The sequence below is a fragment of the Ceratotherium simum genome, chromosome 33, assembly GCF_057802395.1.
Source record: "Ceratotherium simum simum isolate JZ-2026a chromosome 33, ASM5780239v1, whole genome shotgun sequence".
Classification (NCBI taxonomy): domain Eukaryota; kingdom Metazoa; phylum Chordata; class Mammalia; order Perissodactyla; family Rhinocerotidae; genus Ceratotherium; species Ceratotherium simum.
Window position 1 is genome coordinate 17,292,015 of NC_141932.1, and position 64,457 is coordinate 17,356,471.

General features: G+C 44.1%; 1 protein-coding gene across 5 annotated transcripts; it reads left to right on the forward strand.

The window, feature by feature from the left end:
• The first annotated feature begins 22,323 nt into the window (after positions 1–22,323).
• On the forward strand, positions 22,324–44,265 carry ZNF180 (zinc finger protein 180). 5 transcript variants are annotated; one of them, XM_087421611.1, is made up of 6 exons: positions 22,324–22,559; positions 25,207–25,296; positions 35,078–35,152; positions 36,588–36,632; positions 39,158–39,284; positions 40,388–44,265. In XM_087421611.1, exons 2-6 carry the CDS (start codon positions 25,246–25,248, stop codon positions 42,130–42,132), a joined length of 2,043 nt encoding a protein of 680 aa, XP_087277737.1. In that variant the 5' UTR covers positions 22,324–22,559; positions 25,207–25,245; the 3' UTR covers positions 42,133–44,265. The 5 variants fall into 5 exon arrangements, with proteins under 5 accessions (XP_087277737.1, XP_087277736.1, XP_087277733.1 ...); XM_087421610.1 differs by lacking the exon at positions 22,324–22,559 and adding an exon at positions 22,702–23,455; XM_087421607.1 differs by lacking the exon at positions 22,324–22,559 and adding an exon at positions 22,702–22,927.
• Positions 44,266–64,457: the final 20,192 nt, after the last annotated feature.

Below are 64,457 nucleotides of genomic sequence, written 5' to 3' on the forward strand. Positions count from 1 at the left end.
CCAGCCCCCCTTCCCTCTCTTACACTCAAAAGACACGCAAAGAGTGAGAGCTTGAAGGGGTAGGGGGTCACTGCAGGAGGTCAAGGGAAGTTGGGGCAGCTCCTTCTCAGCCTGTCCTGGTCCTTGCACTCCTGGCTCGGAATGCATGTCCTGGACAGTGTGAACTCAACTCCGTTGGGATGTCAGCTCCATGGGGGCAGGGCCTGGTCTGTTTTGTCCACTGTTGTGTCCACAGGACCTGGAACAGTGCCTGGCACAGAGTGGGTGCCCAGTAGACATTGGTTGACCGACTGAATGAGTGAATAAATATTCTCTGGGACTGCAGTGTCTGTGAGGACCAGCGTACAGACTTTCAAAGCGAAAGCTTTGAGTAGATTGGGTACATGTGTCACCATCCAGTATCGAGGGCCTCCATTGGGCGGAGCTCTCCCAGCGCTCTCGTGGCTGTTCCCACCTCTCGTCCTTGGGCTCCCGAGTTCACTCAGTGATGGCTAAGATGGGGGAGGGCTGCCTTCATTTTGTCCACGTGCCTGAGCTTCAGCCCTCACGCCCCAGGGAAAGATGCTGATCCTGCTTTTGTACTTTGCAGATCCAGACAATTCAACATGGAGTTGTGATCCAGAAGGCCAGATATCACCCTGATATTCCCCACTTGGAATTTTCTCCTGCCGAAGAAAAGGAGGCCCCAAACGCAAAGAAGCGTGGGACGAGATGCTTCAACTCAGAAGTGAAAATCGAGGCCGGCCCCGTGGCTTAGCGGTTGAGTGCGCGCGCTCTGCTGCTGGCGGCCGGTTCGGATCCCGGGCGCGCACCCACGCAACACTTCTCCAGCCATGCTGAGGCCACGTCCCACATACAGCAACTAGAAGGATGTGCAACTACGACGTACAACTATCTACTGGGGCTTGGGGGCAGGGGGAAGAAGTGAAAATCGAAATGAGGGGGTGTCACTGTACCCACGGTAGCCTGGAAATCTGAGAACGCTGGATGGTGCCAGACGTTCGTGGGGACACAGGGTCACAGGAACCTCAGACATTCCTGGTGGGAATATGGATGGCAACAGCAAGTCTGTAGGACAACCTGGCAGGACTTGGGCAGATCAAGCATGTGCAGCCCCAAGACCCAGCAATTGTCCTCCTGGGTCTCCACCCCAAAGAATGTCCTTGCAGTCCAGAGGACACAAACGAAGATGTGCGTTGTGGATGTCCATGACGGGGGAGTTGACAGGCAGAACGGCGGATTCACACTGGAGAGGGTTCTGTAGCAATTAGAATCACTCTTTGTATACAGAGCATCACAGATGCATCTCAAAAACGTGCAGTGATTGGAAAAGGTAGTGTGTTCATTAGAGGAAGTGAAACCAGCTGCCGTTGAGGGACTTTCTTCGTGGTGATGGACCAGTTCTGTATCCTGATTGTGGTGGTGGATATGTGAGTCTATAAGTGTGATCAAATTTCATAGTACACACACACACACACTCAAGTGCGTGTCAAAGCTGGTGAAATATGAATTAAATCTGTAGTTTAGTTTAGTTAATCACATTGTACCAGTGTCAATTTCCTGGTGTTGATAATGTCCGTGGTGAGGAAGAGCTGTGTGAAGGGTCCATGAGAGCTGTCTGTACTATTTTCACAACTTATTGTGAGTTTTTAATTATTTTAAACTAAAATTTTCTAGCTTGAAGATTTTAAATAAAAGATTATTTTTAAATTTTGAACATATGAAATAAAAATAGCATAGTCTCTGGTAACAGGACCCCAAATCTTAGTGGCTTAACACAATCACATAGTCAAATTTGGGTGGTGAGGGGTGCTTTGCTTCACAAGTCATTTGATGTCCCAGGCTCTGTCCACCTTGGGGCCTCACTCTCCTAGATTTTTGGAGCCCCCTCCACTCAACCAGTGGATGGAGGTGGAAAGTAAGATTCAAGAATGGGAGGATGGTCTGGGCCTGGCCTGAAAAGGACTCCCATCACTTCCATCACATCAGATTCCATTGGGCAGAACTCGGTCTCATGGCCATGCCTAACTGCAAGGGAGGCTGGGAAATGTAGTCCAGCTGTGTGTCCAGGAGGAAAACGGGAGCACAAGAACTGGTGGTCATTCACCATCCATGCCATGGTAAGAAACAGGGTGCGCTATGTGACACAGTACCACAGTCACAAATTTAAAATATATACACCCGAAAGAGCAATACTCGTTTTTGAAGAACATACACAAACAAAAACATACACTTTAAAGTGTATATCAACCCCAATAGAATGGGGTTGCCTGTGGGGGGAGAGGAAATGGATTTGGGAAAAGAGATAAACTGATATAAATTAATAAGTATGATGATGACGACGTGCCGTAAACAGAAGACTGTGAGAAAGGCCTTTTTTCCTGAGATCCAAACTTTTAAAAAGCCCGAGGTTCTTAAGTCCTCCATGCTCCCTATTCTTACTCTCAGCCCTTGCGGCTTGCAAAGAGAGAAAGTAGATGGAAATTTCCAAAGCTCGGGACCCTGCCTTCATCCCTAAGTCCTGCAGAATGAGATCCAGCAGCCAGCATGTGCTTAACAAAGCAGGCTGATCCAGACCCTGCCCCAGGAGTGGGTGGCTGTCGTCAAATGTGTGGGCCTCTCCTAGGGGGACAGGGAGACCTTGTGCTGGTGGGCAGTGGCTCCCTGACTTGATCTTCTCACCCCCGGGGCCCCCTCCCTCCCTTATTTCAGTTATTTGAACTTTTCATGCTCCTCCCACCACGGGGTCTTTGCTTACACTCTTCTCTCCGTCTACAACACTCTTTGGTTCAGCTGCATAAAGCAGAAACTCAAAATAGCAGTGGTTGAATTAGTGCAGTGTGGAAGACAGCCAGCCTGAGAGGGTTCAAATCCTGGCCCTGCCTCTTACCAGCTATGTGTCTTTGGGCCCATGATTCTCTGTGCCTCAATTTCCCCATCTGTCAGATGGAGATGACGATGATAGTCTCTGTCTCCCAGGATTGCGGTGAAGATGAAATGTGTTCACCATGTAACAGGACAGCATCTGGCCTTTGGGGAGCACTTCCTAAATGTTATCACTAGAATCTTCAACAGACCTGCCAGGCTAACCAGCTGCTGAGGAAACAGGTGATGATCCTCAAGGTTACTATCTGTCTGTTGGGAATCTCCCCATCGGAGACCTGACCGGAGAGAGAAGGAGAAGGGGAGGCCTCCACAGACATCAGAAAACCACTGATTGCTTTGGGATTGGTTATCTCGGGGGCACCCTGGCCTGTCCCCACCCACCTGTACTTGGCTTCCAGGCAGGAGGCCAACACGCATGCACAGCCTGGCGATCCTGAGAGCACTGTCAGACAGGATCCGATCAAAGGGCAGCCACCCTGGGCGCTTGTCTGCCTAACAGGTGTCGGCCGTGCTTGGAAGGAGTGGCTGGAGTAGCGGAAGCCTTCACCTCGCACAACCTTGGTTTCCTTTCCTGTAAAATGGGCATAAATCCCCCAGTCCCACAGGGCTTCTTTGAGGATTAAATGTGATTGATCTAATAAGACCCTTGGCAACAACAAGAACAGTATTGATGATACCAAGAGATGCCCCCTTCTGATTCATGTCTGTTCCAGTTGGGATAGCACACATAGCATCCTCTGGGGGTCTCCCGGATCCCTCAGGGCTGAATTAGGGCCCCACTATTAGTATCCCGTGAGACTCTGTGCTCACATCTGTGGTAGCAAGCGATTGTCACCTCGTCATTACATCCTTGACTCTCTCCCACCAGATTACATGCTCTCCAGGCCCGGGCTGGGTCTTGTTCACTGTGGAACCCCAACATTGTTGTGGGCACAGAGGAAGGACTCAACATTTGTTGAATAAAGATTATGTTTCAGGTCCCCTAGGGATTAAACTAATGTAAACAAATGAATATTTTTTTTAAAACTGGGTTTCCAATTAACATATGAGCAAAAGATCTGAACAGACATTTCATCAAAGATGATACATAAATGTCAAATAACCATATGAAAAGATAATCATTAGTCATTAGGGAAGTGCAAGTTAAAGACGCAGGGGGCCGGCCCCGTGGTGTAGCAGTTAAGCGCACGACACGAGCTCTGCTGCTGGTGGCCCGGGTTCGGATCCGGGCGTGCACCGATGAACCACTTGTCAGGCCATGCTGTAGCAGTGTCCCACATAAAGTGGAGGAAGATCAGTATGGTTGATAGTTCAGGGCCGGTCTTCCTCAGCAAAAAAAGAGGAGGACTGGCATGGATGTTAGCTCAGGGCTGATCTTCCTCACACACACACAAAATAATAATAATAAAGCCACAATGAGACACCACTACACACCTATTAGCATGTCACAGGCTAAAATTAAAAGGACAGACCATACCAAGAGTTGGCGAAATTGTAGAGCAGCTGGAAATCTTATTCACTGCTGGTAGGAATGTAAAATGTTACAACCACTTTGGAAAATAGTTTTTGCAGCTTCTCCTTCCCCTGCTAGGTATTTACCCAAGAGAAATGAAAGCAGGTGTCCATGCAAAGACTTACACGCGAATGTTCATAGCAGCTTCATATGAAACAGTCAAGACCTGGAAATAACCCAAATATCCATCAGCGGGTGAACAGATAAAAAAATTGTGCGTATATCCATACAATTGAACACTATCAAGCAATAAAAAGGAATGATTTATTGATATATACAATAACATGCATGAATCTCAAAATAACTATGCTGAGTAAAAGAAGCCAGATAAAAGATATTATATGAGTCAATTTAGATGAAACTCTAGAAAATGTAAACTAATCTACAGTGACAGAGAGCAGATCGGTTGTTGCCTGGGGTGGGGATATGGGGAGGGGCAGGTGGAGGGATTACAATGGAGCAGGAGGACATGCCTTGGGGTGACAGATGTGTTCACTCTCTTGATTGTGGTGATGGTTTCACTGGTATATACACACGTCAAAACCTAGCAAATTGTACAGTTTACACACAATTTGTTGTATGTCAAGTATACTTCAATAAAGCAATTTTTAAAACAAAAATGTGTCCCATTTTTCACCTATTAAGCTTTTGTTGTTGTTTTTTTTGTGTGTGTGTGAGGAAGATTGGCCCTGAGCTAACAGCTGTGCCCATCTTCCTCTATTTTGTATGTGGGATGCCACCACAGCATGGCTTGATGAGCGGTGCATAGGTCCACGACCGGGATCTGAACCCTGAGCCGTCAAAGTGGAGCTCGAGAACTTAACCACTACGCCACCAGGCTGGCCCCTATTGTTGTTGTTTTTTCTTTTTTTTGTGTGAGGAAGATCAGCCCTGAGCTAAAATCCATGCTAATCCTCCTCTTTTTGCCGAGGAAGACTGGCCCTGAGCTAACATCTATTGCCAACACTCCTCCTTTTTTTTCACCCCCCGAAGCCCCAGTAGATAGTTGTATGTCATAGCTGCACATCCTTCTAGTTGCTGTATGTGGGACGCGGCCTCAGCATGGCCGAAGAAGCGGTGCATCGGTGCGCGCCCGGGATCCGAACCCGGGCCGCCAGTAGCGGAGTGCGCGCACTTAACCACTAAGCCACGGGGCTGGCCCCTTGTTGTTGTTTTTAAAAATAATACCCAGGGTGGTTGAGTGTGAGGTCATTTCAAACACTGATTTGTAAACTTGGCAGAGGACAACTTGGCCATCTTTACCAAAAAGCCTTGAAATTTGCCCCATTCATTCTACTTCTGGGAACGTTTTCCCATCATAGATGTGTGCAAAGATAGAGCCACAAGGGTGGTCATTATAGCTTTACTTCTTTTTTTTTTCAATTGAGATGTAATTGACATATAACACTGTATTAATTTTGGGTGTACAGCATAATGATTTGATATATGTATACATTGCAAAACGAAGACCACAGTAAGTTTAGTCAGCAACCAGCACCTCACATAATTACAAATTTTTTTCTTGTGATGAGAACTTTTATGATCTACTCTCTTAGCAACTTCCAAATACAAGACAGTATTGTTAACTACAGTAGAGCTTTACTTCTTAATGTAAAAATAATCAGAACTAACAAGAACGTCCAGTAGCCCAGCAAAGTGTTAGTTAAATAAATTATTTTCATTTATATAAAAGATTACTCTGCGGCCGTAAAATGAAGTTATTGAAGAAAGCTTAATGACGCAGACAAGTGGACCGCATCTGTTTTATTACTCACCTTTTACCACATTTGTGAGCATCTTTTAATGCGGATAAATGCTCTGCTCTAATTTACTTTTCAGATTTGCAAAATATTCCAGCAAGTGGATTTACCTCAGCATTTTTCCATTTCTATTTTGTTCTTGCTGTAAACGTTTTTGTGATTAGCCCAGAAGTAAATATTTCCATATATCTATAACGATTGTCTCAAGATCAATAGAAGAGGAATTATGAGGTCAAAGAGAATGCACATTTTATGTCTTTGGACACATCTTGCCAAACATCTCTCCAGAAAGCTCGCTTATCCTTGCCACTACCAGCTGCTCTCATTTTAAAATTCTAGATCAGTGGTTTTCAAAGTTGTTTTTTCCCTTTGTTTTCTCCCCTGCTGATCAGATAGCACGTATCTGTCGACCCTCTCTGCCCCCTCCTGCTACTTCCCAAGCAGCCTGCAGATTTCGAAAACCAAGGATCGAGGTGATTTGAAAGCGTCCCTTCTGCAAGTTGCTTCCCCCGTCCATCCCGAGGCCTTTGGATCCTGCCAGCGGAAACTGCGGTGAGGCAGAATCTGAGGCCAAGAAGCGGCCACCTTGACCTTCTCTCTTGTTAACCCCTGTTCTGATAAACTCCGGTCCGGGGCCTTCGAGGCTGTCCAGTGTCAACGCCTCCCTTCCAGGCTGCAGGCGCCTAGCACAAGTTAACCCGGAGACCAGGCCTGTGGCAACAGCGCTGTCACCCCATGCGGGCCAACACTGCGTGCCTGGCACCTCTAGTGACACAGAGGGCCTCTGGGACGCGAGGAGGCCACCCCGCTGGCCCTGGGGCACAAGGCCAGGCCCCTCATCAGCAAACGCAGTGCCAAGCTGCTCTTTTTGGTCTGTGCAGCGTTGGAGCTGGATAGCTGGGTCGTTGCAGAGCCTGGAGGAACCTACAGAATTGGTGAGACCCCCGCCTGGTGCGAATGGACCCTGCCCCAAACCCAGCCCCTCTTCCTAGGTTCACCCCCAAGCCCCTGGGGCGCTTCTCACTCTCACTGGGCAATCTAGGGTGAATGGTGGTGGGACTCAGGGGGGCAAGACTGATGGCCTCTCTTTGGGGATGAGGGAAAACCAAGAACCCTGCAGGAGGAGGGACTTCTCAGACCCTCTGGCTCTTCTTCTAGACCTGGACTCCAAACGGGAGGAGGCAGAAGCACAGTTAGACCTTTGAGGCATCACGAAAACATGGCTGGCCCCCTGGGGGCGGGGTTCCCTGCAGAGGTGGTGAGCTTTGGAAATGGCTCTGTCTCGCAGGTAATAGTTACACGACCAAAATTCCTAATTTTCTTCCCCAACCTTCTATGCCCCCCTGCATCTTTACATGTCAGGGTTTAGCACCTCCATTCTTTCAGGGGTTTGTGCCCCAAACCTCAGAGTCATCTCTGGCTTCTCTCTTGCACTCACACCCAATATCTTATCTGGCAGCAAATCCTTTTGGCTTCAGATCCCAAATCTCACTATTTCCCGTTTTTGTTGTTGTGACCACTTTGCTCCAAACCACTGATCTCTCTCCCTTCGATTGTTGCAGTCACTTCCTAACTGGTCTCCCCTGCTCCTGCCTTGCCTGGGGTTGCCATGTGTAGCTGTGTAGATTGCGCACTGCACCTGGGAGCACCATTTGCATTAACCGTATTGTGAATCACATCACAACTGTAATGTAAATGGCAGTTCACTCTGTGGGGCTGAGTCACGTGGCAACTCTACCCTTAGACTCCAAAATCAATGTGATCTATAGCCAGAATGATCATTTCAGAACATAAGGCACATCATATTACTCCTTAGCTCAAAAGTCTCCTAACTCGCTCAGAACACACTTCTTACAATGGTCTACAAGAACCTACATGAATTGTTCCCAACCAGGGCTAATACTGCCCCCTAGGGGTATTTGGCAACGCGTGGGGACGTTCTCTGCTTGTCTCACTGCCTGGAGGGAGCTACTAGTGTAGTGGATGGCCAGAGGTGCTAAACTGCTTGCAATGTACAGGACAGTCCCACGTGATGAGTAACTGTCTTGCCAAAAACGCCAGTAGACCCTTCTGACCTTATCTCCTTACCTCTCTGATCTTATCTCCTGTCTCTCTCCCTTTTGCTCACTCAACTCCTCCTGTTACCGAACCAAGTGGGCTTGCCTCCTGGTGAGTTAAATAAGACTCTACACTAGTGGAAGTTGTCTCACAAAGTAAAGTGTATTTGCAGCAAATAGAAGGCCATGATGAATCATTTCCAAAGTCATGGCGTCCCCAAACAAAGGAAAGCAGGAACTTTTATTTGGTTGGGGCATGAATATTGAAAAGGAGAGGAGGGTATTCGCTTGCACAGGCTCAGTTGGAGAACATGCTTCCACATAATGACACCTAAGCTCCTCCTGGAGAGATATTTGCATTAAAAATAAGGCAAAGGTCATGGGCATAGCTCTTGTGGTGAGGCTTCGTCAGTCCCAGGATGGCTGGTGGTTATGTCTCCCTTGAGTGCCTTGCTTGGTCAGTTTCAGGATGGCTGGTGGTTACATCTCCTTAACACACAAAAGGAAACGAAACAACTTGGAAACATGATTAATTGTTTCCAAACCCACCTTTGAGTTTCTCCAGGCGCCTAGTCAGTGACAATGCCTGCCTTTCAGAGGTGTTCAGAAGTACAATGAGTCAGGCAGCTAGCCAGTGAGAGAAGGAGTGAGTCAGCTGGGGAGTCAGGAATTACATTAAGAACAGCTGGGTGTGACTGGCAGTGAGTCCCCGTGTTTCTGTCTTGAGTTCTTGAGAGGGCAACACAGTGTCACTGTTAGCCAGGGTTCACATCCGGGCTCCGATGCTTATCAGCTGTGTGACCTTGGGCATGCTACTTAACCTCTCTGGGCCTCTGATTCCTTATCTGTAAAACAAACACAATAATCGTGCTTATATCATAAGGCTGTTGAAGATTAATTAACACTTGTAAAGTTCTTATGGCAGTGATGTAACTGAACTCAATGGGTCCGTCTCTTGGTGAGTGCAGAGCTGAAAAGCACAACCAAGGCCGAAGCTGGTGAAGAAAAAGGTTTATTGCTTGCACAAGCAATAGAGAACCCCCAGGATAGCTCCCAAAGCAGGGGCCCCGCCCCCCTCTACCCTCGGGAGCTTAGTGCAGGTGGAGGTTGTATGCACCAGAGTGCAAAGGATATGTTACAACTGTGTAACAACTGGGCCTCATCAGGGCTGCATGTGCAGGCCATTATATAACGAGTTCAAGGTCATTACATAACAGGTTCAATGCAACATGCCATGTAGGGCTGGAGCAATTTGCAGGGGTCCTGCTGCAAGGTGTAAGTTTCGCTGTAGGCTGGCAACATCTGCAAAACTGAGGACATCAACTTCTGGAAGACAGCACATTTAGTTTTCTCCTTGTCTGGAAAACATTTGACAGACTATGTTTAGTTATGGGATCAGATTCTCAGTAACCCTTTCCTTGCCTGGTTTCTGGTCACACCTGGTATACTGTGTTTGTTAAACAAATACTATTCTTTACTGAGCCTGTGCCATATGCCTGAAGCTAGCCTTTCCATATATAATATCAGCAGACATTTCCTGGGGACTCTCTGCCAGCCAGCTATGAGGCGGGCCTGTTGGTATCTCCATCGTACAGGAGAGATTGAAACCTAGAGACTTGAGCCCCGTCGCTAGGGTTTGAAAGGAGACTGGCCGCCTCAAGAGCAGTGTTCTTAATTGTCCACCAAGCGGAGACCACATGTGGCTTCCCCAATTGCCTCATTTAATCCTCAGAACAACCCTCTGGTCTTGTTAAAACCATTTGATGGGAGTGGGGCCAGCCCGGTGGCATAGTGGTTAATTTCGCGTGCTCTGCTTAGGTAGCCCAGGGTTTGTGGGTTCGGATCCCGGGCACAGACCTATGCACAATTTGTCAAGCCACCCCGTGGCAGGTGTCCCACATATAAAGTAGAGGAAGATGGGCACGGATGTTAGCCCAGGGCCAATCTTCCTCAGCAAAAAAAGGAGGATTGGCAACAGATGTTAGCTCAGGGCTAATCTTCCTCACTCAAAAAAACAAAACAAAAAAACCATTTGATGGGTGAAGAAACAGAGGTGAGAGGAGGAAGCAGCAAGGCTGGTTGATGCTCATGGGGATGTTGTAGGATTTGAATGAGATCATGTATGAAGGGCTGTTGGAGGTCAGAACTTGGTAGATGGCAGCTTCTCTCACCGTCATCATCATCAGCGTTACCTCTTATCAAGCATCTTCTATGCGTCAGGCACCGTGCTGGTACAATTACATGTGATCTCACTTAATCCCCTCAAAGCCCTATAGGGTTAGGAATGATGATGCTTGTTTGACATATAAAGAAATGGAAGCTCAGAGAATGAAACTAAGAACCCCTAACACATCCTGGAAGCACTCTCCTGTCCCTCCAAAGCAGAGCCCCTTCCTCATACCCCTGACCTTCCTGTGGCTGCGTTCTTAATCCCGGTGGCTGGACTTCACCCCTTTGAGAAAGGTTCTGGGCAGAAGTGGGATGGGCAAACAGTAGGCCAGTGTTAATGATAACAACTGCCATTTGCTAATCAATCACCCACTGTGTGCCCAGCGTTAACGTTAGTGACCTTATTTCATCCGCACAACATCCCTGTCCAGCGGGTATCATTTCCCTCACATTGCAGATGAGGAAACGAGACTCAGAAAGGGAAGTCACCTGTCCACGGTCACAGGGCTCCAGAGAGTCAAAGGTGATCCACTCAAGGGAAAGCCAGGTTTCTGGTTGTCAAAGCCCTTTCCTCTGAAAGCCGTACTTGATCCATCATCCTAATCAGTATCATCATCACACCAACATTTACTGATCACTTTCCATGGGTCTAAATACTTTACCTGTATTGAACATACTGAACATGAACACATATACGTTTAATGTTTCCAGCAACCATGTGAACCATGGCATTATTATCCCCATTTTACAGAAGAGACAACTGAAGCACAGAGAGGTTAAGTAGCACAGTCAAGGTCACACAGCTGACATGTGAACCTAGGCTGTTTGACTCCAGAAATGATGCTATTAATACCACAAACTGCTGCCTCCCAGTGACTAGAAAACAAATGCTCATCAAATGACAGTGGAGATAAAGTCACAAGCTTGGGAATGGGGCTGGGGGCAGGGGGCAGGGATGAGGGTGTGTCAGACCTGTGTCCTGATTCTCTCTCCTTGCCCAGGTCTCTGGTCGTTCCTGTCTATGGCGGCCATCACTGGCACTGCCATCAGGATCCTGACTGTCATTGCCCTGTCCCTAGGGCTGGGCTGTTTCCTCTACATCAGAAATGCCAGACGGTAAAGCTGGGAACGGGGTAGAGGGTGTGGCCTGCAAGGCAAGAGCGTTGCTGAGCGGTGTCCGTGGCACCTGGGGAATTCAGAGGGTGTGGGGCATTGCCCAAGAATGGACATGGCTATGGGCAAGGACTAGGGGCACAGAAGAATGAGGGCTTTGGGGTTTCAGGTCTTCAAGGAAAACAGCAGAGGACCCCGTCCGTGAGGTCGCAACACCCAGCTCTGAGGAGGAGCACCCCGCAGAGCCCAGTTCCAGTAAGTGACTCTGTAGCTGATGCCCAGGGCCGCGGTGAGGGCTGGGGAAGAGGCTGGTGCGGAAGCTTAGGTCTCTATGTGATCATGGGTGAGTCCTGCTCTCTCTGAGCCTCAGTGTCCCCATCTGGAAGATGGGTGAGATTGGAGTCAAGAGCTCTGAGGAATTCTGCTTGTCCCAACAGCCCTAGCAATAGGGCATCGTGCTGCCATTCTCTCCTTCTTCACTCTCAGGAAACTTTGTTCATTGCTGTAGACAGAGAGGATCAAGCGCGACACTCCTCCCTGGTGAGTCCAAAACCCTCCTCATAATCCATCTCAACACAGCGCCTTCTAGCACGCTCTACTGATGGATGGCAATTGACCAAAGGCAAAATGAAACATCTTAGCCGTCTCTGGCCTAGGATTCTGGAAGGATGGATCTCACGAAATGGAAGTCCTCTAGGGACAGCCAATCCAGCTCAATTTTACAGAGAGGAAATCTGAGGCCAGGAAGGATAAAGGACAAACTCACGCTACAGAGGACCCACTGGCACAACCTGTGCTAGGTCTTAGATTCCTGTCCTCATCCGTGTCACCAAACAGCCATATCTAACCCAGAACTTGATTTCCAGGACATTCCCATGTCAAGCTCGCTGGAGACGTGATAGAAAGTCCTGGGGAGAAAGGAAGGAAGGTTCCTGCCACCTCCTTCCTGGGAAGAGGAGTGACCTAGAAAAACAGCCCCTGCTCTCTTATCTCGTCCTGACTGCAGCCCTGGCTGGCATTCACTTTCTCTAGACTGGCCGAGGCCGGTGTATGCCAATATACCCAAACTTCAAGGACAGGTGAGAGCCAAAAAGGTGTGTGATGCTCCAGAGGGACCCTCCCTGCTCCCCTGACTGGCCCTTCCCCAGTCCAGCAGGGCTGTCCAGGCCCAGATCTTGGAGTAGAGGGTGAGACATGTTCTCCCGAGGACACCCTGTGCCGGCTTGGGTCTCTGCATCTCCTCCCCTGCCTTCTCTGGGGATCCCAAGACCTTCTCTGGCTTTCCCAGCTCTTCTCCTGTCTTCCTGCTCTTCGACCATGTCCAGCCTTGAGACCCTCTGGGAATCAGAAGGGATATAACTGCCTCTGAGGCCAAAGCTATTTCTGAGGATTTCCAGGGGTGGCCCCCATCCCAAGCCCCATGATCTCTTTACTTTTTCTGCTGGACGCTGCCACCAGACCCCCCAGAGCAGATCTATGAGGTATGCTGGCCCTGCTGGGTTTGGTGAAAGAAACTGCAAAGAGAATACTATCTGAGAATTTTATATTTAGCAAGTCTGAGATGCCGTCTTGTCTAAATCTTCCATTGTGCATCGCAGGGCCAGGAACGGGGAGAAAGTGGCCCAAGGCCTCACAGGGGGCTGGTTCAGATTCTAGGACTCTGGCTCCTATTCTGTGTTCCTTCCACCTCCAGGGCTTGGAATTGGATTGCAAATGAGGCGGCACTGGCCTAGCACGTGCTGGGGTGACAAGGAAGTTTTGGAGTGGAGGTTGCAGAGTGGCCAGGTGAAGGGAAAGTGGTCTGGGCCAGGGGCAGGGCCCTGGGTCCTAAACCTACTTCTGCTTCTGAGTCTCTCTGAGAACCTGGGGGAATCTCTTCCTCTCTGGGTCCCTGAAGAGAGCAAGTTGGCACTTTCCAGACACTGTGATTCTAAGGCAATCTCTGCCTGTGGGACCCAACTGATCTCTCTGTTCCCTCGCAGAAGGAGCTGCTTCACACTATTCTCATGGCCCGAGGAAGCCATCACCCAAACTCGTGTTGCAGCCGTTGGTCTCCACTCTACCAAAAGGAAAGACACAATCAAATTATGAGGGGTTTTTATGACACACTGAGTCTTTGGACAGGTCCAGAGCTGTCACCAATCTGTCTTTTCTTCCTTGCTGATGAGTCTGTAGGATAAACTATTGAGAGAATTTTCCTTCAAAAATCTTTTCAATTCCACTCCACCCGTTTCCATCCTATCATTTTCTGGTTCATTTCATTCTGTTTCTTTCTAGTCCATTCCATTCCACACTTCTCCCTGGCATTTATTTTCACTCCATCATTTCCTTTCTATGCATTTAACTTTACCCCATTTCTTTCTCTGTCACTTTATTCCACCATTTACTTTCCATTCTATTTAGTTTTGTTCCGTTCCACTCCACTCCTCCCCACTCTATTTCTTTCAGGTCCATTTCCTTCCATAAAATTCCTCTTATTTCCGTCCCGTTCCTTTTCATCTCTTCCCATTCACTCCATTCCGTCCCTTTGGATGCCATCCCACTGCACTGTCTGATCCCATTATATTCCTTTCCATCTCCTTCTTGTGTCCTTCCTTTCCACTCTTTCCCACGGCTTTCTATTACATTTTATTCATTTTTATTTTTGCCTTTTAATTCCATTCCATTCATTTCTTCCACATTCCACTATCTTCTCTTCTACTCCTGTCCACTCCGTTTCCATCCCATCACCTTCTTTCTTTTTTTTTTTTTAAATTTTATTTTATTTTTTTTTTCCCCCAAAGCCCCAGTAGATAGTTGTATGTCATAGCTGCACATCCTTCTAGTTGCTGTATGTGGGACGTGGCCTCAGCATGGCCGGAGAAGCGGTGTGTTGGTGCGCGCCCGGGATCCGAACCCGGGCCGCCAGTAGCGGAGCACACGCACTTAACCACTAAGCCACGGGGCCAGCCCCCATCACCTTATTTCATTTCCATTCTTTTCCTTCCCATCCCGTTTCATTCCTGTTCTTTCCATCCATACCTGTGATCCATTCTGTTTCCTACCACTCCATTCCTTTCTGTTCAGTGTCCCTGTTTACGTTCATCTCTGTTCGACTGGCTTTCCTTTCCTTCCACTGCATTCCATCTCTGCTCACTCTGTGTATTTCTTTCCCCTTCATTTCCTCTTCCCCAGCCCTTCCCCTCCCATTCAATTCTATTTCACTGTTGTCCATTCCCTTCCAGTCTGTTCTCTTCCACTCTATTCCTAGTTCATTCTTCTCTAATCCACTCCACTCTCTTGTGTTCCATTCCATTCTACTCTGTCCTTGTCGTTTCCATCGACTCCTTTCATTCCCTTCCATGGCACTCTGTTCCACTCGTCTTTGCTCCTTTCCATTCCACACTTGAACGTCTTACTCTCAAATCCTCTCATCCCGCTCCTTTCCATTTCATTCCGGTTCCTTTCCTTCCCTTTCCTTTGCGTTCCCTTACATTTCACGCCCTTGCACCAGTTTCATTCCATTCCATTTCATTATTTTAGATTCCATTCCCTCCCTCTTCCTTATTTTTAATTTCATTCCTTCATTTCCATTCTTTACTTCCCATGATTTCCCTTTGTTATGTTCCTTCTCTGTCATTGCCTCTCCATTCCTTTCCTCTCTTTTTCAATTTGCTGCTTTGTTTCTTCTTTTCCTTTCATGAAATTCGTTTCCTTTCCACTCTTTTCCATTCCAATCCAATACTCCATTTCATTCCTCTCCTCAGCTCCACCTTATTTCACTTCATCCTTTTCCTTTTCATTCTCTTCCTTTCATTTACATTTTTTTGGACACCATGCCATTTTATTCCACTCTATCCCTGCCTTTAATTTCCATTGTCTTCCTTTCTGTTCTACTTTATTCCATTTCTCTCCACTCCATTTGTCCCTTTCCCATCTCTTTCAGCTGTATTGCTAACCAATCTATTCCTTCTAATTTATTTCCTTTTCTTTCCAATCCTTCATTTCTTTCATAATATTTCCCTTGATTTCTCCCATGGGGAATTTGAGGCAGTTCACAGCAAGCTTATATACCATACCATAAAATGGTGCTGAATTAGAAATAGGAATCACAATCAGGAAAATATTTTTAATAATATTAGGAAGTCAAGATATGGATAAAAAGTAGAAATATGCTGGACTTACATAGTATCTGTCCCTATACTTCTCATTTGTCTTTGAGTTCCCTGGTGGCCAAATAAAAAAGAGAAATATGATCAGTTTCATCACCCAAAAGGAAGAAAAGTATTAGCTCATCCAGGAATAAGCAGAGCTTCCCATAGCAAGTTCAGATGACTCAGGTGATGGCTTCCTAGTTCCAAGGACTAGTGAAATTACCTTAGAGAACTCAAGTAATAACATCCCTGTCATCAGGACAGCCAGATTACTCCACATCCAGGGATGGACTTTAGACCCAATGCTCTAAAGGAGTCAGTGACCAATCACTTGGAGGAGGCAGAAGAGGGAGGCCAGGACAGGGGCTCAAATCCATGTCCTACTGACAGTGTTTTGTTGGGTTTGGAAAAGAGAAAGTTTAGGGACATAGAACGCCAATATTTTAGTTTCTGAAATGCTGACTTTTGGTAGAGAGACAAGTGTGTTCCCTGTTATTCCAGAGGGCAGATCAGTTACCACGGAGGATAGGTTAGAGGGTGGCTTACTTTAGCCCAAGTGACAGACGAGCCCTTCTAGAAAGATGTCAATGTCCTATACATCTTAGAGATTTTTAATGAGAAAGACAAACCCTCTGAAAGTAGTTCAGATAAAATGGGGATTAATTACAAGAACACTGGGGAATCTAAGATAACGCAATTTCAGAAATAACTTGTGGGCCTCATGAGGACTGGATGTTATCAGGAAGCCTTTCTTTCTTATGTAGTTGCTCATTTCTGCTGATCTATGAATTTGTTGCATCCTTCTCAATCCAGATTGAATTCCTATGCAAGTTTCCTGGTCACTATTCCTCTATAACTTCAGATTATATATAACAACATCCTCTACTACCATTTAAGGGCTTCCAGGCTCAGATTCTCCAGAGGAGAATCACGTTGGCTCAGGCCATTGTATGGATTGTGTTTACGTTTGTCAGCTTTCCAATCAGCTATGAACTGGTACAAACAGCCTCTTAAGTCCCTCTCCTCATCAGGGTCTGGGGAGGGGAGCCATATTTTTCCTTTTTATCAGAACAAAGCTCTTCCTGGAAATCTCACCCAGTAAACCTCCTCTTATATCTCCTTGGCTAGAATGGTGTCACATGGTATTCCTTGTTGCAAGGAAGGCTGAGAAAGTGAGGTGTTATCCTTCCCAGTCTCATCAATAGAAGCAGACAGGGGAGAAGAAATGGGGAAGAGTGTCAGGTAAGCCAACTCAGAGTCTGCTACATTCTGGAGGGATGCAGTGAACCATGCAAAGGGTCTGGAGTGGAACATTCCGAGTGAGAGGCAGCAAGTGAAAAGGCCTTAAGGTGGGTGTATTAGTTATCTGTTGCTGCAGAATGAATTACCACAAACTTAGCAGCTTAAAACAACACACATTCATTATCTCACAGTTTCTGTGGGTAAGGAGTCCAGGCACTGCTTAGATGGGTCTTCTGCAAGGTTGTAATCAAGGTGTTGGCCAAGGCTCAGGTCTCATCTGAGGCTCAACTGGGGAAGGATCCATTTTCAAGCTCACATGGTTATTGGCAGCATTCAGTTCCTTGCAGCCTGTCATAATGAGGGCCTCAGTTTCTTACTGGTTGTCAGCTGGGGGCTGCTTTCATTCCTTTGCCATGTGGCCCTCTCCACAGGCAGCTCACAACATTGCATCTTGCTTCTTCAAAGCCAAGACAGAAGTCATGAGCCTATGTAACAGAATCATGTACACGCAATCATGTACATCTGGTCACCTTTGCCAGATTCTATTGGTTAGATGCAAGTCACAGATCTTGCCCTCAAGAGGAGGGGATAACATAAGGGCATGAATACCAGGAGGTGGGATTATGGGGGCCACCTTGGAGTCTGTCCTCCACAGTGGGGAGGTATATGGGCCATTCCAGGAACAGAGAGGTGCCAGTGGGACTGAAGTGCAGTGAGAGAGGAGGAAGATATTTGGAATGTCCAAGGATGGAGAAGGAGAGTGCCAGAGTATTTGGGCCCTAGGCTACAGCAAGTAGACCAGGAGGGCCCACCCAGAAAATGGAACTCACCTCTCCTCTTTGTGTAACAGGTGCTTGTGAATCCAGAACGTGGCATTTACTGCTGAATCGACCCCTCAGTCTAATGGAAGCAGAGATCCATTCTCCCAGAAGTCCTAGAGAAACCAGGCTCACCCATATATTCAATGACATTTATTGGGTACATATTATATTCCAGCCATTCTCTTTGCTGACCTTGTGACATTCTGTTTCAATGTGTTGTTCAGGCTCTGGACTCTAGCTGCCATCAAATCTTAGGCTTTTGACTCGTGTTTCTTTAAAAACAATGGAAGCAGGGCAAAAGTGGCCGAGAAGTAGAAGGCCAAGGTTTAAGACCCAGCAGCTGTGGATGCCATAGCTGCACCACAAGGATGGGCAAATGCTGTCGATGGACACAGCAGTCAGGGAGAAATGTGAGTGTGAGTCAGCCGGAGATGAGCAGGGGATGTACGCATGGGCCAGACAAGCAATGTCTTTTCAAATCATGGTAGAGGATAAGGAACAAGGAGCTATTAAGAGACGGCAGGAGAAAACGTAGAATGAAGCGAGGGATTGAGGCACCTGGTGAGGGGTAGGCGTGAGGTGCTTAGAATCCAAGGTATTCAGGGGTGGAGATGGTGAGAATGAGATTTGCTGAAGGTAGACAGAGTGAGGAGTCTAGGATGACTCCCAGGATTCTGGCCAGAGCAACTTGACGACTGGCCGGCTACTCTCTGAGGCAACAGTGGGGGAGAAGCAAATTTGGGATAGAGAGGGAAATCAAGAATTTGGTTTAGACATGTCAAGAATCAACTGGAGAATCAAGTAGGCAATCGTTCATAAAAGTCTAGGTAGATCAAGGCTGCAGAGACATATTTGGGAGTTGTCAGTGGGATTTAAAGCTATGGGGCTAGATGAGATCTTGTGTCAGGGGTCCCCAAGACCACCCTCAGGCTCAATGATTTGCTAGAAGGATTCATAGGACCCAGAAGTTGTTATACTCATGGTTACGGTTTATTACAGCAAAAGGATAGAGAGTCAAGTCAGCAAAGGGAAGAGATGCATGGGGTGAAGTCTGGAGGACGCCAGGCCAAGCTTCCAAGTGTCTTTTCTCAGGAAGTCACATGGGAATTCCCCCAACAACCATGTGTGAAGTCTTGCCAGCCAGGAAAGCTCCCCCTGAACCTGAGTGTCCAGGGTTTTTGTAGGGGGTCAGTCATACACATAGGCATATGCTGCCTGTAGGACAGTGACCTCAGTCACTGAAGCTCCAGACTCCCAGAAGGAAAGGCGTTCTCCATAGATCACACGTATAACTATCTGGACAAACTGAGACAGCATGACTCAAGGCCCCAGGTATGCAGAAACACTTTTATCAGACAGAAAATTACAAGAGCCCAGTTCCTAGAAGCTGACTTGGTTTCAAGAGCTAGTCATGAAAATAGGCCTTTCTGGGAACTATGCAGGGTTTGAGCCAACTCTAGCCTATTGAGCTAACCCTTTCCCCTACAGATCTCAAAGAAAGTGGATGAAGACAGAGAAGAGCAGGGGCTGACAGCTAAGCCCTGGATCCCTCCAACGTTTATAGTTAGAGGACAGGATTAAGCAAAGGAAAAGGACTGTCCCTTTTTTTTCCCGCTGCCAAGAACCCTCCCCTACTCCAGTATCCTAGGGACAGGTCACTCTCCCTCTGGTGTCTTCCAGCATTTAGAGCAAACAGACTCACGACCTCCTTGCTCTTCAGTAGAGGTTGAGACCTCACCCAACTCTAGGCCAACGGGAGCTGAGTATGAAACTTGGGTCTCAGCAAATCCCCAAAGAGCTGATGGAGAAATCTCTAGGTTAGATGGGCATCTTTCTAGAACGAGTTCCTGTTCCTCAGTAGCAGCTGTTCTGAAGTCCTCCTAATACTCAGGTCAGGTCAGGATTAATGTGCTCCTGACAGTAGACATTACCCTCTTGTTCATTTTGAAAGAAAAAAAACCAAGACCAAACAAAAGAGGAAGTCAGTTTTAAACTATGTATTACTGATGCTTTAACGTCTGAATAGCTTAAAGTAAAACTATAATGACAAAAACAAGTGAACAGAGAAAAAGGAAGATGAGCTAATGCTCAAAGCATCCCGTCGTGCTTTTGTCGTATTTGGACTGAATCTTTAGATCAATCTGCAAGACTGGACATCTTTACAACACAGCCAGCAATATAGCATTTCTATGTCTTTTATCTCTATTGTAGGATTTTGAAGGTTTGAAGGTTTCTTCTTATGTTTTTTCTTTGCTTCTATTATGAATAAATATGAACTTTGCTGTCTTGTTTGCAAACTTAGTATTGTGCACGTAGAGGAAAGATATTGACGTGTAGGCAAAGGGCAATATAATGTAAAAGTTAAGAGCATAAATTCTGGAGTCAAATTTCTTGGACTCAACTCCCAGCTCTGCCCTTATGATACAATCTAGGGTAAGTTACTCAACATTTCTAGGCTTCAGTTTCATCTTCTGTAAAATAGAAATAATAGTCCAGCCTCATTAGAGTTGCTATGAGGACTAAAAGAGAAATATATATAAGAACAGTACAATAGTGCCTGGCACAGGGTTTTACACTAAGTGTTTATTACTATTCTTTCATAGTCAATGACTTTCCAAACTCTCCTTGACGTTAATTTCTTTTAGTTAATTCTCTTGAGCCTTCTGGTTTGTAATGATATCTTTTAATAATAGGAATTTTGTATTCTCTGTACCCAACATTTATAACATATCTATTTTGCATTGAAGTTCTGTTTTTAAAACCAGTCCTTATCTTTTAGACAGATATTGAAATATTTACAGATGAAATGAAATAATATGCAGAATTTGCTTCAAAATCATTGGAAGATGAGGAGGGTGAAAAGCACAGGTGGGGACAGAGGATGACACAAGAGGGAGAGAAAAATTAAGTTGCATGATAGGCCAATGGGGGAGGGCCATTAAACTAGGCTCTCTACTTTTGTGTTTGAAGTTCATATAATAAAAAGTTAAAAAAATAATAAGCTACCTACTTCAATTTAAAAACCAACATCATATTTAACCCTCAAACATTAAAGCCCTGCCCGTTAAAAAGAGAAGACAAACAAGAATGCCACTTTTAGTGACATTATTTTGAAAATGGTAGCCAACGCAATCCAACATGAAAGGGAATATCTGGTGAAAAATACTGGTAAGGAAGAGATGAAATTGTTATTGTAGATGATTGTCTCACTAGAAAGTCAAGAGGATCAAATGGAATGCCATAAGAATGCATAACATTTCAGTAGGTTAACCAGGCACAAAATGAATATTTAAAAAAACCAACCACAATAACCAATTATAAAAAACGTTGGGGGTAGAGATTACACTTGAAATAACAATAATTTTTTGCTGTTGTTAAAGGTCAGAATTTGTGAGGAAAACTACAGGAGTGTGTTGACAGCATTGAAAATAACTTTAAAATACCATATCTTCATACAGTAGGGCTCCGATTTTCAGCTTCCCCCCTGGAGGAGTGGAGATAAACATCACAATTTCCTCACAGGGTGAGCGTGCCAGTTAATGAGATGTTAACAGTATTTAACATACGACCAGGAACCTTTGTTTACTCAAAACAAAAGCAATATTTCTTGAGCATCTATTATGTACCAGGTACCTTAGGCGTTGGGGAGACAGCAGTGATCAAAATAGATACAAATCCTTTCCCTTATGGAGCTGACAGTCTAGTAGTGAAGGCAGACAGACAATAGACCAAATGTATACCAAAAGTATTTAGTGTGTTAGTGAAAACTTCTCTAGAAAAAAAACAAAGATGCACAGGGAGACAGGGAGTAGGTGGCGAGTGAAGGGTTTGTCTGCAAGTTTACAATGGTTGGTGGGAGAATGCCTCATGAGAAGGTGACATCTTCCTAAAGACCAGATGGGGAGAGCCAAGTGCAATTCTCAAGGGAGGAGCAGGGCAGGCAGCATGAACAGCATATGCAAAGGTCCTGAGGTAGAAGCCTGCTTGAGTGGTTGCAGAACGTGGAAAGGCCAGCGTGGCTGGAGCAGAGCCAGGAAAACGGTCAGGAGATGAAGGTAAAGAGAAAAGGGGAGGGGTAGGGTACAGATCCTTAAGGCCTTATAGGCAGAGAAAGAACTCAAATTAAAAAACAAAAGGATTATGACTATTTTACTATTACTATTAACTGCGAAAACATATGAGATTCTTGAAGGGCTTGATAGGAAGCGCCTGGACTGTAAAACGGGTCCTTAAGGACCAAAGGAGACGGTGCGCGCCCAGCGTCTGACAAGGCAGCAGGCGCCCGGGAGGGGTCCCCGCCCTTTCCCTCCTGATCCCGTTTCAGGGCCACTCGCGGGCGTCAAGCCGGGCCCAGGGCCAGCCGTTCCCAAGTCCGCCACTCCCCGTGCATCAGTGCCCTGGTCTTGGTGCCCCGGTCTTGGTGCCCCGCACGAACCGGGACCCGCGCAGTCGCAACACCACCGGCACCCGAACCTGACGCCCGCTGCTTCTCCAGCCGCGTCCCCGCGCCCGCGGTCCCGGAGGAGCTGGAGCCCCGTCCCATCGCCACCCGCGCCGCTGAGGCTTCTGGGAATTGTAGTTCCGGCTCGCCAAGCCCAAACGCACTTCCGGGTTCGGCCAGAGGCGCAGCCATTTTCCTGCGCGCGGACGCTGGCTGTTGCTGTGCACCTCGGCCCTTCGCAGGTTAACCCGAGCGGCAGTGTGGATGCCGAGTAGGGGAAGGGTCCGAGCTAGCTTAGGCCGAGTCTGTCGTGTGCAGAATCGGAGCAGGGGTGGCTTAAGCCGAGCTCCTCCTGCCGCAGACTCGCGCCGGGCACGGAGGCTGGGACAGGCCCAGCCTGGGCCGCGAGGCCCTGGACGCCCAGGTTGGTCAGGGGCGGGGCGGCGGGGAGTCCCGTGCGCGCATGCGCAGGGTCTAGGCGGGAAGCTGGGATGGGGAGTGTGGGTGGGCGTTCTGGGACCTGCGGGGGCGGCGCTTTAGTCTTGGGTGACCGAAATGGGTGGTGATACTGGTGCAGCTGCGGCGGGCGGGACTGTGCTCTGCGCGCGTGCCTGGATGCTCGGTCAGGTCTTGGTCCTGTCCCGGGCCTGAGGATGCTCGGGGTGGTGGAAGCCACGCCGTATGCACGCGCGTGCGGAGATCCCCTGAGAACCCCGCGTCCCCCTCCTCCAGTGCCGCTCCTGTTTAGTGGAGGCCCGGAGGACGACCGGGTTCATGGAGTCCTCCTTACAGGTTCTGGTTCCTGGAGGAGAGGGTCTGGGCCGCGGTCCCTACACGCTTGAGCAGGGGTTTGAGTAGGAAGCACGAGGTGGGAGGCGATATTCTGGGCAGTTGGCCCTGGGACCCTGGAGCAGACACTACTCTTCTCACAGGCCTGGGGGCGCCCTGGCTAGTGGAGAGACCAGGTTGGAGTTGCAGATTCTTGCCCCAGGAGAGGCAGTGCTACTTAAGCGAGCCCTCGGTGGGAGCCGCTGATGGACTGCAGACTCCCAGGCTGAGGGGGGTACCAGGGCCTAGAGGCAGGTGCTAGGCAGAGCGCTCCCTGCATCTGCTGGGGGTGTCTGAATGCGAAGCAGGAACTTGGACGGATAATCCCGGGACCCACGTAGGGTAGTGCAGAGTCCTGGGGCATGGAGGGTTGGTGGAGATGCTGGGTTGGAGGTGCAGACTCTGAGCCCTGGAAGGACAGAGCTGCAGGAGCTGGCATCAGATCGACAGCTGCCTGGGGAGGAAGCAGGATGCTGCCGGCATGATGACGAAGTAGGTGTTCCCAGGACCTTTGCCCAGGGGCTGCTGTGTTTGCAGGCATGAGATTGCCCAGGGTGGGAGAGGGACAGAGTCTGGGCTGCAGATTTGGACCTGCAAGGGGCTGAACTCTGTGTGGCACTCAGGGGCTCAGGTTTGGGCAGGAGGAAGCCGAGGGGCCCTGTTGCCATGGGAGCTGCCCTCTCACCGGGCTGGCGCAGGGCCCAGGTCCTGGATGCAGATGCTGATGTGAACCTACCCTGTGTGTTTCTGGATGTGTCAGCAGGAGGAGGGAACCTGGGTGGGTGGCCCTGTGGGGTGGCTGCTGTGGAGCCTGGGGCCCCGGTTTGGAGCTGCAGGTTCTGGTCTCGGGAGGGCCGAGGCTACTCCAGGCACACTCTGCCCGTGCGTGCACTGGCATCTGGGCAGAATGGGGGGACATGGGCAGTCCTAGGAGCCTGGTACTGCCTGAGGATGCCCAGGTGGGTGAAGGGAGCAGCTGCAGATTCTGGGCTGCAGAGGGGTAGGGCTGCACCGGGGCCCTCTGTGCACACACACAGCGTTTGTCCTGGAGTTGGGACTTAGACAGAGCATGCTGGGGTCTTTGTGCAGGTGGTGCCCTCATCACAGCCTGATGATGCCCAGGTTGGTGGAAGGACAGGATCTCCCTGAGCTGCAGATGCCCAGGAAGATGTTTGGGCAGCGATTTGGGCAGATGTGGCTCAAATAGGGGCCTGTGGAAGAAACTGGATTTGGGTGCAGGTTCGAGTAGGGCTGCATTGTGAACCCACACTATACTGTTTGCATGAGAATCCAATGGGGGTGGGGGAGTGGGTGAGAGGGAGAGATGGGGCAGGGTTGGGGTGCGTAGAGTGGGATTTGCCAGGGCCTGTTCTTGTCTCAGACTCAGAAACATCTAGCGCGTACAAAGACAGCTGAGCTACTCTTGTACACATTCTGGGCCTGGGAGGGGCTGCCCTTGGCTGGCCTGTGCTGGTGTCTGTCACGAGGCCCCCAGTCCCAGTCTCTGTGGCCGTTTCAGGCCCGAGAACATCCAGGTTGGTGGAGGGACCAGGCCAGAGCTACGAAGTCAGGGCCCAGGAGGGTATGGGGATGGGAATCTGGTGCTGTTCTGGTAGGGACCCCAGGGTGGTGGAGGGCCCAGGTTCTGGGTGCATGGAGCTCTGTGTGTGTGCTTGGCCATTTGAGCAGGAAGTGGGAGGCAGTCTGTGAGGGTTGCTGCAGAGGCAGGCTGGTTAACGGGAGGGTAGATCCTGGGAGGTTGAGGCTGTGTCTCGAGCTTTGTGCATTTAGTCAGGGAGGGGGCTTCTGGGCCATAATCCCAGAGCCCCGCTGCTTGCCCTAGGTGCTGGTTTGGGGCTGCAGATTCAGGTTGAGGGGAAAAGGGTGCACACTAGGGGGTCCTCTGTGTGCTGGGTGTTTGTGGGGACCCCAGGACCCAGGGGGTAGGGAGGGACTGATTTGTGCTGCAGATTTTGGTGGTAGGCGGAAGGCTGCATTTGGGCAGGAGGTGGACTTAGGGGTAAGTGGCCCAGAGGCCAGCAGCAGTGGAGGAACCAGGTTGGAGCTGCCAAGTCTTGGCCTGGGAGAGGGATTCGAGGTGCATGCACAGCTATTGGGACAGGAGCTTCTAGAAACACATTCACCATGGGGAGTGCATCCTGGGAGCAGAGACTTATCCAGGGAGGGGGGCTCCATGCTGGACCTGCATGGTGGCGCTGTACTCAGGGCTTCCCTTCTTGCAGCTCAGGACCTCAGGCCCCTGCCCGTGGCTGGAGGAGAGCATGGACGAGCAGGATGAGAAGCCCCCAGGGCCCCTGAAGGCCTGTGCGCAGGTGAGTGGAGCTTCCCTTCCCCTGGGAGACCCAGAGCTTGCTCCACCCGGGCCCCACAGCCCGGCCCTCTGAGCTGGGGAGGCTGCCCCAGCTCTCTTTGCAGTGTTTTTGGGGGCTTTTGGTCCCTCCTGCCTGGCAGGCTTCTAACACTTACACACTATACATTGTATAACTCTCCCTGCACTTCCTCGTCCTTGAACCCAGACAACTCTGTCTGGAAGAATTTGTCATCCTGTATCAACAGCCTTAGAATACTGGTTCCCCTTTGGCCAGCAACTCACTGCTCCATTCGAGAATGAGCAGTTGGAAATACGCTAGATGTGCAATGCAAGAGGAGAGTTAAATGAATTATGGTAAGAAAATAAAATGGAAAGCCCTGTGGCCATTGATATGATAATATGTACTTACTGACATAAAAAGATATTTCTGATCTAGTTAAGTAAATTGCGTTTAGAAATGATCACCTTTTAAAAAAGGGATGTTGTTTGTGTGTGTATAGAAAATATGTTAGAAGACTGTAAATATACCAAGATACCAATAAAGATCATCTGTAAGTTACATTCCACGTGACTTTATGTGTTCGTTTCCTTATCTGTATTTTCATACTTTGTACAGTGCGTTTTAAGTTTAAGAAATTAACAGTTCAGAGCATTTTCCTACAGCAAATATTCTTTGAAAACATTTAATCTCTTAAAAATGTTAAATTAGGGGCCAGCCCGGTGGTGTAGTGGTTAAGTTTGTGTGCTCTGCTTCGGCAGCCCGGGGTTTGCAGGTTCAGATCCGGGCCGCAGACCTACACACTGCTCAAGCCATGCTGTGGCGGTGTCCCACATACATAATAGAAGGAGATGGGCACAGATGTTAGCTCAGCAACAATCTTCCTCAAGCAAAAAAAGAGGAGGATTGTCAACAGATGTTAGCTCAGGGCCAATCTTCCTCACCAAAAAAAAAAAAAAAAAGTTAAATTAGAATTTCACCTTCTTCTTCCTGAACAATTCAGTCCGGAAGCCACTACGTGGGGCAGAGCTAGGGGCATCAGCAGTTGAAGGTGGGCCACCTGCTGTGGGTGTTACAGCCTGATCAAGGTGAGGAGGGCGTCCATGTGTGGGGACGTCAGTGACCAAGCGGGGTGAGGAGGGTGTCTGCACAGGATGGCAGCTTGGCATGGGGAGTCAGAGCCCAGGTGGGTGAGGCAAGTGTCTGTACACAGGAGGGGATCTGGTTTGGGGTGACAGGGCCAGAGCAGGTGAGAAGGGCATCCACGGAGGGAATGCCCCAGTGTGGGCAGCCCAAGTGCAGCGAGGGTGTCCATGCAAAAGGCAGTCCAGCGTGAGGTGTCTGAGCCCAAGCAGGATGTCGAGGGCACCCACACAGAGCCCAGGTCTAAGTGGCCCGAGAGTGAGGCTGTGAGACGAGGCTGCCTGGCCTGCAGAGTCAGAGTCCAGGCAGGGTGCAGAGGCCCTTTGGCAGAGGGCGGCCTCGTGTGGGGTGGCAGAGCCCAGGAGGGCCGAGGAGGGTGTGTGTGGAGAGGGAGTGCTGGTGGAAGTGGGAGATTAGTTACCTGCAGGGGGGTTGATCAGGTAAGTGAATATAATAAGGGTCCTGGGAGCCAGGGTTCTCACCGTCAGATACGGAGAGAACACCAGAATGAACTTCATGGGGTTGAGTGGGAATTGGAGACATTGATGTGGCTCATGGTTTTCAGTAGATTAGTTGTAGAAATATGTGGATATGTGTGTACAGTGTGTGTGTGTACAGACATACACGCCTAATATTCCCTATCTGTGTCCACTGTGGGTCTGGCAGCCGTCACATTCCGATGCCGTTGTGCACACCTGGTGCCCAGATTTCGACTTCTAAACATGCCACAGGTTTTACAGGTTCACTGTTCATGGATATTTAGTGTTTGTTTTTTTGCTGTTACAAATAGCACCGCTGCAGATGTTTTTGTGTATGATTCCTTGTACATATGTGCAAGAGTTTTAGAGGGAGTTCTGCAAATGTAAATTTACACCCACAACGTTATCAGAGCTGAAGGTAAAACTTGCTGTGATATGACCATTGACCTTCTACTCTAAGCTGACGACTTTGGTGTTTTCTGGGAATCTTAGTGGTCCTTTTGCCATTTTCTTCTATGTTGTACAACTGAAATAGAATCTGTTCATTTGAAGTTTTACTCTCATCACGTGTTTGTTGATTGCCTAGCCAGTGTAAGGCCCTGTGTGAGGTGCTGGGGAGAAAGCTTAGTTTTCACAGATAGAAATGCCCTTTTTATATATTCCAGGGGGACATAGAATAAGCAAAAACATCCTCCTTCTTGTATTGGTTATCTATGATTGCGTACCCCCAAATTTAGCAGCTTAAAACAACCAACATTTATTATCTCACACGGTTTCTGAGGGTCAGGAATCTGGGAGCGGCTTAGCTAGGTGTTTCTGGTGCTCAGGGTGTTTGCCGAGGCTGCAGTAAGTTGTTGGCTGGGCTGCTGTCTTCAGAAGGCTTGCCTGGGTAGGAGGACTCGCTTGCAAACTCACTAGTGGCTGTTAGCGAGAGGCCTCAGTCCCACACCACACACACCTCTCCGCCGGCTGCTCACAACGTGGCAGCTGGTTCTCCCAGAGCAAATGCTCTGAAAACGAGAGAGAGAGCATGTAGTTAATTGCATACAACCAAGATGGAAGCCACAGTGACTTTTATCATCTGATCCCAGAAGTGATGCTCCATCACTTCCTCTGTAATCTCTTAGTCACACAGACCCATCCTGGTACCATAGGGGCAAGGACCACACAAGAGTGTGAATCCCAGGAGGCGGGGGTTGTGGGGGCCATCTTGGAGGCTGGCTACCACACTTCTCAGATCTGAATGTCCCTGGTTAATTTTAAGCATTATCAGAAGATGCACAGGTACCTTGTCTGGACCTGACAGATATTAATTAGAGCCCTGGCGGGGAGAAAAATCCAGGGAGCCCAAGTCTTGGCTTTGAATGAATGAAGGACGTGAGTCTGGTGAGCTGGCCCAGGAAGAAGCCGTATGGGGACATCTCCTGAGAGGTTTCAGTAACTCACACCCTGGAAGTAGCTGGGGGAGGTCTGGAGGTGACTTTTAGCCCTGACCACCTTCCGGAGTTGAGACCAAAAATCATGCCAAGGGGGTGGTAAAGCCTCACCCATCCCATCAGTCTGAACATTCAGAGCAGGGCAGGTTCTTGGTGAGTTGGCGACCCCATGGTGGAGGGTCTGTTCTGTACGTTTGAGGAAAGTGAGAGTTGTTCATAGATGGTGGTGTGGGACGGGAGAGAGATTTTTCTTGGGCGTGAGAACTAGTGAGACCCTCTGGTCAGAAGGATCTCTCAGCAGATCAGGTCGGGGAACCTTCAGCTTTCTAGTGTGACGGGGCTTGGTTTTATGCCCTCTTGAATCAATAATTAAGAAACTTCAGGGCCTCCACGTGGGCGCTAAGTACCACAGCCCATGAGCTGAAATGTGAGCTCTGCCGTACGTACATCTCCGTGGGTGATAAGAAATAAACATACCAGAGGCTGGCCTCCTGGTGTAGTGGTTAAGTTTGGTGCACTCTGCTTCAGTGGCACAGGTTCATGGGTTCAGATCCCAGGCGTGGACCTACACCACTCATCAGCCATGCTGAGGCAGCGACCCACATACAAAATAGAGAAAGATTGGCACAGATGTTAGCTCAGGGCTGATGTTCCTCAAGCAAAAAAAGAGGAAGATTGGCAATAGATGTTAGCTCAGGGCCAATCTTCCTCACCAAAAAAAAAGAAAGAAAGAAAGAAAGAAACACACCAACGAGGGAAAAGTCTCCTTGTGTGATGCCTCTTACAGTTAATATTCTGAACCCCCTTACAGATACAGAGGGTTTCCAGTTGACACATCCCAAATGCAAAGCTTCGAGAATTGAGTTCAGTAGTAATTCTGTGATTTGACTGGAAGCTCTGGATTATTGCCCCACAAACCCCCCCAGGTTGGGAAGGGTATATTTGTTCACCTCTGTGTACTGGTGAGCAAATAGCAAATAGTCCTGGGTCTGGTTTGACCACGGGCTCACTGTGACAAGCAGAATGACACGGCTCTGCTTGTCTCATTCCTCTGTTGTGGGTCACATGTGGTCCCACCCCTGTCACAGAGAGAACAGGTATTATCTTCTGCCTGTAACTACTCTGTGTGGATGTCAACAGTCTAATTCCTGTTCCCATTCTTTAAAGTGTACAGAGGAAAGGGAAAATATTCCTTCATTACATGGAGAGGTGACCATTGAACGATAAGGATAGTTTTAAAATGCCTCAGAAGGGGGCCAGCCTGGTGGCACAGCACTTAAGTTTGCACACTCCGCTTCTGTGGCCCGGGGTTCGCGGGTTTGGATCCTGGGCATGCACGGACACACCGCTTGTCAAGCCACGCTGTGGCAGTGTTCCATGTAAAGTAGAGGAAGATGGGCATGGATGTTAGCCCAGCACCAATCTTCCTCGGCAAAAAAAGAGGAGGATTGGCATTGGATGTTAGCTCAGGGCTGATCTTCCTCACACACACACACAAAAATTCAAAAAACTAATGCTTCAGAAGGACATTATTCTCAGTGAAATAAGCCAGACACAGAAAGACAAATACTGCCTGATCTCACTTATATGTGGAATCTAAAAATGTCGAACTTGTAAAAGTGGAGAGTAGAGTGGTGGTTGCCAGGGGCTGAGGGTGGGGGAAATGGGGAGATGTTGGCTGAAGGGTGCAGATGTTCAGTTACGTGGCATGAGTAAGTTCTGGAGATCTAATGTACGGCATGGTGACTGTAGTTAACAATACTGAATTGTGAACTGGAAATTTGCTAAGAGAGTTGATCTTAAAGTGTTCTCACCACACACAAAAATATTGTAACTATGTGAGGTGATGGATGTGATAATTAGCTTGATTGTGGTACTCATTCACAATGTAACCGTATATCAAAACTTCTTGTAGGGGCCGGCCCCGTGGCTTAGCGGTTAAGTGCACACACTCCGCTACTGGCGGCCCGGGTTCTGTTCCCGGGTGTGGACCGATGCACCGCTTCTCCAACCATGCTGAGGCCGCGTCCCACATACAGCAACCAGAAGGATGTGCAGCTATGACATACAACTATCTACTGGGGCTTTGGGGGAAAAAAAGGAGGAGGATTGGCAATAGATGTTAGTTCAGAGCCGGTCTTCCTCAGCAAAAAGAGGAGGATTAGCATGGATGTTAGCTCAGGGCTGATCTTCTTCACCAAAAAAAAAAAAAAAAAAAACACACACACACGAAATTTCTTGTTGTACACCTTAAATATATGCAATTTTTATTTGTCAAGTATACCTCAGTAAAGTTGAAAAATAAATAAATAAGTTGTTAATAGTGAAAAAAAATTAAAATGCTCCAGAGCACATAGAAGTGGAGATAAAGGCTTTTAATTCCATTCATACATCCCAAACCCTGCACATCTCTCTGGTCCTGTCAAATTCAGGTAACTCACATTGTGCTCCTACTCAGTACTGAGGAGAAAACAAAGATGAAAAATAAACAGTTGTTTACAGGATAGAATTCATGACTCAGGGGAGGGAGACAGAGAGATGGACGTAATACGAGGAGAGTGACTTGATTGGTGCTGTGAAGGTCCAGTATAAACAGCTGAGAAGCCCTGAGGGAAGAGGAGACGAGACTTTGTGCTGTCTGGGGACACTTCATGGAAGAGTCGGCGTTTGATCTGGGGCTTGAGAGATCAGTCAGCCTTTGAGTGGAGGGGCGGTGGATAGGGGAGGAGTTAGGAGCAGGCGACCAGCGTTTGGACCATCACTGGTGCACTCCGTGGACTTAAGTGGATAGAAAGAGTGTGTGTGTGTGTTCAAGACAAGAAGGTTTTGAGCATTTAGTCTGAGAGAGTGAGTTGGGTGTAGGTTCTACAGGCTGCTTCTGAATTTTCCAAGAAGAAAGGGCGCCCAACAGAGGTTTCTTCTAGCTAGAGAAGGGACTTGAGCTCAGCAGTGGTTTGGCGCCTTTGGGGACCACAGGGACACACGTGATGGCTCAGGTAGCACATTCTATGTCCCTTCTCTCGGTGATGGTTTTACTGTCAACACACATTTGTGAAGTGCCTACTGTGTGTCAGTATTGATACAAGCACAGTGAGACCGTGGTGAACAGAGGGACGAGAGCCCAGCTCTTAGGGAGCCCACTCTAGTGGAAGTTGGATTAAAAAACAAAGGTTTGAGTCTATGTGTGATGCCAGGAAACTGAAGCAGGGTTAAGTGGTGGAGTCGCCTGCTTGGGAGGGGCCAGGGAAGGGCATTTGACGCAGAGCTGACTGTGAGCAGAACTGATCTCCATTCTACTTTCCTTGTGAAAACTTTTAAACCGAAGGGGGTTGAAAACGGTTTTGATGGAAGAGAAGGTACACCAAGAAAATTGTTTTCACGGTTGTGCCAGATGAACATTTTGGAGTTTCGTTTCTACCAAGTACCTGCTGAGGTAGAAATATTAAGTTTTCCAGTTCTTGGCATTGTTTCTTACCTGATCTTAGCTGTTTAAAAAAAAAAAAAAAGAAAACAAACGAAATGTGTGTGTAATGATTTAAAATACAGGCTAGCGTCTGTATGTTTTCCTTTCTTGAGAAACTTCTCATTTCCAAGGTATTTTTTTTGTTATAGGGTGCATTAACTTCTGGCCCCTAAATTGTTAGAATTCAGTGTCAACCACTTTTGTAGCAAGAAAAGACGTGTTTCGCATTGTCACACGTTAGGAATGTGATTTCTCTTTGCAGCCGAGTTTCCATGATATGGTTGAGTTTGTTAACAGTTTGGGGTCAAAACTTCTGTCTCCCTTGGACCATCTGTAATTGTGTTGTTGTTCCTTTGGCATTGTGAGTTGGGTTTGATTGTTTTTGTTCTGTGGTGTTTGGGGCTATATAGTAATGCCCACCAGCGATGTTAAGGCAATTTAACCCTGCTGGTGTTGGTGCTTGGCAGTCACGCAGGCAGCGTAGCATCCAAGCTCGCACACTGGGCCTTCCTTACATTGTGGCGGCTCTGTCTCTTTGAATACTCCATGTATTCTCTTTGAATACTCAGCACTTACCCAGGAAGTGTGCAGAGATGTTTTTAGGTTTGAAGAAATCCTTTTCTGACTTTAAACACATTAATGCTAGCCATTTTTAATAACCATTATGTAATAGTGAAATTTGCTCTAGGTTGATAAGGCACACCTATGAAAAGTACAATAGTTTGTTTCCTTCTGGTTTATGATTCAGAGACTCTAAATGAGCGATAATCAAGAGTCAACAGTACTTGCTTTTCTTTTTTTTTTTTTTTTTTTTTTGTGGGAAGGATTTGCCCTGAGCCAACATATGTGGCCAATCTTCCTCTTTTTTTTCCCTCCCTAAAGCCCCAGTGCATGGTTGTATATCCTACCTGTAAGTCCTTCTAGTTCTTCTGTGTGAGCTGCCACTACCACAGCATGGCTACTGACAATCGGCTGATGTGGTTTGGTGACCAGGAACCAAACCCGGGCTGCTGAAGCAGTGAGAGCGCAGAACCTTAACCACTAGGTCGTGAGGGCTGGCTCAGTACTTGCTTTTCAGTGTTTGAAGATTTAAGGAGCAAAGTATAGGGCCGGCGCTGTGGCTTAGTGGTTAAGTGCACGCACTCCGCTACTGGCGGCCCAGGTTCGGATCCCGGGCGTGCACCGACGGACTACTTCTCCAGCCATGCTGAGGCCGTGTCCCACATATAGCAACTAGAAGGATGTGCAACTATAACATACAACTATCTACTGGGGCTTTGGGGGAGAAAAAAAAAAGGAGGAGGATTGGCAATAGATGTTAGCTCAGAGCCGGTCTTCCTCAGCAAAAGGGAGGATTAGCACGGATGTTAGCTCAGGCTGATCTTCCTCACACACACAAAAAAATAAAACTGTTAAAAAAATTAAGGAGCAAAGTGTACTTGAATGGACTCTCCTTTGACAGGTTGTGTTATTGTGCTCTGTAGAAAAACATTTCAGGAAGGTACAAAGGAATTATCTTGTTTCAAAGTGATTTTTCAAGAGGGAAACATTTTCTTCTGGTTTCTGAATATTTAATTAAGGAAAATAAATGTCTTTTAAAAAATAGATACAGGATTAAAACATAGACAGTGAACCTGCCCTTCAGTTCTACCCCTCCAAAAAATAATTGCTTTTAATTAAGCTTTTGACACTGTCCTTCCAGACTTTTCTGTGCATATTTATGTTCTATAAAAATCAATTTATAGTTTATATGCTGTTCTTAATTTTTCCTTCAACAACATATTATAGACATCTTTTTGTCATTTATGTGCATCAGTCTATGCAAATCTATCTTTTCCTCTCTTGGCTGCTAAATAGTATTCAGTTATGTGGATGAAGATAAGTTCTTTAACCAGAACTTACTGATGGACATTTAATCCCCTCTCCCATTTTTGCTCTGATAATGTAACCATTTAATGAGATTTCTTGTACATACATCTAAGTGTACTTTCTATTATTTCCTAAGGAAATACTTACAGGTAGACTTATTGGATATTACTCTACATTAAAAGAAACATTACCATTAAAAAAATAAAGGCAAAGAGTATATGTAAAAACTGATGAAATCTGAGTAAAATTTGTACCTGAGTTAAAAATTATTGTACCAATGTCAGTTTCCTGGTTTTGTACTGTGGTTGTGGATGGTACTGTCATTGGGGGAAGCTGGGAGAAGGGTACATGGGAATCCTCTATTCTATTTTTGCAAGTTCTTGTGAGTCTTAACTATTTCAAAATAAGATGTTATTAAAAATATCTCTGTCTGTATTGCTAGATAGATAGATAGATAGGTAGATAGTCAATCCAGGAAGGCTGTATCAACTTAAACTTCCACTAAGAGTAGATGAAGTGCTTGACTCGTGGGCCTCCAGGGCAAGAGTCACTCACAACAGGCAGAAGAAACACTCCATGTAGTTGAGATTTTGGTTGTATGCAGGGTTCTGATCAGATAAGTACAAATAAAGAAGAGAATGGGAACCAGAGAAGGAAGGTATAAATACAGAAAGCAGGAAGGCTGGACTATGTTGTTGAATTGTAATTGGAGGCATCAGCGTGAATTTTTGGTCTTTAATATATAGAGCTATAGATAGCTTTAGAAACAGAGATTTGACTTTATCTGATTTAAAGAGGTGAGCATCTTTTTGTGTATTCACTGGCCGTTTTATTTCTTCGTAGTTGAGTTCCATTGCACTTTTCTTTATCTGGTTTTCTGTTGAGGCTGCGTTTTTCTTACTGATTTGGAAGACATCTGAACAGTATAGATTCGTATTGACGGTACCTGTATTGGTGGTCCTTTTTGCCAAACATTTTATGAAGTTAATTTGTCGATCTTTTCCTTTAGCATTCTTTGGTGCTGCTGTATTCCATCTTATTTGCTTACATTCTGTGACCCAGGAATTCAGGCAGGGCCCAGCGGGACAGTTCTTTTCTTCCACGTAGTGCCTGGGGTCACTCACTCAGCTCCATTCAGCTGGTAGCTGGGCTGGCCTGGAAGATGCACAGAGACCTCATGCCCAGGTCTGGTGCCTCAGTGCTCGTCCAGATGTCCCCTGTCTCTCTCCACAGGGCTAGCTTGAGCTTACCAATGGGAGGGAGCAAAAGTTTGGTAGGTGGGATGTGTTTAAACAGGTGGTATACCAAATCGTACCCTACTCACAGTGGGAGTTTTGAGCCAGGAGTTAGCTCCCTGATTATTTTCCTTTTTCTCATCTGTTTTGTCTTCTCAGGACTCTCTCCTTCCTCAAGAGATCATCATCAAGGTCGAGAGAGAAGATGCTGAGTCACTGGCCGTCCCATCCCAGGTGAGTTGGACATGGGCTGTTTACACTGAGAAACATGCGTGGCTTGTTGGCGGCAGAAGCCAGATGGAGGTGAGCTGGAAGTGAGTAGGAAGTGAGGAAATGGAGATGAGTGGACAACTTTTGTTACAAAAGTTTAGTTATGCGAAAGATGGAAGAGAATGAGAGCTGCAAGGAAATTAGAGGTTGAGGGGCTTAATTTTTTTTTCTTAAAGGATTGAAAAGATTTGACCGTGTTTAAGTGGTTGCAGAAAGCAGTAAGTGGAGAAAAGTTAACAGTCTGGAGAGAGAGGAGATAAAACTAGAAAGCGGAATCCTTGATTAGTGCCAGGGGAATTAATTCAGAGCGTATGTGAGTATTGGCTCTGTAGAGGAAGAAGGACTCACATAGAAAGAATGAGGTTGAGGGAATTGTTTGAAGGCTTGGATTTTTCTCTGTGAACAATCAGATGAAGTTATCTGTTGGGTGTGAGGTGGGAGTTGGAATGGAGAGATATTTGACAAGGATGAAGAAGGCTTAAAATAGCAATTTTAGACTGTGAGAGAACAAGCTACTCAGGAGGTATAGTAGGGTTGTTGGTGAGTCTGAAAGGATCATTCCAAGATAGTGACCATTAATTGTTAATACTCTGTCCAGCTGCTTTCATGGAGTTTTTTTCCCAAGGAGCATTCTGCAACCTACTTTCCATAGATAGCAGATTGACATTCAGATTTGATTAGTTTTTGTAATCTCCGAGGTACATTCAGTGGAAGCCCCATAGGTCAATGTAATATTTGAAGAGAATTTTTGAATATATCAAATAGAAAGATTAAAATGAATTATCTGTGGACTGTAAACTGAAGTAAGATGGAAGAGGTAAAGAGGACACTAACTAGAAAGGAAAGAATATAGACCAGAGGATAATAATAGTAGACGTTTCCCTAGAGTAATGGCACCAGACCATCAAAGAACAAGAAGAGCGAAGTGAGTAATGGAGCAGCCTGGTGTTGTATAAAAAATAATAATAATCTGACGTTGTAATAAAAAATAGTAGTAATCTGATGTAATCAAAGAGTAGGCAGTTGTGTATATGTGATTTAAAAGGTGGAGTAGTTCATGGTGATTTCAGGATCCTCTTGGGTCTCACCCTAAGAGTGGGGTCCTGAAGAGCAATTCTGGGGTCTGGGAGTTGGGCTAACCATATGAATCAATGACTGAGAACAGTCTCTGATGTCAGGCAACCTTGAGGTTGCATCTCAGCCACCGACCTCAGGTATATGCATTAATTTCTCTAAGCTTCTAATTCTTCATCTGAAAAATGGTGCTGCTAATAGTATTTTCTCACAGGGACCTTGCGAGAATTAAATGAATGATAATTTATGCGACATGCTTAGCACACCACTTGACACCACGAAGTAAGTGCTTCATTCAAGTCAGTTATTTTTATATTATTATTAGAGAACCCAACAAGTGGATGCCATGGACAATGCAAGACGAGACAACGTAAGTTCTTGAATTAGAGAGTAAATCCTAGGTATGAGTCTTCAGTGGATGGGGGTGGTGGTGTTCAAGAGGTTGGTAGGACAAAGCTCCAAGAGTGGGGTAAGTGGCATGGGTTTCAGTGTAACTGGGAGGACACACACCTCTCTCTTTGATGCTGAGACCTCTGGGATGGGAGAGCCTGACTGAGCCTGTGAGGACTTTGGAGGAGGGAGTCCTCAGGGGCAAGTGTAGGTTTGCATTAACACAGGAATGAAGAGGGTATATTTGGTGAAGAATGAAGATGTAGGATTTCATTATTGCAGAAAATGAGTTCCTGAGGGCACAGTTGAAGGGTTTGGGAAGGAATTTTGAGGAGTGGAGAGTTTGGGACAGGTGAGGGGAAGAATAGACTAACTGAGGATAGAAGTCCAGAAGAGCTGGTATCCACACATTGAAGGACTTTTTCACATGGGTATATGATAGGCCTTGTGAGATTCAGGTGAGAGGAGAGGACATAAATTAGAATTTGGACCAGGATTATTTTGATATATTACAGTCTGTTAATACTATTGATTTTCATATTGAAATAATTTACCAAATATATATTTATTATCTACTACACACCAACACTACACTAAGCACTGGAATTACAGCTGCAAACTATAAATACCTTGTCTCTGCCCTTATGGATTGTAGCCTAGTGACAAAGATGACAGTTTGCTTTTTTTTTTTTTTTTTTGTGAGGAAGATCAGCCCTGAGCTAACATCTGCCAATCCTCCTCTTTTTGCTGAGGAAGACTGGCCCTGGGCTAACATCCAAGCCCATCTTCTTCTACTTTATATGGGACGCCGCCACAGCATGGCTTGACAAGCGGTGCGTCAGTGCACACCCGGGATCCAAATTGGTGAACCCCAGGCTGCCGCAGCAGAGCGCGCACACTTAACCGCTTGCGCCACCGGGCTGGCCCCGACAGTTTGCATTTTTTATACAAATGATAAGAGAATGTGGTGAGTCTTATGATAGAAGGCCATGGAACTTTGGGAACATATAGCCAGGAGTGGAGCAGGATGTGCTGATCTAGTCTGATATTGTTTAGTTGACATTTGAACAAGCTTGATGTTAAAGGGACCTACATTAAACAGTGAAGTAGGGGTTGTTTATGAAAAGGAAGCATGGATTGGAAGTTGAAAAACAGTACCTGTAGATCCATGTTCAACACAGGTGGCAGTTTGCAAATGATATTTCTGAATCCCATTTTGGGCTAATCATGAAAACCTTGAAGATTTATGGGCCCCAACTTAGAAAAATGTACAGACAGCAGCATTTTGCATGGAGTTTCATGGGATTCCAGGACCCTGTGTCCTATTCATGACCCACAGCTAAAGAACACCTGGTCTATTTAAAAAGTCTTTAGTGGGAAGTGGCATTGGACTTCCCTGGCTTTTGCTGCCCTTGGGTAAGGACACATCACCCTCAGCCCTTCTTTTTTGGATCAAAATTCCTGCCCAATAGTCTTGGAAGCAGGTGCCTTCCTGCTTAGAGGAGGCAGTCCAAGAGACCCCCTTTATATGGCAGTAATGACAGTGAATGTCAAAGGCCCTATGATACAGCTCTGACAAAATAGAACTGTCACCTGAAGATGCAGGTTACAGGACAAAGGCCACATTGGCTGTCAGTTAATTTTTCAGGATTCTCAGACCTAATAATCCTAATAATAATTGTCATTCTTTGTTTTTTGTTCAGTAAACTCTACTAATGGCTTCTTATATATCATCACAGTTAATTCACTGAACAACCCAATGAGTTGGATATGATTAAGCCTAATAAACAGAAATGGAATCAACTCACCATTAAAAGACAGATTGTCAGATTAGATATATATTTTTTAATTCAGACATATGCTCTTTATAGGTGAGAAACCCAAGTCTCTTTTCTTCCAAATCTTGTGCTCCTAACCTATTCATACTGCCTTTTATTAAGGCCCACATTTCATCTTCTATCTCAGCAAAGTAAAGCTTGTGGGCCAAATTTGGCCCACCGCCTGTTTTTACAAATACAGTTTTATTGTAATACAGCCATGCCCATTTCTTTATATATTTTCTGTGGCTGCTTTCTTGCTACAGCAGCACAGCTGAGTAGTTCTGATAGAAACTGCATGGCTTGCAAAGCCTAAAATACTTACTCTCTGGTCTTTGGGCGAAAAAGTTTGCTGAGTCTTGTTGTGTTAGTTTCTTGGGAATTTGGAATTTGGAGGAAATTCTGTTTTCACCAGTGCAAAGATCAAAATAAGCATTTTCTTTAAGGTGGACAAGAGAGAAAACAATTTATGTCAGTTGTTATCTGGTGTTCCTCTTTGGAGTTGTAAAAACAGGTCCAGCATCCAAAGGCCAAAGGGGCTCCCTGGACACCTTGACTAGAATCCTTTGAACACTCAGGACAGCTTCCAGGCCATCAGGTTTTCCTTTCATCTGTCAGACTTTTCCTCCTCTATGCACATGGGAAGGAAGTGATGCCCAGCTGAGCAGGAATGTGTGTCCTTTTTCAGGAAGGAGTGAACTTCAAAATTGTGACTGTGGACTTCACTCAGGAGGAAGAGGGCATTTTGAACCCTCTTCAGAGGACCCTGGACAGAGATGTGATCCTGGAGAACCACAGGGACCTGGTCTCTTGGGGTAAGAGTACAGTCCCCTTGAATAGTCTGGATATTGAAATTACTTCTGATTTCCATTGATTAAGAGTTATGGGGTTCAGAGGTCAGAATGATCTTGGCCATACATAGATTGTGTTTGTGCTTTTTATTCTCCAGTGAAGATTTAATTTTAGTTTGTAGGGTAGAAAAGGGTCAGCTTTATGGGTTGGAGCTTGTTTAATCATCATGGTTCCTAAAGGCCAAAGACTGGGACCAAAATCTGCAGTGATTTTCTTTTGTCTTCAGCCCAGTACCCAAAGTCCTGTATCTTTCCCTGTGAGCTTTTCAAACCAGACACAATCTTCTAGTTGGAGCAAGGGGATGAGTATAAAGAAGAATTTCCAGGTGAGAAACAGACACATAGGAGTCATTGCAGGTGTAGAAGTTTTGATTGAAAGGTGTTCCACATTTTCCTCCATCTCCCACCTCCTAGTGCACCGTCTACATCATCACTTTTTCCGGGTACTCTCTATTGCTTGACGTACTAGCTAGCCACCCAGGCTTCTGCTTCTGAGCTAACCTCTGTTCTCTCTTACTCAAAATCACAGGAATCCCTGGGGCCATATTAGCCTCTAAGGCATTTGGAGAACTGGGATAACAGTGGCCCCATCCTTTTTCCTGGTTCACAAATATAGTTTGCCCATGTCTTACTGATATAGACTATGCTAGCAAGTTTCATGCCTTCAGATATTTCTAGAAATAATCTCTATTTTAGTAAACATGTTTAGCACTAAAGAGGGTGGAAAGGACCCTTGATTTCTTTGCCAAGGATCACAAAATTGTTTTGAGATTTTGTAGTTCTGCATAGGTGATCTTATTTTTGAATACAGAGATTTATATTTGGCATCTAAAGTCTTACATATTCAGCAAAACTAACATTAAAATAGTCCCATTTTAAGCCCTGTTATACTGTTGGGCTGTGGTAGTTCTCTGTGTACTCCTTCATCCCACCCTTTTTTTCTCAATCGAGGTTATAGTCACTGAAAACAAATCCACATATATTTTGCATGCTTTCTTGTCACCTTCATTACACTATTCCAGATCTGACATTTTTTGGCTTGGATATTTTATTTTGCTTTCTTCCAGACTTGGCAACTGCATTTGGAAGAAGAGAATCAACATCAAAGCAGAGCATTTTTGATGATGAACCATCCCATGGAGTGAAGATAGAAAGGTTGACAAGAGATGATTCTTGGTTATCTTCATGTGAAGAAGTTCAGGATTATAAGGACCGGTTGGAGAAGCAACAGGAAAAACAAGAGAGACTTTTGAAGGAAGTGGCATTTACTCAAAGGAAAGCTGTTTCCATTGAGAGAGTCTGCAAAAGCGATGAACTTGAGAAGAGTGGTCTGAATTCCAGTCTTCTTTCACCTCAGATGATACCCATAAGAAACTGTTTTCATAAACAAAATGCTTCACCTGTTAAAAAGTTGCATCATAATTCTGTTGTGAATAATCATCAGATGATTAATGACAGTGAGAAACTATGTGAAAATGATGAATGTGGGAAACCCCCTCAGAGCATTCACCTTATTCAGTTTACAAGAACTCAAACAGAAGATAAATCCTATGGATTTAGTGACAGTATTCAATCTTTTAGCCTTGGTACACCCCTAAATATGCATGAGAAAATACATGCAAGAGGAAAATCCTTTGACTTTAAAGAATGTGGGCAAGTTTTGAACCACAGCATATCCCATAATGAACGACAGGGAATCTCTGTTGAAGAGAGTCAATATAAATATAGTAAAACCTCCCAGAGTTCATCCCTTGCTCAACACATGAGAAATCATTCTGAAGAGAAACCCTTTGAATGTAACCAATGTGGGAAATCCTTCAGCTGGAGTTCTCATCTGGTTGCGCATCAGAGAACTCATACAGGGGAGAAACCGTATGAATGTAACGAATGTGGGAAATCCTTCAGCCGGAGCTCTCACCTCGTTTCCCACCAGAGAACTCATACTGGAGAGAAACCTTATAGATGTAATCAGTGTGGAAAATCCTTTAGCCAGAGCTATGTCCTTGTTGTGCATCAGAGAACTCATACTGGAGAGAAGCCTTATGAATGCAATCAATGTGGAAAGTCATTCAGGCAGAGTTATAAACTTATTGCACATCAAAGAACTCATACTGGAGAGAAGCCATATGAATGCAATCAATGTGGGAAATCATTTATCCAGAGCTATAAACTTATTGCACATCAAAGAATTCATACTGGAGAAAAACCCTATGAATGCAATCAATGTGGAAAGTCCTTTAGTCAGAGTTATAAACTTGTGGCCCATCAGAGAACTCACACAGGAGAAAAACCCTTTGAATGTAACCAGTGTGGGAAATCCTTCAGCTGGAGCTCTCAGCTTGTCGCACATCAAAGAACTCACACTGGAGAGAAACCCTATGAATGTAGCGAGTGTGGGAAATCTTTCAACCGCAGTTCTCACCTTGTTATGCATCAGAGAACTCATACTGGGGAAAAACCCTATGAATGTAATCAGTGTGGGAAGTCCTTCAGCCAGAGTTATGTTCTTGTTGTACATCAGAGAACTCACACTGGAGAAAAGCCCTATGAGTGCAGTCAGTGTGGGAAATCCTTCAGGCAGAGCTCATGCCTTACTCAGCATCAGAGAACTCATACTGGAGAGAAACCCTATGAGTGTAATCAATGTGGGAAAACGTTCAGCTTGAGTGCTCGACTTATTGTACATCAAAGAACTCATACTGGAGAGAAGCCCTTTACGTGTGGTCAGTGTGGGAAAGCTTTTATTAATAGCTCTAAACTTATTAGACATCAGGCAACTCATACTGAAGAGAAAAGCTATGAATGTAACTAGTGTGGAAATCTTTCAGCTGGAGTTTCTTTCATTCTTTTCTTTCCTTTTTTTGTTCTCTCTCTTTCAAGGGAGTATCTTTATTGGGAAGAACTAGTATAAAAACAACGTATGTGGAAAAGCTTTCAGTTAGCTCTCTGTTATTGTGTGTCTGGAAATTTGTTCTGGAGAAGAAAGGAGGGGAAACTACCAATCACATATTTTACTTAGCAATTGCGTATTCAAAATAAAACTTAGCTGTTATGACATATTCCCACAAAAGTAAAAAATATTGGCACTTTTCATGCAGAAAGCACTCAGACCCAAATTTCAGAGAATTACCATTAAATGGGCAAAATGCTGTGGAGTGAGTGCCGGCGAAGTAGACTTCTGTTCCAGTAAAGAGTAAATGAGAATGCTAGCACTGGTGGGCTTGTTGTTGAGAAGGTTGGAAAATCTTTGTAGTTATTAGAACTTAGGCCAGAAAACAGAACTTCAATGTATCCTTTTATGACATGATTTCTCCAGTAGCTAGTTTGTAATCTGTTTCATACAGCACTTTCTCTTATATGTGAAGATGTTGTAAAAATTAGGAAAATGGCTATGATCTGAAGTGAAAAATGCAGGACAAGAGTATAGAATGTTCATTTCTAGAACCATTGTGATAAGATATTTGTGTGTGGATCAGAACTGAAAGGGATTCTGGGTGTATCTATTTGATTTTTAAGTGTATGCCTGGTTTTCTTCTTTTTTGGATTGTATGCTATTTTGGTATAATAAATGATTTGATGAGTAAAAATTAGTCAAAGACAAAGAAAAAGTTTTTCATTTCTTTTGTCTAACCATTTAGGAAAGACTGGGTGACAAGATAGCAAAGATTCCTCAGGGTTATGAGATTTCCTTTTGGATAAGCATGAGCAGATCACTCCTTAGGACTTAGATTCCCAGAGATAGTCCCCATTGAAAATAAAATATTTACCTGGGAATGTGGAACTGGAAATTTACGACAGAAATGGTATGAGGGTATCCTTCTGTATGAGGGATTGAGAATGAATGGGCCGTATAGAGGACTTTTTTCATATATCCAAAGCAGTGTAAAGGAGCTCTATTTTTGAGGTATTTTTCCTCCCCTTATGTAGTCGTACCTTTTTTCTCTGGGATATGTTCCCTAATATAGAAGTCTTCTGAGTGGGAAGTCATTTCCCTGGCTAAGTGCTCATCACCTAAATTAAGCTTGCAAGAATGCTTTTAGTTGAGGCAAGATTTATATAGCTACTGATTGAGCCTTTTAGATTTGGTTTACTTGTCTTTCTGGCCTTTGCCCCTAAACCATGAATTCTAATCCTATGGATTATCATGGACCTGAAACTTCTGATGCCAGAGAGTTAGTAAAAAATAACCTGAGAGAATAAAAGTAAATTCCCTGGAGAAAGAAATTGAGAAAGCTAAAGTGACATTTGATAGGGATTACCCCTTAGTAAAATTCTCTCCCCACAAGATGACCCTAAGTGGAGCCATCTCTATGAGGATTAAGCCAGAGAGTGCAGCACACCTGGCAGTGACTGAAGGTCTGGGGGAACAATTGTTGATGGCTGGGAAACTGGCTCCCCATCCCAAGGGAACCTTCAGTCAGTCCATGAATGTACAGATACAGAAACAGCAAGGGCTTTCTGTACATTGCCTTTTAGGGAGGACATAAAATTGTGAAAAATCCTAATTAAGCAAGGGGACCTGAATAAGCTTCTTTTCCCCCGAATTATAGATAAAACTAATGCCAGTGATAGGTCCAAGTGGATGATTTTCACTGGGCATGTTGAATCTTATTTTGAAGGCAAGTTGCCATGATTGTGCAAATGAGAATAAAGCCAACTGGGCTAATGAGGGCTCTGAAGATTTCAAGTTTGGGAAGTGATTTATTGAAATCTCTTCAGTAAATGTTAAAAATATTTCATTGAAAATGTGCAATTGATAAAACTGCAGAGAAAATTTGAAGAGAGTATAAGTAATTGTGTGTGTCTCTGTGTGTGTTTCTGGCCAGTTTGAATATATGAATCATCTGTGTGCACTGAGTCAGAAGTATTATATCAGTTTCTAGGTGATTTATGGTTGCCAAATGTTTTGAAGATAGATTCAGAAAATAAAAACGTTAATTTCTGTCATGTGCTCAATAATTTCTTTGTAGGGAAAGTATCCCCCCCCCCCCCAGTTTTATTGAGAAACAATTGACCTGGTATTCTTTAATTAAAAAATGGTCAACCAAAAGTGAAGAGAAGTTAAAGTGACAACATGCCAAAAATATGTAAACTTCTGAACCTAAAATTTAGGGTTAAAAAGGAATCAGTAAATTGATTTTAATATATAATGACATATGTCCCTTGCATAAAAATTTTTGTGTAAAATTCACAAAATTAAAATTGTACCTTGCCACAGAAACATTTTATAGAGATTTTATGGGCCAAATTTCTTTCACCGTACTTCAGTAAAATTAGAAATAAAGGTGACCAGAATTTTTTAACTACAGTCATATGCCACATAATGACATTTCAGTCAACAACAGACCACATACGCAATGGTGCTCCTATAACACTATAATGGAGCTGAAAAATTCCTATCCCCTAGTGACGTAGCCATCGTAACATCATAGCGCAACACATTATACATGTGTTTGTGGAAATGCTGGTGTAAACATACCTACTCTGCTGCCAATCATATAAAAGTATAGTACATATAATTATGTACAGTACATAGTACTTGATGATAATAAATGACTATGTTAGCAGTCTATGTGTTTACTATTTATCATTATTTTAGAGTGTACTCTTTCTACTTAAAAAAAATTTTTACTGTAAAACAGTATGTGATGTTATGCCGGCAGCAGCCTCATACATCTCATGTTTACTGTGTCTCTTTTTTTGCATCATTTTCTCTTGTGCTTGATTTAATCTCACACTGTTTTGTTCTTCATGGCCTCTAAGCATACAAAATCCACTGCTAATGTTTCCAGTAAGAGGTCACATTGAGTGATTGACCTGGAAATGAAATTAAACGTGATTAAGGACTACAAAGGTGGAAAATCAGTGATGGCTATTGCTTGCCAGTCAGGCAGGTCCCATTCCACCACAGCTACGATCTTGAAGAACAAGAAGAAAGTAACAGAAGCTGTTAAAGGATCTGCTTAATTGAAGGCAACAAGACTCACAAAAATTCAAGAAGGGCCTATATCAGACATGGAGTAACTTCTAGTGACCTGGTTTGAAGACCAGACACAGAAGCATATCCCTCCGAGCACCATGATGATTGTGGCCAAAGCAAGAAGTTTGTTTGCAATGTTGAAAGAAAAGGCTGGACCTGACTACTGTGTGGTGTTGAATTTACTGCTAGCTCTGGGTGGTTTAAATGATTTAAGAATCAATATTCATTACATAATATGAAAATAAGTCACAAGTGCAAGTGCTGATGTGAAGACAGCTGAAGAATTTTTGGAATTCTGGATAAACTGTGGAGGAAAATTACTTGCCAGAACAAATATTCAATATGGATGAAACCTGTCTATTCTGGAAATGGATCCCTAGAAGGGCTTTCATCTGTAAGAGACCAAGTCACTGCCAGGTTTCAAAGCTTTTAAGGACAGGGTAACAGTCTTGCTTGGGGGCAGTGTTGCAGGCTACAAATTGAAACCCTTTGTAACCTGACATGGTAAGAACCCCAGGGCTTTTAAGCATATTGATAAGCAGACACTGCCAGTGTACTACAGGAGCAGTAAGAAGGCATGGGTGACCCACCTTCTCTTCCAAGATGCCCTCCTGAATTGCTATGCCAGTAAAATGGAGAATAACATACCTTTCAAGATTTTGCTTATTGTTGATAATGCTCCCAGATATTCTCCTTTTATTGGCGATCTTCATTCCAATATCAGAGTGGTGTTTTTTCCTCCAAACACCACCTCTTTGATCCAACCATTGAATCAAGGAGTTATAGTAGCTTTTAAGGCCTACTACCTGAGGAGACTTTTGCCCATGCTATTGCTGCAACTAACAAAGATACTGAGAAGACACTGATGCAATTCTGGAAGGATCACAACATCTATGACTGTATCAAGAACCTTGCTTTGGCTTGAGGTGATGTCACCAAGGAGTGTACGGATAGTATCTGGAAGAAGACACTCAAGAGGTTCAACCTTGACTTCAAAAGATCTGCCAAGGATGAAGAGGTTGCAAAAATCAACAAGGCTGTGATTGAGATGGCAAACAACTTTAACCTGTGTGTGGATGAAGATGACATTGAGGAGCTCCTAGAGCTGCATGATCTCACTCATAAATAGAAGATAAAAACGAACAACGAACAAACACATGGATACAGAGATTAGATTGGTAGTTACCAGAGGGGAAGGGGGGAGGGAGGAGGCTGAAAGAGGTGACAGGGCACATGTGTATGGTGATGGATGGTAATTAGTCTTTGGGTGGTGAACATGATGTAATATACACAGAAACTGAAATATAACAATATGCACCTGAAATTTATATAATGTTATAAACCAATATTACCTCAATTTAAAAAAATTAAGGGCCGGCCCCGTGGCTTAGCGGTTAAGCGTGCGCGCTCCACTGCTAGCGGCTCGGGTTCGGATCCCGGGCACACACCGCTTCTCCGGCCATGCTGAGGCCGCGTCCCACATACAGCAACTAGAAGGATGTGCAGCTATGACATACAACTATCTACTGGGGCTTTGGGGGGAAAATATAATAAAATCTTTAAAAAAAAAAAATTAAAAAATAAAAACAAGATCCTTAAAAAGTTTGAAAACATTGACCCCAACACTGAAAGCGTTTCATTTATAGAGAGGAATGTTCATGGTGCATTATCTGCTTACAAGCAAATCTATGATGAAAAAAGGAAACAAACCAAGCAGACCACCATGGACATATTTCTGAAGAGAGTGACAGCTCCTCAAGAAGAGCCTCAGGCAGGTCCTTCAGGAGGAATTCCAGAAGAAGACATTGTTAGCATAGGAGATGACAGCTCCCTGCTTGTTGTTGCCCTGAAGACCTGCCAGTGGGGCAAGATGTGGAGGTGGGAGACAGTGATATTGATGCTCCTGACCCTGTGTAGGCCTGGGCTAATGTGTGTGTCTTAGTTTTTAATAAAAAAGTTTAAAAAAAAAAAAAAATTTAAAAATAGAAAAATGCTTAGAGAATAAAGATACAAAGAAAATATTTTTGTACAGCTGTACAATGTGTGCTTCAAGCTAAAGGTTATTACAAAAGAGTCAAAAAGTTAAAAAAAATTAAAAAGTTTATAAAGTAAAAAAGTTACAGTAAACTGTTACTTTATTATTGAAGAAAGAAGATGTTTTTAAAAATAAATTTAGTGTAGCCTAAGTATACAGTGTTGATAGAGTCTACAGTAGTGTCCAGTAATGTCCTAGGCCTTCACACTCACTCACCACTCACTGACTCACCCCGAGCAACTTGCAGTCCTGCAAGCTCCATCCATGGTAAGTGCCCCATACAGGTGTACCATTTTTTATCTTTCATGTTGTATTTTTACTGTACTTTTTCTATATTTAGATATGTTTAGATACACAAATACTTACTGTTGTTTTACAGTTGCCTACAGTATTCAGTACAGTAACGTGCTGTACAAGTTAGTAGCCTAGGAGCAATAGGCTATACCATCTAGGTTTGTGTAAGTACAGTCTATGATGTTTGCACAATGATGAAATCGCCTAACAACACATTTCTCACACCATAGCCAGGTTGTTAAGAAATGCATGACTCTATATATAAATTATCTATTTTTTATAAATTATATATTTTATAAAATATGTATATAGTTTAATAATAGTATTTTTAAAAATAGTACTATTTAATAATAGCTTCAATATGGTGGAATAAAATATCAAGATAATAGTCATAGTTGTCTTCTTGGGTGACCGTGTTTGTAACTCAACACTGAATTTAAAAAGGAATAACGTTTGTTTGTTTTTTGCTGAGGAAGATTAGCCCTGACCTAACATCTGTTGCCAATCCTCCTCTTTTTGCTGAGGAAGATTTTATATCTTCCTCACTTTATATGTGGGACACTGCCACAGCATGGCTTGATGAGCGGTGCTTATGTCCGTGCCCAGGATCCGAACCTGCGAACCCTGGGCTACTGCAGCAGAGTGTGGGAAGTTAACCACTATGCCACTGGGCCAGCCCCAGGAATATAGTTTTTTAAAAGAGCTAAGGCAGAGGCAGATTTAGTTGTTGCTTAATAGAAGTGCAGTATTTTATTTTTCAGATTTGTCCCAATTCTTTATTTAGATTGGAAAGACAAAATTTCATTATGACCATTATCCTTCCAAACCTTTCTTTATTCCTTAATGCATTTGAGGAGTTCGTATCTGGATTTAGGAGAATAAGGTAGCACTTGGGGATAAACATGCAGCCTATGACCCCAGCACCGGAAGCCAAGATGGAGAAGATTTCCCTGGCCACCATGCCTTTCCCTTTGGTGCAGTGGTACACAGGGAGGAAGGTGACCCAGACACTACAGAACACCAGTGCTCAAGGTCAGGAACTTGGCTTCATTGATGGTGTCAGGCAGCTTCCTGGCCAGGAAAGCCAAGATGAAGCTCCCCATGGCCAAGGAGCCCAAGTACCCCAGGACGCAGTAGATGACAGTGATGGAGCCCTTATTGCCCTGGATGACGTGGTATTTAGGCTCCAATAGGGTATTGGCACTGATGAAAGGGAGTGTGTTCCAGCCAGATTCCACAGAGGGTCCCTTGAACCAGAAAGCAAACGGGAATGACAAAGTTAGGGGCACCTGATATCAACCTCCACCTCACCCTTCTGCCTGGTACTGTGGCCATGGAGGCTAGAACCACAGCGATTGTTTTCGCCAAAACGGTGGAAATAGCAACAGTAAATACAACTCCAAATGTCTTCTGTTGGAGGAGGCCGGCCTCCAACAGGTTAGGCTGGCTGATGGAAAGAAGGGCAGAGGAAGCAGAGAATGAGCAGACTGTAGCTGAGCACCTAGTTACTGGCCTTGATGATGGTGGTTTCTCAATATTTCACAAAGATCCCAAGAATCACAGCTGTGAGTACAGACAAGGAAAGAGCATTGCAGGCCAGCACCATCCCTAACGTGTCTTCAAAGGCCGGGAGGGCACAATCTGGGGGAGGCATTGGTCTCTTTCAGCATCTGTGTACCGATGGCTCGGGCACTCCACACTTGTTCCATATCTGAGAAAACAAAAGCACACACTCGGGGTTTCACGTTTGGCCATTGATGCTTATTCCCATATTACATAATCATGATCACATTTGTTCTCACTGAAAATATTTACTATCCACTTCTGGCATGATTTTCAGATACGAATCTACAAGGATGTTACAGAGACTATATCAAGGTTAACACCGTCCATTTCTCTGTCAGAAGGAAGGCTTTTACCCACAATTATCAGAAAAACTTGCTCCATATTTGAGGTGGCTTTTGCTGTTTGGTTGGTGCCTTGGTTTAACAAGGTCATCGAGGTCCACTTTCAGTTCATCTCTCTGCTTTGCTGTTCACAAGAAATGCTTCATTTTATTGCCTCTTCCCCTCAGGGTTATACAATGTGGTCTGCAGCTTCACATTCCCATTTGAACTGAGAGAGAAGGGCTTCCTGTAACTCTCTGGGAAGAGCAAGGAAGAAACTTGCTAAGAATCCTCTGCTACCCATATCCTTCACTCTGAGTGGTGGATGTAGATGTCACTCAAATTCCTGGAGCCATGACAGGCAAAGGCTATGTGATTGTCATTAGACAAGTCAAATCAAAATCTGAAGATGAGGGTAGAAGGAGCCTCTCACAAGATACATGGGCCTGGTAGGGAAGGGGGTGTAGACACGTGTCCACACTTCCCATGAGTGGCAGGGGAGGAGGAAAGATTAAGATGCAACAAACAGCATTTGCTATAATTGTTTTATGTATATTTTGTGTTAGAGGGACAGGGATGATCTTTTCACTTATCTTTTAAGACATGGAAGGGAGCTGATTTTTTGGTTGTTTCTCACAATGAAAATACACCTTCCTATAAATGTAAATATCTCTTTTCAAGGCCGTGTCCTTGTTGTATTAATTCAGCAAATAAGTTTATTGAATAACTTCAATAAGTCAAACACTTTGCTAAGCTCAAAGGGGAAGATTAAAAGAATCTTTATTCCTCTTTTCTACTCCACATCCGCTGCTAGTGTTTTAGTTCAAACTCTTATCACTCGTCCCTAATACTATCCCAATAAATGCCGATGACTGAGCCATGGATTCCAGTTACCCTCCAGCAATTTGATCCTTGCCATGGGTCATATCATTGTTCTGCTTAAAATCTCACAGTAACCCAATATTTTCTTATGGATAGTGCACTGATCCCTTATTGAGACCCAAAATAATGTTTAGGTCCTCCTGTGCAATTTTCCGATTTTTCACTGCCCACCACTCATTGGTATCCCTGTGGTTATAATCCGAAATTTTCCTTGGAATAATATTTTAATCATCTATGCCTTTCAAGCTGTTTGTTCAGCCTGGAACATTTTCCCATCATCAGTTGTAAGAGTAATTTTTTTTTTTTTTGGTGAGGAAGATTGGCCCTGAGCTAACATCTGTTGCCAATCTTCTTCTATTTTGTATGTGAGTTGCCGCCACAATGGCTGGATGAATGGTGTAGGTCCGCACCCGGGATCCAAACCTGTGAACCAGGGCCACCGTAGCAGAACGCACTGTGCTTACTCACTATGCCACCAGGCTGGCCCCATCAGTTGTAAGACTAATCTTGTTTACTTTTTAATTTACATTTTAAAATCTAGTCATGTAAGCACCCTCACACTATTCTAATCTTTCTTGCATATTTATTCTTGCATATGAATATCTTCAATAAAAATATTCCTCTGTTTGCAAAATAGTTTCCACTTTCAATAACTCTGTGTCCTTTGGTTATACTCAGTTTTTTTCAGCCTTCCTGGCAGCCTGGCCAAGTTCTGGTCAATTATATATGAAAGGCAGTGGAGAGATCTTAGAAAGGTTTTTTCCTTATAAAATGGAAGAGGATGTGAGTGCATGCTATCCCTAATTCTTCCTTTTGGTATCTGTGTGGAATATAAATAAGATGGCATGAACTGTGTCAGATATTTATAAAGACATGGGGGCATAAGGACAAAGCTATGTACAGAGGTTTGTGTGGCAAAATGTTATAAAGAACTTGGCTTCTTGAAGACACCCACTGGCAGAAAAAACCTTGAAATTTTCTACATCTGAAATTCTTGTGAAGTAAGTAAATGATTTTACTGTTTAAGCCACTGTACGTCAAGTCTCTGTTAATTATAGGTAAACACATCCTAATAGATGTGATTTTGTTTTGCTTTTTTACATTTTTCTTTTGACGCTAATGTGAAGGAAATTTTAAATGTTTTATAAAATACACTATTTGTCAAAGTTATTGATTTTTTGTAAACTATTTTGTATACAGCCTCTTTACTTATGTATTTCCTTAATTCTAACATTTTTTCATTGATTTTTTCCATTCTCAAGAAGTGGCAGCAGATTATTGATATAATACAAATCATTCCTTGATTAAAACACTTCAGTGGTTTTCCATTGATTATAGGGAAAGTCACAAATTACTTTCCTTGGCTTACAAGGCTCTAGGTGGTTACCTACTTCTCTGACATCTTATAACCTTGTAACCCTTGTCACCCTTTATTTATACTTCAAGCAAACTATCATTCTCTTTTTCTGATGCTATTTCAAGTCTGAGCCTTCTATTACTTTATGGGATAAAGGTTTCATGTCCTTGGAAGCAAATCTTGGGGTGTCTAGGAAATGATGAGGAGATGAGATACTAACCTTGCTCATGACCTCCCTGAGCCGCCTGAACCACCAGAGCTTATGACAAGAGAACTCCCTGAACTGTAAAGTTTTGGGGTCTTAAGATATGGGACATAGGTTGAATCTGCCTTGCCAGGGAATTCAGTGATTTACAGAAACACACCTTTACACAGAGGGACAGATATAAGCTCTGGAACACACAGGCATACCTCGGAGATATTGCAGGTTTGGTTCCAGACCACTGCAATAAAGCAAATATCACAATAAAGTGAGTCACACAAATCTTTTTGTTTCCCAGTGCATATAAAAGTTATGTTTACCCTATATAGTGGTCTATTAAGTGTGCAAGAGCATTATGTATCAAAAAAACAAGGTACATACCTTAATTAAAAAATAACATTATTACTGGGCCAGCCCCAGTGGCCTAGTGGTTAAGTTCAGTGCACTCCACTTCAGTGGCCTGGGTTCAGTTCCCGGGTGTAGACCTACACCACTCATCAGTGGCCATGCTGTGGTGGCGGCCCACATACAAAATAGAGGAAGATTGGCAACAGGTATTAGCTCAGGGCGAATCTTCCTCAGCAAAAAAAATGAGGAAGATTGGCAACAGATGTTAGCTCAGAGTGAATCTTCCTCAGCCAAAAAAAAAAAAGAATTATATATATATATGTGTACTGCTAAAAAATGTTAACCATCTGAGCCTTCAGCAAGTTGTAATCTTTTTGCTGGTGGAGGGTCTTGTAAAAAACACAGTATCTGTGAAGCACGATAAAGTGAAGTGCAATAAGATGAGGTATGTTGGTAAATTACCAAGCCAACATCCATCAGCCTCCTTCTTCCTTCACAACAGAATATCAGTTTAGTTCAGGTCTTCCACCTTTTCCACATGGCCAAATATTCCAAGAGAGGCTGTCCCCATACCAGAGGGGTGGATATTCTAATGGTCTAAGCCTGTCATGATGGCTGTATTGTATTATTATTTGCTTTTGATAAGGACATGCAATGCAAATCTGACAAATAAGACATAAGAAGATGTCTGATGGTAAGAGGGGTTCTTTAAAAATATACAAAGTAGGGATTTCCCCACTCTTTTTCTTATGAATGTTACACACTTTTCAGTGTGTAATGCTTGAAACAGCTGTTACCATCTTGAGACCATGAGAAAACCCAGTCCGTGGGCTAAGCTGATGCACAGAAAATTGTATCTGGGTTTTAGTTGTGGAATAATGAATATCTTTTATTTGAACCACTTCTAGTTTTGTTGCTGATAGCCAAAAGGGCCTAACTTAAATAAAACATATAAATTTTAAATATCACTTTGTCTCTTCCTTTCCATTATGTACTTTTATTGATGTTTCATGTCTTATTGCATTGGCCATAACTTTTACAAAACTTATTTGATAATTACATTAATAAGAGTGCTTGAGTTAACTGCAATTTTACTTGGTAAGCTTAGAGTATTTGCTCTTAAATATAATTTTGTCTATGGGGCAATTTTAACTCTTAATTATGAAAAAGACAGAACCTTTGTCATCTTCCCCCACCCCTTCCAACATCATCTTCTGTCAGTCACAACTGTGTTCTGCATGTCAGCCACACCAATTTCTTTGCGTTTTCTGAATAAACCCAGGAGGAAAGTCGGCTTTTGCAATTCCTTCTATTGATAATTACTTATTCCCCATCCTCCAACTGAAAAAGTCATACTCATTGTTCCAGATTCAATGCAAATATTACTTTCTTTCTAAATAATTGAATAATGATCTTTGCAAAATATTATAAAAATGAACTCCTATTTACTCTCACAGAATCTTTTCTAATATTTCATTATAGGATTTCTTGGAAACCCTGTCATTACTTCTGCATTGTAAATATTTTTAATTTTCTGTATATTTTGATATTTTGACATCTTAAAAAACCTTTCTGTCTGGGAGAGCCTGCCCCTAGCTGGGCTAGCCAATTCTTAGAGACAGCAAAGGGTCCAGCCTGGAGCATGTCTTTGATATGCAAACTAACCAATCCAGAGCCATACTTCCTCTATCTGGCCCATGCACTCCAGGAGGCAATATTCCTCTGCCTTAACCATCCCAGGGCCAAGTGCCAGGCAACTAGGAGCCACCCTATAGCCCAAAGCCCACTGAAATTATTCAAACTAGCCAATCCTAAGATGTTTACCCTGCTCTGCCTTGCCTTTGCCATGGAAACCTCAATAAAGGCCAGAGCCTAAGCCTTTCCCTCATTCCTGTCTTCTACCTCCTGACGACTGTGGGGAAAGAGGGAGAATCCCCCTCTGCCCTTTCCCTTAAGGTTCTTATGGCTGGCCAAATAATTAACAAGACAGGTTAGCAGGAGAAAATAATACCAAGTTTAATAACATGTATACATGGGAGAAACCAGGGACACTGAGTTTCTCAACACAATAGCAGAGATTCTCATCTTAAATACCATCTTCAGCCAAAGACAAAGGAGGATGTTGGGGGTGGGGGGAGTCAGTTATAGGAGATTACAACTAAAGCACAGTAAACAAGAGTAAGGTTATTATGCAGATTTAAGGCCTCACCTTCCACATTGATAAGTTTCTAGAAATGAGGTCATCCCCCCTCTTCCCAATACAGAGAGGGAGATACCTTTACAAATGGAGATTTCTCTTATAAATGTAAATGTTTGTCTGGCAACTCCTTGCAAGACCATCTAGAGAATGTGGCCAGAGACAGAATTTTTGATCAGATGGGCCTGTTGGTGCCTTTCCTATTGTAACATCTATTTTACATTATATTACAGCCATCAGATGGTAACTCCTTCCTGGAACAGATCTTCTATGTCAAATTCTTTAGGCAGTTAATAGGCGAGGTCAAATGTCCGTCAGAGAAAACAATCAAGGTAAAGAGATATATTTCAGGGTGGCCAAATCTTGATCTTCCACACCACCCTAGTGTCTTTCCCATGTGGCCCTGAGTAGTGTCTCGTGCCTGCTGTCTCCAGGACCTGTGAGCATAATAAACTCTGTTTTCCTGAGCCTCTCTCCTGTCTCCTCTTGTGGCTGCACCTGACTGACCATCTCATAAAATAATGCAAAACAATTTCCTTAAGAGCTTCTCCCCCCTATAATAACTTAAACTCCAGAGGAGAAGGTCTATATCCTACTCAATTCCATACATTTGATATATTGCACAAGTCCTAGTCTTTGTAATAGGAAAACATATATATATATATATATATATATATATATATATATATATATATATATATATATTCAATTATTAAATCATTTATTCAAATAATAGTTTTTGTTTGCCTACACTGTCAGGTATGATGCTTTTCACCTTGGACACAAAGATGAGTTGAATGCATGCCTTTAAGGCCACCACAATCTAGTTTCAGAGGAAACAAAAGCAAGCAATTAAAAACTCATGAGTTGGGGCTGGCCCAGTGGCATAGTGGTTAAGTTCATGCGCTCCGCTTCGGTGGCCTGGGGTTCACCAGTTCAGATCCCCGGTGCGGACCTACACACTGCTCATCAAGCCATGCTGTGGCAATGTCCCTTATACAAAATGGAGGAAGATGGGCACAGATGTTAGCTCAGGGCTAATCTTTCTCAGCAAAAAGAGGAAGATCGGCAACAGATGTTAGCTTAGGGCCAATCTTTCTCACCAAAAGAAAAAAAAAAATCTCATGAGTTAAGTTCTGTGATAGAAATAAGCTCTGGCCACCATGGAATCCCAGAGTAAAACTACCTAACTCAGCATAAGGAGACCAAGAACAGGTTCCACTGGAGAACAATGAGATAAAGTATAAGAAACCTCAAGAAAAAGTCATTGTGATAATGGGAATATTGGTTATATTAATGTATATACAATGTAATATTGGTTATAATAATACATTATTTACTGAACTAATAAATGAATGGAGAACAGTGATGAAATGTAATTCTCTTCGGCCAATCCCTGAGTCTTTGCTTTTTATTAGGAGGATGCTGACAGTAGAGGTGTACTCTCTGAAGTCTCATACCTGTCTGATTGGAAATCTCCTTCTCTGGGCAAAGTGCACAAGTAAAGCAGCAAACAGGCTTCTCCTCCTGAGAGATTTCCCTGAATCCTGGACCACAGCTCTTGTTACACACAGAGTGAGGGGTCTAGAAAAAAAGTCAAATGTTGAAAATAATTAGAGACGTTAAAACCAAATGGTATGTGCAATAAAATTATAAAGTTGCCCAAAGAATCATTGTTTTAGAGATCACATATGCAAGAATTGCCTACATTGGATGTATTGAGAGACAACTAAATGAAACAAGAGTCCATGCTCTTTACAAAATCTAAACCGAAAAGGATAATTTGAATTATATATGCCAAGAAGAGACTTCTAAGGTGATTAAAATCTATAGTCTACTTGAGACTACACTATATATGGTAATTCTGTGCCTTGTGAGACTCAGATTTCTTCAAGGTCATCTGTAGAATCATCAAATTTAATTCATAAAATAATCAGTTTGTTGCATTAACAAATTAGACTCAGACACTTACTTTTTGTTTAAAATACCACATCTTGGTAATATCTGCTTAAATAAACATATTTATTCTATGGTCCTTGGTATATAATTCTGAAAAACTAAAATTATGTGGTATGTTTACACAGTGTTATATTCATAAGTGTAGATCTTAGGTTTTGTTAAAGGCAGGCCAAATTATTCTCATATGAAAACTTTGTGTGTATAGAATGTAAATCCAATAACGACTGCATCTAACCCCTTTGAAGCCGATGACCCATTCTGTCATCTCTTTGTGGATGATAAGTCTTTGACCAATGTGGGCTTTGGGGTACAAACCGTCCAACTTTTGCCTGAAGTTCAAGACCACTAGGAAAATTCAAATTGTTCAGAATATCATACTGGGTCACACTGTTTTTTTCCTCATTCAAGGCTACATGGTCCCTGGCACTATTTTTAAGTTGGATATTCCTCAATAATGAATGGAGCTAAAAAATGTGAACCACTGAATAAGGGAAGAGCGTTCCCACGGGAGACAGAACACTTAAGTTTACATTTGTGTCTACCAAACAGCAACACTTTCCACCTACAATCTCTCTTTGTGGGAAACAGTTCCAAGAGGTTAACCTTCCCTTGTACTCACCTATGGGACCCCCCTCCCTGTCTCACATAGCAAATGGTGATTTTTAATTCAATCATAAAATTTCCAATCTCCAGGATTGGTTTAGACTTGGGCTCGTGATACAACTCAGCCCAATGAAATCTTAGAATTCTTCCTAGAATATTATCCATGCACTTAAAAGCTGATGATGGAGAACTATGGCAGAAAAGAAATACCTAAAGCACCTCGGAGCTTTCTGACCACCTGATATGTAAGACGATGCAGCCCATTTATTGTTTAAGTGACTTTTAGTTGTGACTTCTGTTACTTGCGGCTGAAAATATTCTAAAAGATTAAGAGTTATATAATAAGGTAGAACATCACAGAGCAGCAAAGAGTCATTTGCATGGAGAAGTCACATAACCCTCTAGGAAAATAAGCATAGAAATCTCTGTTGCTTGTCATGAAATATATTTTATGATTGAATTGCATAATGGAGATGAGAGTGGGAACCTAAAATTTCATACACACACATTTCAATATTTAAATTTTACTTGGGAACTCCAATCATTATACTAGAAAGAAATATTTCAGAACAAACATGGGATGTGGATTTGGGCAAGTCTGAGTTGACCTGAAGACTCATCCATTTACGAGCTAGTTGATCTTGGGAAATTTATTTAGTTTCTCTGAGAATGTCATCTTACATGTAAAAAGGGTATCAGAAATTTGTCACAGGTTTAAATGAGAAAAAAACATATAAAGCATCCAGCAGAGTGTCCAACGCAAAGTTCAAAACATCACTTTGGACATCTTGGGATAGTACTGAAATATTAGAAAAATTAAAATTTGGAATACTTGAACTCCCAATCTTCGTTGATGACTTTGAGCTTACAAACTTTCTATAACAACTGGAATCCTCCCTGATTCCCATTTCTAATTCAGAAATTGGAATTCGGCCGGCCCTGTGGCTTGGTGGTTAAGTGCGCGCGCTGCGATGCTGGTGGCCCGGGTTCGGATCCCGGGTGCGCATCGAGGCACCACTTCTCCGTCCATCCTGAGGCCGAGTCCCACATACAGCAACTAGAAAGATGTGCAGCTATGACATACAACTATCTACTGGGGCTTTGGGGGGAAAAAATAAAATAAATAAAATCTTTAAAAAAAAAAAAAGAAATTGGAATTGAAGCCATGTAAGGACAAGATTCCCCCAATGGATGCTCCATCAAGTTCAGATGTGCCTGTAAGTGGTGGGAAAGGCCCAAGACATATTTTGCCTGCACTATTCTTGAAACAGCTCTCTAATGCCAACTATCATCAATAGAAGTCAGGTTTATGGAGACAGAATTACCTTCCATGGAAGAAACACAATTTGGCCTGCATTTCCTGTTGATCCCATTTCTACTTTCAGAGAAAACATTTCACGGAGGGCGAGGGCCACTGCATACACAGCATTATAGACCAAATAACTAAAGGCAGACATCTTCATCATGTCTAATTTGTCCTGAGAGATATATTGAAAAGATGCATTGGCTGGGCATTTCCTGATTTCTCTGCACACAGATTTAGCAAGAGAGCAAGTGAACATATGAAGCCAGAACTTAGTCAAAAAGAAGTCTTCAAGGTATTTCGATGGGTTAATTGTCCTGATATAGTCTTCGAAACCAGGGATTCCACTGCTATGGTGAAAAAATAAGAGACTCTCATGGTAGGGGTCCATCATGAAGAATGACCCAAACAATGGAATGTCCCTTTGTGACATTGTGATCCACACTTTCCAGGTTGTTAAATAAAACTCTCCAGCAACAGTTAGGATCATCACAGAGCTGGCATCACCATAACAGATAAACACATTTACAGATGAACATTTGATTCCGGCTACAAGAACCAAGTTATTTTCTTGATACATTCTCTTAGACCAGGTATCTTTTCCACAAAAGCCTCTCAGACCTCTTTCCTGATCATCTCTTGTCTAAAGTCCATGAGAAATTGTTCTGTTTTCATGTCATCTGAGACAAAGAGCCCTACCCATGTCCATCCAAAACGCAGCAATGAGACCATTCCATGAGCCACACTGGTTTCCTTGGGGGCCATCTGATTAAGGGAGGGAAACTAGGCTTTATTGCTCAGGAGAAAATCAAAAGGACCCTAAGTGATCTGTATGAAAGGAGAAAAATACAATGCTTTTTTAAACCAGCAGAGGAGCTATAAGGAATAAAATTATAGGAAAGCACATGTCACTAGGTAACCAAACTGCCAATCCTGGAAATAATTCTGTGACTATTAAGTGTGCTCACATTCTAGAAAATGATGTAAGGAGAACATTTAAATACTCCAAGATCTGTGTATCATCACCCCTTGAGAATTATCTGGAAAACATTTAAGGTAGAATTTCTAGAAGCTACGGTGATCTGCTTCAGTCATTAATGCCAACTTTCTCTTACAATTCCCACCCCTCCTCACCCCAAATAATGGGCCCTTGACACTAGGATCTGTGTTCTATTCTGTATTCTATATCTACTATTTACATGATAAAGGCATCCAGCTTCCTCATTTCCCTGTGAATGGTTCAGGAATAACACTGAGAGAGAAACAGTTTTATCCCTCCTGAAACCCCCAACTCCACATCTGTGAGAATTCGTAGAGTTCCAGTAATGTCCCAATCTGAGCAGAAAATGCTGATGTTCCTACAATGACAGCCACAGAATTAGTCTGTTGCTGGCAGATATAATTAGGGATGGTCTTATTCCCTCCAGATAACCAAGTTAGGGAAGTCCCCAAGGCTCTGGGATCACTGTGGAAGGCACTGGAGAGGCTGAAACCCAGGAATAGGTTCAGTAGGAGATGGCGGTTCATGTCGATCTCCTCAATGGCAAAATGCAAGTCTAGAACATACTGATAGTGCTTCCAATGGAACCTACATGGAAGGAACAGCATTAGTCATGACTTCAAGACCCTCTACCACCAGATAAAGGGCAAAAGAGAGGGATCTAGAGCTCAGGCAGCTCATTCATAGTGTGACAATGGCTTCCTCTCCATGATCTTGGAATATGGACTTGGTATGAAACCTAGAAGATCTTGACTCAGCTCCTTGTGCTCTGAGGAGGGAAGTCAATTTACAAAGGTGAATGGAGTTGAAGCAGCAGCAAATCCCACTTGAAAAGTATTCATGCATGTTTTAAGGCTGTCATGTACTGTCACGTATTTACATGCCATTGATATCCTCAGAAATGGCTATAGCATGAGGTTAGATGTGGACATGGGAAGATAGTAATTTGAAGCTAGACTGTTGATCCAGGCAACGCACCACGCAAGAGGACAGAAAGAAGAGGGAAGAGGATAGGGAAAATTAGGAGGGACCATTTCTTGGGTAGATACTATGACTTGCCCAAGTAACATGACCAGTAAGATGCTAGGGAAATTCTGACCCTGAATTTATAATCAGAAATTCTTAGCTTCAAAGCTTGTGTTTTCTTCCTTAGATTCCACTGCCTCCAACACAGAAATGTTGGAGGGCAGGCAAATCGGTGGTTGAAGGTTGACTCATTCATAGCCACAACCACAACCACAGAGGGGTCCATGAAGTGACACTCTCTGCCGCTGAGCAACAGGCACACCCATTTCTTGGGACAGCTACCAACATGCATTGGTCACACACAGACACTATTTCATCAATAAGTTCTTTCCAGACACAATAGATTTTTTTCACCCATCCTTTCTCTACATCTCTACATAGACAATAGTAGAAAGCAACATTAAGAATAATCAATCTGAAGAATATAAATTGAAAAACTATAACAAAGTGCTAATACGATTATGTGTGTGTATATAATTCAATGTTTATCAAGCTTTCTTTATCTGCTGCTTTTGAGACATTCAAATAAGGGAAGTTCTGAGGCGTATAAGGGGTAACTATGTAAATGGATATTGCAGATATTCAAAATTTGTGTTTGCTTTTGGGTTTATGTTCATTTTTCCCTTCTTCCAAGGTCAAGACTATCTTTACCTCCCAGAACTTTACAAGTGAGAAAATGCTGCCTCAGTTTGCTGAGGGCTTCTGCCACTGAGTCAATCTCTCTTATTTTCTCTCCTTTAACCCTTGTTCTGACAAATAAAATTAATTATAATAAGAAAAAACATAAAAGTAAAAAATAATTGCTGTCTTCAAAGACAAGTCAGGAAACAGCATAAAATATGGTGAGAGATCAGTTAGGTTATTAAACGAGAAATTTCATTGAAATGGGAATTTGCATTTGGAATGATAACCAGCCACGCTCTGCAGGAAGGGCCTTGGGTAAAGGGAGTTTCCCATGGGATCTACTAGGTCAGACGGGATGGAAAGCTTTGATGCGAGTGATTTAGATTCAACCTTTCTGCTTTGTGGAGGCTGACACACCCTGCTACTCCCCTTGGCTACCAACTGTCTCCCAAATCTTGCCAACCTTACCCTAGTTACCAAATCAGAAGTTGAATATGCATCTAAAAATGCAATAAACATCTGGGAAAAAGTCATAGAGGCAATGAGATTAAAAAGAAGCCTCAATGAGAAGGAGCAGCAAGCCAGAGCCTAGAGACACATGTAGACACAAAGAAGGCTGAGTTTTACTCTCAAAGACACCATCCCTGTTCTTCCCTCTATAATGCAAACGCTACTCCCTGAAATTATAGAAGTTGTTTAACCTCAGTGAGACACTGCTACGGAGACTTCTATGAATAGAAATGCACATGTGCATATTGATAGGTTATGTGTAATGGAATTATAGTCTCTGTGCTTCACCAGACAGCATTCCCAGGACAGAGGTCATTTGCTATAAAACACCCAAACTAAGTTTTAATATGTTATGTTGACTTGATCATCTAACACAGGATCCACAGAGCTGGATAAAGTCAAAGGACGAAAGCTGTGTTCCCATTTTCCCAGAAAAGTTAATGGATCAGAACCAGGGATGAGGGCATGAGCTCTTGAACTGGTACTTTCTTTCTAGACCCTCAGAACAGGGTCCAGAATCCCTTGGGTTCAAACTGCATGGAAGAAGGAGCATGTTGCCAGAAATGGTTAGGGCACAGCCACAATTGGCCATCTATGGAAAACATTTCATAAAACACCCCTTCAGAAGTGGAAATACCAAGTGAAGTTCCTGACTTGGTATCAGGAAAGCTGATGCTAATTCATCCTAACAGTGACCCCTTACTCTGTACCTAAGGGCATTTGCATTTCCCAAAGTAGGTCTCTCAAAAGTGGGCTGTGGTTTTGGTTACTGCAGGGGGATCAGAGGGGGGTCTCTCTACCCCAGGGGTTTCTCCACCCCATTTATCCCTAAGCCCCCAGGAAATTATCTGCCCTGAAGATTTCTCTGAATGTGGGAAAAAAAGGAGGCCTAGATTGGAACTTTGAAATAGGTTGATTTGTCTCTCATCTTAAGAAGGGAAAAAAATCAGCGTGGGGACAGAAGAAAGGAAGTCACACACAAGACTGGAAGCATAAAAAGCACGTTTCAAAGGTGTCAGGAAGAAGATAAAAACAGATACGCATGCACACAGTGAACACACAAACACACAAGAATTTACTGGTAAAATGTCAGTTCTTTTCTTGGCCCGACCACACACAGAAAATTCCATTGTATTTCTAAATGTTGGATGAAGGTATAGAGGGGGAAAATCCACCACACTGGGCTTCAGGTCATTGTAACAGTCAAAATAATCCACCTTGCACCCATAGCAGCAGCAGACAAACCTGAAGCAACATCATGGCAGGGTTCCCTCCTTGGGGATGGGATCTAAGTCTGTGCTGAGCAGGGGGGCTGTCAGAGCCGTGTGGAGACATGCAGACTCAGGCTGCGCCGGGTAAGGCGTTCTCCTGTAGTGTTCAGTGTACCATGTCTAGAGTACAGCCTGATATTGACCTCTCGCCCCCGTGGAAACACAATGGGGTGTGTTTCAGTGCAAGGTGTAGAATGAGAAAGTTTAAACAACAAGGTCACAGAGCTCAGAGTCACCTTCAACGACACTGGCCTCTCCGTTCCTTTCACACGTTTTAGCCTCTAGTTCTTCATCCATTAGGAATCTCTGGGGACCTTCCCTGCCTGTGGGTTTTGCACCTGACACTCTATGTTCTGTTAACAAATCTAAGTGGGAACACATGTTTGGGGATCTCCTTTTGCTGATGGCCCTATGATAAGATCAGCTTCCATAGGCAGCAAGGGCCTTGGGATTAACCCCGTTCAAACCTTGACAATTACTCAGGTCCAGGCAATGTTCTGGGAGCTAGCACTCCTGAGTGTGATAAGAAGGTCAGAGTCAGTATGGAGGCAGCAAAGAGCCTCCCAGCACGATGGTCCTCAAGAAAGAGGGTGTCATTGATAGGAAAAGGCCCAGGGGTGTCAATGACCCTGCCTCAGAAAACACATCAAGGACACGTTATCTATCACCCATGACCCCCACATTATCCACAGACCTATCTGGTCCTTCTGAATAAGCAGTTATTATGACCAGTCTCGTGGCCAACTGTATTTTTTAAACGTAACCACAGTAATATTTCTAGTCCCATATGCTCTTCCAGAACCTTGTCACACCCCCATCAAAAGGTAGAGTCTATTTCCCCTTCCCTTAAAATTGGGTAAGTTGTAGTGAGTGCCTCAGTGAACAGAATAAGGCAAAAGTAACTCCAGTGACTTCCGTGGCTAAGTCATAAAGAGCAATATGGTTTCCATGTGGCTCTCTCTCTGGGATGTTCATCCTTGGGACCCAGACACCATGTTGTGAGGAAGCTCAGAGGCCATATGTATGGTTGCAGCCAACAGCTCTAGTAAAGGTCACAGCCAACTCAATAACCAAATATTTGCGTGAAGAAGCCTTCAGGTGATTCCAGCATTCAGCCTTTGAGCCACCCAGCTGATGCCTTTCCCCTAGAATCCTGCTGAAATTTCAGATTTACAAGCAAAGTGAATCATTGTTTTAAGCCACTAAATTTTGGGATGTCTTTTTATGCACAGATACCTGGAACAGATGGCCATTTGTTATCTCCTTAAGCAGAAGGCCATGTTCCAGTAAGAATAAAGAGCATAGTATTTCCCATGAACTGACTCTTTGACCTACTCCAGAGCCCTACATCCTGTGCTGAGCCCACCGACAAATACTCTGTGCTAATTCCAGCTCTAGGCTCACGTCCCTGGAGGATCTCATATTTTCCACCTGTATTAGTTTTCTCATGTTGCAGAAGAAATAATCACAAACTTAGCAGCTTAAAATAACACGAATTTATTATCTCACAATTTCCATGGGCCAGAAGTCCAGCATGGCATGACTGCGTTTTCCACCCAGGATCTCACACAGCTGCAATCAAGATGTCAGCTGGGCTGTGCTTCATTCTGGATCTTGGTCTTCTTCCAAGCTCATTCAAGTTGTTGGCCAAATTCAGTTC

Coding starts and splice junctions, on each gene's coding strand:
- ZNF180 (XM_087421607.1), top strand. Junction 25,297..35,077: donor CCCTGAAGGCCTGTGCGCAG/GTGAGTGGAGCT, acceptor TTGTCTTCTCAG/GACTCTCTCCTTCCTCAAGA. Junction 36,633..39,157: donor ACAATGCAAGACGAGACAAC/GTAAGTTCTTGA, acceptor GTCCTTTTTCAG/GAAGGAGTGAACTTCAAAAT.